At 44.8% G+C, this 60,948-nt stretch overlaps 3 protein-coding genes across 4 annotated transcripts; 2 read left to right on the forward strand and 1 right to left on the reverse strand.

The window, feature by feature from the left end:
- The first annotated feature begins 2,270 nt into the window (after positions 1-2,270).
- On the forward strand, positions 2,271-3,722 carry LOC107281933 (uncharacterized). Its single transcript, XM_015793765.1, has 2 exons — positions 2,271-2,378; positions 3,312-3,722. Exons 1-2 carry the CDS (start codon positions 2,271-2,273, stop codon positions 3,720-3,722), a joined length of 519 nt encoding a protein of 172 aa, XP_015649251.1.
- Positions 3,723-34,015: 30,293 nt separating this feature from the next.
- LOC4345248 (uncharacterized) lies at positions 34,016-35,283 on the forward strand. Its single transcript, XM_015794421.2, has one exon. It carries the CDS (start codon positions 34,342-34,344, stop codon positions 34,906-34,908), a length of 567 nt encoding a protein of 188 aa, XP_015649907.1. The 5' UTR covers positions 34,016-34,341; the 3' UTR covers positions 34,909-35,283.
- A 355-nt stretch (positions 35,284-35,638) lies between these two features.
- Positions 35,639-60,653, reverse strand: LOC4345249 (exocyst complex component SEC8). 2 transcript variants are annotated; one of them, XM_015794420.3, is made up of 26 exons: positions 60,532-60,653; positions 60,242-60,454; positions 59,945-60,118; positions 58,229-58,333; positions 57,766-57,875; positions 56,262-56,429; positions 55,692-55,830; positions 55,490-55,596; positions 54,752-55,050; positions 54,494-54,660; positions 53,500-53,615; positions 51,228-51,295; positions 48,869-48,981; positions 48,731-48,780; positions 47,044-47,144; positions 42,653-42,765; positions 42,465-42,572; positions 40,200-40,391; positions 38,842-38,927; positions 38,101-38,296; positions 37,939-38,016; positions 37,423-37,524; positions 36,479-36,553; positions 36,220-36,315; positions 36,097-36,146; positions 35,639-36,011 (listed from the first exon to the last, which is right to left on the reverse strand). In XM_015794420.3, exons 1-26 carry the CDS (start codon positions 60,592-60,594, stop codon positions 35,924-35,926), a joined length of 3,177 nt encoding a protein of 1,058 aa, XP_015649906.1. In that variant the 5' UTR covers positions 60,595-60,653; the 3' UTR covers positions 35,639-35,923. The 2 variants fall into 2 exon arrangements, with proteins under 2 accessions (XP_015649906.1, XP_015649905.1); XM_015794419.3 differs by having other exon boundaries at positions 48,869-48,987.
- Positions 60,654-60,948: the final 295 nt, after the last annotated feature.

Genomic DNA, 60,948 nt, shown 5'->3' on the forward strand with positions numbered 1-60,948 from the left:
GCGACCCCACCAACTTCTGCACCGAGCGGATCGACTTCGATGTGGCGAATCTCAATTTGCCCTACAACGCGGTCCTGGGGAGACCTGCATTGGTGAAGTTCATGGCTGCCACCCATTATGCCTACCCCCAGATTAAGATGTCGGGCCCCAACGGCCCTATCACCATCTCCAGCGATGTCAAGATCGCCCTGGCTTGTGCGGAGCAGCGTGCCGACAGTTTGGCGGCAGCCACCGAGCCAGAGGAGGCCGGCAGACCCCCGGAGGCCTCCACATCACGCGCCTCCGAGAAGCGGATCACCTCGGGCGACGAGGTGCCCGTCAAGGAGATACCCCTTGGCCACGATCCGTCCAAGACCGCCAAGATTGGCAGTAACTTGGACGCCATATAGGAAAGCACGCTCGTCTCCTTCCTGCGGGCAAACTTCGACATCTTCGCTTGGAAGCCGTCGGACATGCCTGGGGTCCCCAGGGAGGTGATCGAGCACCACCTCGCCGTGCGGTCGGATGCGTGACCCATCTGGCAGAAGATACGGCGCCAAGCCCCGGAGCGACAAGCCTTCATCCGCGAGGTGACGCGGCTCCTGGAGGCCGGCTTCATCCGAGAGGTCATCTACCCAGAGTGGCTGGCGAACCGGTGGTCATTCCAAAGGCCAACGGCAAGCTCCGGATGTGCATCGACTACACGGACCTCAACAAGGCATGCCCCAAGGATCCTTTCCCTTTACTACGCATAGATCAGATAGTCGACTCCACTATGGGGTGCAACCTTTTGTGTTTCCTAGATGCTTATTCAGTATACCATCAGATTCGCATGGCTTGGGAAGATGAGGAAAAAACTGCTTCCATTACCCCTGTGGGCACCTTTTGTTATACAACTATGCCTTTTGGTTTAAAGAATGCAGGCCCTACTTCTCAGCGCATGACTCGCATTACTTTGAGTAATCAGATACGGCATAATGTTGAGGCCTATGTCGATGACTTGGTGGTAAAAACGCGCCAAAAAGACACATTGCTGCAGGATCTGGCTGAGACCTTCGATAGCCTTAGGTCCACGCGCATGAAACAGAACCCCGAAAGGTGTGTGTTCGGTGTGTCGGCGGGCAAGCCTCTCGGTTTTCTATTCTCAGCACGAGGCATAGAAGCTAATCACGAGAAAATACGCACAATAGAGATGATGCGCCCCCCAATAAACTAAGGGATGTGCAGTGTGTCACTGGATGCATGGCCGCCCAAAGCCGATTCATATCAAGGCTGGGAGAGAGGGCGCTACCCCTATTCAAACTCCTCAAATGGTCGGGGCCGTTTGTGTGGACGGAGGAAGCGGGACAGGCCCTCAACCAGTTGAAGGCTTACTTGACCTCTCCCGCGACCCTTGTGGCCCCGGGGCCAAAGGAACCGCTACTACTCTACTTGGCCGCGGCCCCCTAGGCGGTGAGTGCCGCCCTCATAGTGGAGACCGATGAGAACCACCCGCGAGCCGCGGGACATGAGCCCAGTCATGGGGAGGAACCAGGGGCCCCCTTAACCGGTGACGGCCCCTCGTCCCCCAGCGACCCGACTGCCGAAGCCCCCGAACCCTAGGTAGGCCCCGAGGCCACCACGGGAGAACGGGAGGCTCTGGTAGGCGGCCACGAGACCACTCGCACGAACGGGGTAGGGAGCCCATCCGAGGCCCCGATGGACGAGCGCCCCAAGGCAGGCACCCCTGACGATAAAGACCGGCCCCGCCGAAAGATGTAGCGGCCCGTCTACTTCGTTAGAGAGGCACTCTGGGACGCGAAAACCCGATACCATCAGACCCAGAAAATGCTTTACGCAGTCCTGATGGCCTCGAGGAAACAACGCCATTACTTCCAGGCGCATCGGGTTTTCGTGCTAACGTCCTACCCCCTTGGCCAGATCCTGCACAACTGAGAGGGTACCAGATGGATCGTGAAGTGGGCCATCGAACTCGCTGAATTCGATCTACATTTCGAATCACGACACGCGATTAAAAGTCAGGTCTTAGTTGACTTCATCGCTGAATGGACCCCGGCGGACGATTCCAACTAGCCCCCCGATCCCTCCCTTCCCAAAGGAGGGGAAAACCCAAACGCCGACATCCGCATCGGACACTGGGTTATGCACTTTGATGGTTATTTGAACCTTCAAGGTGCCGGGGCCGGAGTTACACTAACTTCGCCAAGCGGGGATGTCCTCAAGTACGTCGTTCATCTCGATTTTCGAGCCACGAACAATATGGCGGAATACGAAGGACTCCTAGCGGGACTATGGGCAGCGGCCGCCTCCTGGTTCTAGGTGATTCCCAGCTGGTCATGAACCAGGTCTCCAAAGAGTACCAGTGCACCGACCCACAGATGCACGCCTACGTCCGCGAAGTGCGACGCATGGAGCGCCACTTCAACAGGCTCGAGCTCTGACACATTCCCAGGCGCGACAACGCAGTCGCCGATGAGCTGTCGCGTATTGCGTCGGCGCGAGCCCCACTCCCCCCGGGAGTCTTTGAAGAAAGTCTCATGCAGCCATCGGCGCGCTCGGATCCCCCGAGGGTGCTTAACGCCACAACCCCCACCTCGATGCCTAGCGAGCCACAGGCCTCGGGGCCCGAGGGGGTCAACCCCGACCCCACACGTCAGATCGCCTGGATGGCCGACATTCGGGCATACCTCGACAATCACACTCTTCCTGAGGATCGCGCGGAAGCCAAAAAGCTCGCGCGCATCTCCAAACGATATGTGCTAGTAGAAGGGACCCTCTACCGGCGCGACGCTAATGGAGTCCTCTTGAAGTGTATCCCTCGGAAGCAAGGCGTCGAGCTCATCGCCGATGCCCATGAGGGAGAATGCAGGGCCTACTCGGCCTCGCGCATTTTGGTTGGTAAAGCCTTTCGGCAAGGCTTCTACTAGCCAACCGCACTCTAGGATGCCTAGGACTGGGTCAGGCGATGCAAGGCTTGCCAGTTCCATGCAAAGCAAACCCATCAGCCGGCCTAGGCTTTGCAGGTCATCCCGCTCTCCTGGCCTTTCGTAGTCTGGGGTTTGGATATCCTGGGGCCCTTCAAAGCGGCCCGTGGCGGGTACCAGCACCTGTACATCGCCATCGACAAGTTCACCAAGTGGCCCGAGGCTTACCCGGTCATCAAGATCAATAAGCATTCGGCCCTGAAGTTCATCAGAGGCATCACATCCCGATTCAGAGTGCCGAACCGTATTATCACGGATAACGGCACCCAGTTCACCAGTGAGCTGTTTGGTGACTATTGCGACAACATGGGCATCATGTTATGCTTCGCCTAACTCGCCCACCCCAAGAGCAACGGCCAAGTCGAGCGCGCCAACGCTGAAATCCTCAAAGGTCTCAAAACCAAGACGTACAACGTCCTCAAGAAGCACGGGGACTCTTGGCTTGAGGAACTACCTGTGGTGCTGTGGGCCAATTGGACTACCCCGAGCCGTGCAACAAGAGAAACCCCTTTCTTCCTGGTGTACGGCGTCGAGGCGGTCCTACCGTTGGAGCTCTCCCTGGGCTCGCCTCGTGTTGCGCTCTACAACGAGGCGGACCAGGACGAGCTCCGTCGCGATGACCTCGACTATTTGGAAGAGCGAAGAAGGCGCACGGCCCTTCGGACGGTGCACTACCAACAGAGCTTGCAGCGCTATCATCAGCGCCACGTCTGGGCCCGATCACTGCAAGTCCACGACCTTTTCCTACGCCGCGTCTAGTCGCGCTTACGATTGAGCAAGCTTGCACCAATGTGGGAGGGACCGTACAAAGTGATCGGCGTCCCCCGGCCGGGTTTGGTTCGGTTGGCCACGGAAGATGGCACAGAGCTGCCTAACCCTGGAACATCAAACATCTTCGCTGCTTCTACCCATGATGTCGAGTGTTTTTGCTTTTGGGGCTCGGACCAACCCCCGCACATCCCTCGGGTTGTGCGGGCTTGGCCGGGGCTACCATTGTCAATATTTTGTATCTCATTTTCTCCTCAGTAAATCCTTCTATTTAATCAAAGCTATTGTGCGCTTTTTCTTTCCCTTCCTCAGTCTCGGTTTAGGAGTGGTTCACACTTACCATGGCCCCTAGGTGGTGTCGGGTAACCTGAAAATCGCCGAAGGGGAGCACGGACGCGGGCTGTGCCCCGAGCTGCGGCGAACCCTGAGGGCTCAGAAGGACCTACGCACAGTCATCCCCGACCCCCGGTCGTCGTAGCCCCGGCCTGGCCAGTCCCGCTGGGCGGCTCTCCCAGGGTGACGGCTCTGCCCCTCGCCGTTTAGGTGACGGGGGCTAAGCGCGGATTCTTCTCCCTTATCCGAACGAGCCCGAGGAGGGAGCGAAGGAACGAAAACAGCGGTTCACCCGTAAAGAAATTAGCTAAGTGGTTTCGCCTCTCTCCCTTGTCACAGGCATTCATAGATTAGAAAAGAGTGCAGGAATAAGAGGAAGAAGGCTTATTTACATCCATCGGGGGCGGCACGAAGGCCTATAGTTAACCATGTCCATTGCAAAAGCACAAAAGCAAGGGAAATGATGAAAAGGGCAATCACGGGGCGCCGGGCTTCCGAGTTTGGCGCCGCTAACAACTTCGTCCCAATCTTCGTCATCACCATCACCATCGCCATCGCCGCCACCGCCCGAGGGTGTTGCAAGAGTAAACCGAGGGGCTGTCCCCTCGAAGCTCGACACAATCTCGTCAGCCGCCTCCTGGACTTGCTCTCGGGCCGCCGCCTCGGTGCCCGGGGGGAAGTCCTTGAGCGGCCATCAAGGGAGGAACTTGGGGTCGCGGGCTTGGTAGCTCGCCAGGACGAGCTCCACCGTAGCCCGCGCCAAGGAGGCCGACAACGACTTGACGACTGCCATCTCGTCTAGCCGGTGTGCGAGCGCCGGCCTGGTGGTCGGCAGCTTCTCGTCCCAGCCGTTCGATGACGTCATGGAGGAGGCCGGGCCCCACATCGTTGGCAAGATGAAGGGCCACGATCTCCCCAGCCCGGTCCTGCGAGAGCATTCTACTTCGCGGCGAGAGCATTCTACTTCGCGGCGAGCCTGTCTGCCAGATCGGCGCCGCCTTGCTGCTCGCGCGACGCCACCGCCTTCTCCCTGGCCTCTAGCTCGGACACCCGCTCCGCCATCGTGGCGCGCTCGGCCCGAGCGTTCTCCAGGTGGCGGCTCTCCCAACCGGTGACGGCTTCCTCACGCTTGGTGAGTTGGTCGCCCAGCCGGCACGCCGCAGCCTCGTGACGGGCGACCTCAGCCTCGCGCTCCACGAGCGAGGCGTCCCGCCTCTGCCATGTCTCCTCCTGGAGCCGCAACTCCTCTGCGCGACGGGCCACCGCGGCCTCAGCGGCTGCGGTGGTTTGGGTGTGCTCGGCGGCGGCCTCCTCGCAGAGATGGAGGGCGGACTCAGCCTCGGCCACCCAAGACGGATAGCCTGGTGAAGTTCATGCATAATTTCCTGGAAAAGGAAACAATGTTTCTCTGGAACCGTTATTGGAAGACGCCGGTGAAATCTAGTAAACCGGCCAAGAAGCTAGAGCAGCCAGCTCAGAGAAAGTCGTCTCAAGCACCAAAACCAAAGAGGGTGTGGAAGGGAAAGCCAAAGACGCCCGCTCCATCACCTCCGGAGACCGGTGGAAAATCCGCGAACTAAACTGGAAGGAGGTACGGTCTTGCACGTCGGACCTAAAATGACGCGACCTTCGCCAACATGTAAATTGGTACGTATCCGCATATTTATTTTCATCAATTTGAATTTTTTGCATCAACACATGTTTGAATTTCAAAATTTGCATTTAGGATTTTGAATTTTGAGGAAATTCTTTCAAATGAATTTTTCAGAGCAAACCAAAATAAAATTTCCAACGAAAGTTCGTTGTGCCACGACCACATTGACCGCTGGATTCCAACGGTCAAAAGTGGGGCTGGTTGAGCCCACCAGGGGTTCGGCCGAACCCCTGGTTCGGCCGAACCGGCCAGGCAACGGCCACCTTCCATTTTTGGCAGAGCAACGGGGTCCCACATGTCATTTCTGACCGTTGTGGGTACCCTATATAAGCCAGCCGGCCGGGAGAGGGAAATCCACCCCATTTCAACACTTTTTCATTCCCTCTCCAAACTTTGCTCTCAAGTTCATTCAAGCTTTGATAGTTTCCATCAAATTCAAATACTTAGTTGCGTACATACAAGTCGTTTTGGTGAAACTAACCAACGGGTGAAATTTCTTGCTATTCTAACCCCCGCCGAGTTAGTCCGTTCTTACTCCATTGTGCAGAATGAGGAGGCGATTGTCTCGTCTGTTCAAGGGATCCGGCTCTTCATCAAGTCATCAAGACGAGTCTAGTGCTCGTTCATCAGCCGATGTTTTGATGGAGGATGCCAACGCTCCGCGATGTATCCTGAACGACGCCGACCTCGACCTTGTCGACGATCGGGAAAGGCAAGCCTACTACATGCTGAGTGATGAGGACACAACTAGCTCGGATATAACCATGACTACCTTATGTATTAATCAACCAAAGGTGCATATGTTCTACATTAGATTTACATGTTATATATTTGAACAAACGTTGCTACACAATGAGTTTCCTGTGTTTTTGTCTGCAGAGGTACTTGCTTGGGTGAAGGAAAAGAAACCGAGCGTAACGAATTCATGGATGATCAAAGAAGTTGATTGGGGACCATATCAAGACCTTCTCCAAGTCCACTTCCATTTCATCACGTCACTTTTGGTCCATAGAAGACAAGAGATAAAGTTCTACACGTTTTGGATTCAGATTCGAGCCTCCTGACAGCATCAACTTTGAAAGGACCTAGCCGCTGATCTAGAAGGAATTTCGGAGCCCATGAGTACTTGTTGGAAAGCTTATGGAGTCTACTTTCAGATTGTTTTGGTCCCACATCAAAATTCCTACCGAGCTGACGGGAATCTGCAAAACAAGTCACATATCTCATCCAGTCCGAATCTAACTCGGGTTTTGGGCCTTGTAATTGTGTCGTGGGCTTAGCCCAAGGGGGTGTGCGCCCTAGGGCATCCCTAGGACGTCTAATCATATTAATTCAGTAGCCGTCATTGTTTAGAGTTGGGTTTTGCTTAGATTATTCTGTTAAGAACAGTTTCGCCGCTAGATCGGTTTGTGGAACCCCAAATTCGTGTGCTTAATCATTCATATGCAATTTGGTTGCAATCTATCTTGTTCTTGCTTGTGTTCTTCGATTCGCATACTGGAATTAGTCTTCTCGGCGAGGTCAACTGGGTTTCGGCACGGTTGATAACGAGAGGAGATGTGGTGCTACGATTGCGGGGCTCAGTAGCGTGTTCGTTCAGAAGCCGAATCGAGTTGTGTCGCGACTCCGCCCAAATCGACTGTTTATCAATACCTATCGGAAGATCGGGACCTAACATCCCTCATCACTGAGTGACCGAGAGTATGCTCACATGTGAGAATACTCTCCGGAGCTGCTGAAAAAGATAGGTATGGATACTGACTTTTGTGCTATTTGGAAAGCTGTTGATTGGCAGAGATTTGTTGTGGTGGATGAGCCTGGTTCTTGTTTGCTTACTTTGCAATTTCTGTGCACTTTGAAAGAAACAGAAGATGGAATTTCCTTTCGTTTTTTCCATAAGGAATACACACTTTCATGGAAAGGATTAAGTACACTTATTGGTTTTCACAACTCCTGTACAATCGATCTCCAGAAAGGAATTTCTGGGTTCGAGAAAAATATGTTTTGGGAAGACATTTCTAGTGCTCCAGTTTGCAAGAAACCTAGGACGAATGATATCCATAACCCTACACTTAGGCTTATGCACAAATGGATTGCTATGACCTTGTTTCCTATAGGTGATCTTAGACCCATTAGGTGGGATGAATTAATTATCATGTTTGCCATGGTTAGAAAGATCAAAGTTGCTCCTGTGAAATGTATGATAAGGCAATGGTTAGAAAGTATAAGATTTTCTGCTCCTGTTGAGTGCACTTCCTTGATTACTCGGATAGCAAAGGGATTAGGGGTTGTCAGTGACTAGATTGCTTTTATCTCAGCCGCTCGTCCCTGTATTGATGAGAATTATCTAGTGCAAGGGCACATTCTTAAGCATGGAGTAGATGGATCTTTGGTATACTTTTTCCCCGGTTGTACAAATGAAATCCCGTTGCCTAATGCGGGGTATCATTTGTACAACTGCCATGAACTAACCATTCCCCTGCAGACCATAGTAGAATCTCGTGCAGGTGGAACATACAGGGAGACACACAACATGGCAAGGAATGAATGAGAAGGTTCGTCATCCTCAACACCTGTGCAGATGTATGAGGCAGGTTGGGAGCCAACTAGGGATGCACCTGGATGGACCCAAGCTCCACGCCACTGCATCGGAGTCTCAAGCTAGGCAAGTATCAGTGAAGACCGGTGGCGTGCACCTCATGACACACAGTGGGAGGACATAAGCAATCAACCCCCAGATCGAGTGGTATGCCTCCATCTCCAGGTAAATGGCGCTCAAGTTCCTCTCGTTGGGACTTGGGTGAAACCACCATGAGAATGGATACCCTTGATAAGCATACGGGAGAGATCCAATACAACCTCACGGAACACATAGCATAGATACAAGAATGGCAACAGACTGCTGATGCTCAGTTCGCCAACATCAACAACATGATGCAACAACAGCACGATGACCTGCAAGTATACTTTCGCTTTCATGGGTTCAATCCTTACCAAGGACCCTGAGCGAAAGACAAGCTTGGGGGGAGACATCTCTCCCCCTACTGAGGTAACTTGTATCACATTGTATATTTCCCTTTCCAATTGCATGTTTACTTTCCAATTGCATTTTATAAACCTAAAAACAATATGAAAATTTGCAAAATAGAAAATACCAAAAAAGATAGGTTAAGTCTTGTCATGCTAGGTAAGACAAACTAGTTCTCTTTGTTGAAATGATTAATAGTTGCTCTGTTTTATATCTCTTATATATGGGTTCGTAGGTAAGTGCTCTCTCAAAAATTAAATATAAGTAGCCAACAATTATCTGGGAACCTGAGGTAAATGAGCTACATTTGCTAATCTAGTCTAAGTTGTTGCCAGATATGAGATAGTAAAAAAGAGTTGCTATGATTCTGGTCTAAGTTTGACTTAAATTCCGGATGCTTTGTTTTTCAAAATGATAAATTTGAAAAGTTCCTCATTTGATATAAATTACTACCAGAGCCAAAAATGTGCCATCATGATTGAACCATATACATTTTGGTTGCTTGCCATTCCATTGAACTTTGTCAAATTCTTGTGACTTATGTAGATACTTCTCATGCTCTATGATCAAGATCATACGTCCACATATATGCACATGCTAAACTCCTACACTGGGAGCTAGCAATTATCCATTCCATTTCCATACTACTACCAAAATAAATTCTCCATGCTTTTATGTGTTTTCTTCTCCTAAAAAGAAAATCCTTTCTGAAAAAAAGAAGAAGGGAGGGAAAGGCATGGTTATGAAAAATAATAATAAAAAAATATAAAGTTATGCTCTCTCAAGCATGAGCATGATATTAAAACAAAGAGAGAAGGAATATAGCCAGCTCTCTCCTTATTAATAAAAAAAGGATTTTTGGGAGAAGGAAGTAAGCACAAAGGAGAAGCATTTTCTTTATTTTCTTAACATTCCATTTCCACCATATATCACACACTTTGCACAATCTTGATCTTGAGTATGTTTAGTCATATATTTTAGTCTAAGTTTTTGACTTAGTAATAAATGTGAATGCAAGTACGCCATGTATGATCCCTATCGAGCTCCACATATCAAACCTTAGAGTAGGAATCAAAAAGGCAAAAATGGTGAGGAATTTATATTGATACACTTTGAGAGATTGAGTGAATCATTTGAGGAACTTGGATTTCTTTTGCAAAATTATTTGAAAACTTCCAGAATAAAAGTTGAATGAAGATTGGGTGATTAGTGCTCTAATTGCTGTTCTGTCTATAAACCGCCTAAGGCAAGGAGAAGCAGTGTCTCGTGGGAATCAGGGTAAGGGTAAGCCACCGTGCCAAAGATTATTTAATTTGGGAGAGAGTACATATACCTTGCACATGTACCTTTGAGATATACAACATAGTAGCAACTCCTGATCAACAACCAAGTCTTTGTTTCCTTTCCTCCTTTACTCGGGACGAGCAAAGGTTCAAGCTTAGGGGGGTTTATTGACGGTCGTTAGCGATCAGTTTTCGACTATCAATATTACCAAAATAGAGGAGAACTAGTTATGCTTGCAATGTACATTTATGTTAGAACAATAATATTTCACTAGTATTTGGTTTACTAACCTTTTGCAGAGAATAACTATAAAGTGGGGGGAGAATCGACATCAAATCAATCGATAAATCAATCGGACGATGTTGAGAATCAGACTTATGTATGAATGGGCCAAGAACTCAGACATGACCGACCAATTGGACCAAACTTCACAAGTCGACAGAGAGAAGCAGTGGAAGATACCGCCAGCCGAGGATGGGCTGGTTTGGCCCAGCCCCTGGTTCAGCCAAACCCCCATCAGCGCCATCCATCCTGGGGTTTTGCGTGGACGTCCAGGATTCATCCTCAATGACGGTTGCAGGGCAGTTAGGACATTTCCAGCTGCCACAACCGTCATTAGCAGCTATAAAAGGACCTCACTCTCTCCATCTCTCCACACACCTCAAGCAAAGCTCTCTCATATTCTCTCAAGTTTAGTTTAGTGTTCTTAAGCTAGTGGAGTAGGAATAGAGTAGGAATCCGAGTCTGGAAGCCTTCGAAAGAGTTCGGGTATGGCTCTAGTAGCTTTTCTCTTCTCTTTTGTAATCTTTATACTTTTATTAGAATACTCTTCTTTATACAATTATGGTATTGAAATACTTTCCGAGTATATGAATGCCAACTTTACATTTTGTTCATGTTATACTAAATATACTGCTAGCTTATCTGGGAGATGCATTGGTACGGGTATAGTGTTTGCTTATGCAATTACTCTATGTCATGACGATGATATTAGAGTAGTATCTAGTAGTTTAGACATGGTGTCTAGATTATGGGATATCGTTATTTGGGGTTATATGCTGCGGATGAGAGGTGGGCCGCTGATGGTGACAACTCAGTACAGGTATTCCTCCGCGCGTGTATATAGTCCTAAGTTAATTTCCTAGGGAGGGTACTCCTTCGTATTTAGCCCCAGTTGTATGGTCATGACGGGCTGTCATAAGGAACTCGGCAGTCAGGCTTCTCGAAGTACCAGAAGAGCATCGGATAGAGGGTATTAGCTAGTATATCAGATAACTAGAATGTATGTATATTATGTATACTAGAAGTATAGGAATAGATTCTCTTTCTCTTTTCTTTTCCACTTAGCTTAGATATTTTAGTATGAGAATGAGTAGCTCTCTGCTTGTGTGTTATGCTACCCTTGGATTATCTTAACCCCTACTTAGACTATGATTATTACAAGTAACACATAAACTATTAGTCCAGTTCTCTCTACTGTGATCTTCCCACAGGATTAACTAAATACGATACCCTAGGAATACTCTCGGGTGAAATGCTACAATGGTATATCCGTGCACTTGCGGATGAACTCTGTAACCATAATATACCAGGAGCATTTATGCGCCATTGCTAGGAATTATATTTCTAGTAATGTTGTTAAGAAATTGTCGCGTCCCAAAACGACTCTAAAATACATCCCCGAAATTATGCCTAGAATAATTAAAATCCATGTGAAAGCCTCCAACAATTAAAATGTGCAAAGTTAAAAGTCAAATAAGGCTTGGAGGATTTTTGTATATTTCCTAAAAGCCTAAAATGCGTAAATAAATTTTAGTGGAATTTTCAGAGCACAAATAATAATTAAGAAGAAATAAACAAAGTTAAAATGGTTTTATAAAAAGAAAAACCCTAAAAAGTTCCCTTTCCCTCCCCCTCTCCCTCTTGGGCCGGCTCGGCCCATCCCTTTCCCTCTCTCCCCTCTTCTCCGCGGCCCATTCGGCCTCCTCCCCGCGCGCGCGCCGCTGACGGGCGGGCCCGCCCGCCACCCTCGCTGACGGGTGGGGCCCACCCGTCATCCCCTTCCTCCCGCCGCTCCCGCCGCCTCGCCCGTGCCCTAGCGCCGCCGCCGCCGCGAATCCCGCCGCTCCCGTCCGTCCCGCGTGCAATCAAGAGGGGGGAAATATTCCCCGTGATTCCCTCCCTCTTTCCCCCCATTTTTCCCTCCCTCTCTCCCTCGGATTCGTTCGGAAACTTTCCCCCTAACCTCGCCGGCGCATCAATGGCGGCCGGATCTTCCGCGCCCGTTTCCCCCTCGTCCGGCCGCTCTCTCCCCCTCCCAACCCTATATAAACACTCCCCGTGCCTCCCTCCGCCGTTTCCGCCACTCGCCGCTCTCTCTCTCCGCCGGAATCGAGCTCGCGCCGTCGCTCTCTCTCTCCGCCGTCACCGCCGAGCTCCGGTCCGCCGCCGTCGTCGCTCCGGACCATTTCCCGCCTCGGCGCCGCCTCCTTCGGCTTCGCCGCATCCTCGCCGACCTCGTCCACCTCTCCGTTTCGGTCGCCGACCGCCGGAACACCGCCGTCGACGTCGACCCGAGCGGCGCCGCTGCCTTTCTCCTCTCCGGTCGCCGTTCCCGTCGTCGCCGTCGACCCGGGGTGAGCCGTGGACCGCCGATTCGTTTCCCCCTTCCCTCCCATCTCTCGGGCGCCGCTCCGCCGCGCCGGTGGTCGCCGGCGGCGACCATCGGGGCACGAGTGCGCCACCTCCCGTCGGCTGTGCCGGCGTGGCCACCTTCGGGCGCGTCCCGCGGCTGCAGTGTGGGGCCCGGCCGTCAGCCGCCCGCGCCCTCGGGTGCGGCTGACGCATGGGACCCACGGCGCCGGCCGGTGTGAGCCGGGTGCACCCGGTCCACCGTGGACCGTGAGGCTGCCGCGTGGGCCCCACTCCCGTGGACCCGGTCCGCGCGCCCCTCCCCTCGGCTGACGCAATAAATCCAATTTTAAATTAAAATTTAAATGAAGAAATTCGCAAATATTCATTTAAAGAGCATATAACCTTCAAATGGCCATAACTTGGCCATTTGAACTCGGAATTGGACCGTTCAAGTCTCTAATTTTTCCTTAAGAAGTCAAGAACCCATTTTTGTGCTTTGTTTCTGCTTGTTATATGGAGTTTATTAGACTAAAAGCCTTTTCTTTTCCGTTGGTCGTTTAGACGCTGCAGCTTCGGAAGATCCGCTCTTCGTGGAAGTTGAAGCCGACGTTTGGGAAAGCGAGCAAGGCAAGTCACATCATCCTTGAACATATTGAATCCCAGTTTATAAAATTATGTTGCTTTAAATTATTGCATTATCGCTTTATTTAAATTCCCGCGTTATCACTGTTTTATCTAGCCATGCCTATTTACCTTGGTTATGACCTTATTATTGTTATTGTTATTATTTCCTTGTTCACCCTAGAATAAACAAAACCCCAACTAGTGGACACTCTACTCATGGTACCACTAGTATGATTTTAGGTAGATGCTTCGCTATTTTAATTAGGTAACATTAGGTGGTTTTTCAACTCTAGACTTTGGGAATATTCATATCACCTGGACACTATGGAATGGTTTGGTTATTGTGGAATTGGCTTCACACCGCTCCTTCTATTCAAAATCCCCAAAATGGTTTTAGGCTGGGCTCGGGGTGCATGGTTTTGATAGTAGCACCTCGGCCATATAAGGACCGGTCTTCGGGCCTCTGTTGCAAAGCACTACCGTACTTCCACATGTCTAGTGGGTAAGGCTTAGTTTGTGGCTCAGTCTGGTTATAAACAAAAGTACACGGATGGAGATGGAAGAAGTCGGGGGTCGATGGACATCTCTAGGACAAATGAAGGCTACACGAGCTGCGGCCCGGTAGTCGAGATGTCATGGCACAGGGCCGGTGTCCTGCTGCTAGGGGCTCAGTCCTGCCTGCCTGTCCCGGGGGTTCCGGCCGTAGGTGGGATTGGGTCGGTACTCTTGTCTATGGCTAGGATGGGTTGGAAACTATGTCACGTCTTCCGTCCGTATACCGTGGTGGTATGTGGCACGTGGTTACACGTGAGGAAGATGTGTCTTGTGGGTAAAGATGTACACCTCTGATCAGAGTATAATCTATTCGAATAGCCGCGCCCTCGGTTATGGGCAAGCCGAGCAATGTACCCAAGTTAGTGTTTTAATTCTTAAAACCTGCTTAACAACTAAAAGGAGGAATGGTTGGCCTGGGTTGGCTTGGGACGAGCTGGGACCCAGGGTCGGGTTGCCAGTTCGGTCTGAATCATCGTAGGCCTTGGGTTAAGGCAGGTTCGTGTGGGTTCACGGCCTTGATAAATAATATTGTATAGTTCTAGAATCGTGTTTACAAAATAGCTTTGAGCAACTAAATATCTTTAAATGCTGTTTACTGCAACCCTAACCCTTTATAGTATAACTCCTTTGTACTCCCTTGCATTTATCCTGCACTTGTGGGTGTGTCTTGTTGAGTACGGTGGTTGTACTCAGTCTTGCTCAATTTTTCCCAAACCCAGAAGAGGAGCCCCTAGAAGATGAAGGCTTTAGTGTCTAGCTCGTGCCTGCCGTCAAGCGCCTGTGGTCGTCGCCCTAGTCTTCCGCTGTTTCTCGTTTGTCTTTGTGTGTGCTGGGCCTTCGCTGCCCATGTAATAAATTATCTATTTACGCTTCCGCTTGATAAACTCTGAAATGTATCAACTTTTGGTGTACCTTGCCTCCTGGGACAAGGAATAATACACGCACGTAAGGAACGCCCGTTGGGTTAATTCCGGTCGTGACAAGTTGGTATCAGAGCCACCTTTGACCCTAGGACGAGCCGTAGATCCCAAGCCTTAGCAATATTTTCAAAAATAAAAAAAAATCCTGTCTTATTTGTGAAAATCCTCTAGTCTCTCTCTGTCCTGCTGCTTCATTTATCGCCAAAATCTGACCTTTAAAATGTTGTTTTTCTTTTTGTTTTTGTTTGTAGATGGCCGGCAGCGTCAGCCGTCGTGGCCTGGACATGACTGGTTTCGTCTTGGAGCTGCGGGGCATGTGCGTTGTCCTGGGGTATCCACATGGAGTGGACTACCAGGGCAGGCCGCTTCCGGAGCAGGAGGGTGACGATGCAGAGCCCCACGCTGCTTGGGAGGTTACTGCAGTGATCCTCACTGGCTCTCCCGAGCGGACTTCGTTGGCAGTCACCGCGGGTGGAGATTCTTTCCCCGCCGCTTGCCAGAACGCCGCTCTCCTCGCCATCGGCACTCTTCACCAGCGCTACCCGGACGAGTTGCAGCACTCGCCCTACCGCTACCACCCTCGCCGCGGAGGAGCCCGCGACTACGCCACCTTCCGGGATGCTAGCTCGGAGGATGACGCTACCATCATGCACCTGGCACGCATGGTGGAGGCGTACGACGCGGCTCGTATCGACTTCCATCAGATGGTGCGCCGTGGGATGGTCGAGAACAACATGAAGATCCTGGAGCTGCGTCAGGAGAATCTGCAGCTGAAGAAGGACCTAGACGCAGTGGAGGCGCAGCTGCATCAGCTCAAGATTGCCCAGGGAGAGGTCTGTCGCCCCAAGCGCCGCCGCGTCTGCCGCAGCCAGAAGATCACCGCCCGCAAGAGTACCTCCAGGCCCGAGCTTGTTCGTCAGTCCCTGGCGTGGACTTGCTTCGTCGAGACCCCTCGTGCCGAGCCCGCGCCCGTGGTTCCTCAGGAGGGGTAAGCCTCCGGCGTTGGTAGCACGGAGGATGCGCTGCTGCTCACCTTCCGTCCTGGCCCGTCGCAGCGATAGACGAGCAGTTAGTAGGCTTGCGCGTGTGTTCTTTCTCGTTTGTCTTCTTGTTGGAGTCGTGTGGGGCATGGTTATGCCGGTGTGTGGCATAACTGTGTCGGAGCCTGTCTTTATTCTATTTGCTTAAGCAACTTGAACTTTAATGAACCAATTTAATAGCAGTAATAAATTCAAGAATTATGGTAGTCGTGGGTGGTTAGCTTTAATTGTCAGCTCTCTCTGTTTGCTGGTTTTGTGTGGGGTTTCCAGATGGTGACGACCAGGAGAAGTGCTGCCACCGGTGATGGCAACCAACCTGAAGGCAGCAACCACAACCACCAGGGCAGCCCACCTCCACCTCCTCCTCCGCCTCCACCACCACCACCAGACACCAACGCCATTCTCACCCAAATCCTCGCCCAGCAGGCCAACATGATGACTGCTTTCCTCCACCACCTCCAAAACCCGCCACAACATAATGCTCCACCACCACCCCCCACAACACTCTAAACTCGCCGAGTTCCTCCGCATCCGCCCACCTACCTTCTCTAGCTCCAATAACCCCGTGGATGCGTTGGATTGGTTGCATGCCGTGGGGAAAAAGTTAGACACTGTGCAGTGCAGCGATGAGGAGAAAGTCATCTTCGCCGCCCACCAGCTGCAGGGGCCCGCATCTCTATGGTGGGACCATTTCCAGGTTACGCAGCCAGAGGGGCAGCCTATTACTTGGGCTCGCTTCACCGCCGCTTTCTAGAGAACCCATGTGCCCGCCGGAGTCGTGGCCCTTAAGAAAAGGGAATTCCGAGAGTTGAAGCAAGGCAACCGCTCCGTGATGGAGTATTTGCATGAGTTCAACAACCTGGCCCGTTACGCCCCGGAGGATGTGCGGGAAGATGAGGAGAAGCAAGAGAAGTTCTTGGCGGGAATGGACCCTGAGCTGTCCGTCCGTCTAGTCTCCGGTGACTATCCGGATTTCCAACGTCTGGTGGACAAGAGCATCCGCTTGGAAGCCAAGCACAAGGAACTGGAGTCGCACAAGGGCCGCTTGGCGAATTTCTGCAATCAACAGGGTGCTAACCAAAGGGTCCGCTACACCAATCCCTATCCAGGGGGATCGTCCTCGCAGCAGTAACAACCTCGCTCCGCGCCCCGACCTCAATTCGTGGTGCGCGTCCCACAGCCGCAGCAACAGCAGAGTCAGCAAGGGACTCGTGCGCCCCGTCCTCCTACGCCAGCTGTGCAGCCTGGTCAAGGCCGCAGGGACGCTCAAGGTCCGCAGCGTCTGTGCTTCAACTGCTTCGAGCCCGGGCACTTTGCGGATAAATGCCCGAAGCCGAGGCGCCAGCAAGGCCCAGCGCCTCCCCGCTCCAACAACGGTGGTAAGGATGTCATTCGGGGTCGTGTGAACCACGTGACGGCCGAGGACGTGCTGACAACTCCAGACGTCATCGTTGGTACGTTCCTCATTCATTCCATCCCTGCTACCATTTTGTTCGACTCTGGAGCTTCCCACTCGTTTATATCTGTGCCATTCGTGGGGAGAAATCAGTTGGGGGTAGAAAGGCTTAGGAACCCTCTGCTCATCACCACCCCTGGAGGGGTTATGACAGCAAAGTATTATAGTCCTGCCGTCCCTATAGAAATTCAGGGGATTCCTTTTCCCTCGGATCTGATTCTGCTAGACACCAAGAACTTGGATGTGATCCTTGGGATGAATTGGTTGGCTCAATTCCAAGGAGTAGTGGATTGCGTGAGACGCACTGTCACTCTGTACCGAGGGCCGGAACAACCGGTTGTTTTCTTTGCACCCCCAACCTCTGTCAGTAGTTCAGAACTTCATCAGATAGGACTGTCAGAAATCCCCATCGTCAGGGAGTTCGGAGACGTGTTTCCGGAAGAACTACCCGGTATGCCGCCCAAGCGAGAGATTGAGTTCCGGATAGATCTTGCTCCAGGAACCACTCCTCTGTACAAGCGACCCTACCGTATGGCAGCAAATGAACTGGCCGAAGTTAAGAAACAGTTGGAAGAGTTGAAAGAAAAGGGGTATATACGTCCGAGTACTTCCCCCTAGGGTGCTCCTGTGATCTTTGTGGAGAAGAAAGACAAGACGAAGAGGATGTGCGTTGACTACAGAGCTCTCAATGAAGTCACCATCAAAAACAAGTACCCTCTTCCCCAGATCGATGATCTGTTCGATCAGCTTAAAGGTGCCACTGTATTCTCCAAGATTGATCTTCGTTCCGGATATCACCAATTACGTATTCGTGAAGAAGATATTCCTAAGACCGCATTCACCACGCGATACGGACTGTATGAATTCACGGTGATGTCGTTCGGTTTAACCAATGCACCTGCCTTCTTCATGAACTTAATGAACAAAGTGTTCATGGAATACTTGGATAAGTTTGTCGTGGTTTTCATTGATGACATTCTGATGTACTCACAATCAGAGGAAGACCATCAGCACCATCTCCGTCTGGTGTTGGGAAAGTTGCGTGAACATCAATTGTATGCCAAACTTAGCAAGTGTGAGTTCTGGTTGTCCGAAGTCAAATTCTTAGGGCACGTGATATCTGCTAAAGGAGTTGCTGTGGACCCCGAAACAGTGACCGCCGTCACCGATTGGAAGCAAGCCAAGACAGTCACTCAAGTCCGCAGTTTCTTAGGTTTGGCAGGATACTACCGGAGGTTCATCGAGAACTTCTCCAAAATCGCTCGACCCATGACACAGTTGTTGAAGAAAGAAGAGAAATTTGTGTGGAGCCCGCAATGCGAGAAGGCGTTTCAAACTCTCAAAGAAAAGCTGGTTTCCTCGCCGGTGTTAACCTTGCCAGATACTCGCAAGGATTTCATGGTGTATTGTGATGCTTCGCGCCAAGGATTGGGGTGCGTGCTCATGCAGGATGGTCATGTGGTGGCCTATGCCTCACGCCAGCTACGGCCTCATGAAGGCAACTACCCTACCCATGATTTGGAGTTAGCCGCGGTGGTTCATGCTCTAAAAATCTGGCGGCACTATCTCATTGGGAATCGCTGTGAAATATATACTGATCATAAGAGTTTGAAATACATCTTCACTCAGTCGGACCTGAATCTTCGGCAGAGGAGATGGTTAGAACTCATCAAGGATTATGATGTGGGAATTCACTATCATCCTGGTAAGGCCAACGTGGTTGCCGACGCTCTAAGTCGAAAGAGCCATTGCAACACTCTTAACGTCCGTGGCATTCCACCTGAACTTAACCAACAGATGGAAGCCCTGAATCTAAGCATAGTGGGTCGTGGATTCTTGGCTGCGTTGGAAGCCAAGCCCACCTTGCTCGATCAAATCCGCGAGGCTCAGAAGAACGACCCGGACATGCATGGACTCCTCAAGAATATGAAACAGGGTAAAGCCGTTGGTTTCACAGAGGATGAACACGGAACCCTATGGAACGGAAATCGGGTATGCGTTCCAGATAACAGAAAACTTAAACAGCTGATACTTCAGGAAGCTCACGAAAGTCCTTATTCCATCCACCCTGGCAGTACGAAGATGTACTTAGACTTGAAGGAGAAATACTGGTGGGTTAGTATGAAGCGGGAAATTGCAGAGTTCGTGGCCCTTTGTGATGTGTGCCAGCGTGTCAAGGCAGAGCACCAACGACCGGCCGGACTCCTCCAACCTCTCCAAGTACCAGAATGGAAATGGGATGAAATTGGAATGGATTTCATCACCGGACTTCCAAAAACCCAAGGTGGATATGATTCTATATGGGTAGTTGTGGATCGCTTAACCAAGGTAGCTCGATTTATTCCTGTGAAGACCACCTATGGAGGGAACAAACTAGCCGAGCTCTACTTCGCTAGAATCGTGAGTCTCCATGGCGTTCCCAAGAAAATCGTATCTGATAGGGGAAGCCAATTCACCTCTCACTTTTGGAAGAAGCTCCAAGAAGAGCTGGGTACCCGATTAAATTTCAGCACCGCGTATCACCCGCAGACAGATGGACAGACCGAGCGTCTAAATCAGATCCTAGAAGATATGCTTCGCGCATGTGTCCTAGATTTCGGGAAGACCTGGGATAAGAGTCTCCCCTATGCCGAGTTCTCCTACAATAACAGCTACCAAGCCAGTATACAAATGGCACCTTATGAAGCGTTGTATGGGCGCAAATGCCGGACACCGCTCTTGTGGGACCAAGTTGGGGAAAGCCAAGTGTTCGGGACTGATATCCTGAGAGAAGCTGAAGCGAAGGTCAGAACCATTCGGGATAATCTAAAGGTGGCACAGTCCCGGCAGAAAAGTTATGCAGATAACCGTCGCCGTGACCTGGAATTCGCAGTGGATGACTTTGTGTATCTTCGGGTCACGCCATTGCGAGGTGTGCACAGGTTTCAGACAAAAGGGAAGCTCGCACCTCGGTTCGTGGGTCCTTTCCGTATCATTGCCCGACGCGGAGAAGTCGCTTACCAGTTGGAGCTGCCCGCCTCCTTGGGCAACGTGCATGATGTGTTCCATGTGTCGCAACTCAAGAAATGTCTTCGAGTGCCATCCGAGCAGGCCGACTCAGAGCGAATTGAAGTTCGCGAAGACTTGACCTACGTGGAAAGGCCAGTGAAAATCCTGGACACCATGGAGCGCAGGACCAGGAACCGGGTAATCCGTTTTTGCAAGGTCCAGTGGAGCAACCACGCCGAGGAAGAAGCTACTTGGGAGCGTGAAGACGAGCTGAAGGCAGCCCATCCTGATCTCTTCGCCAGTTCCTCCGAATCTCGGGGTCGAGATTCCGTTTAAGGGGGGTAGGTTTGTCGCGTCCCAAAACGACTCTAAAATACATCCTCGAAATTATGCCTAGAATAATTAAAATCCATGTGAAAGCCTCCAACAATTAAAATGTGCAAAGTTAAAAGTCAAATAAGGCTTGGAGGATTTTTGTATATTTCCTAAAAGCCTAAAATGCGTAAATAAATTTTAGTGGAATTTTCAGAGCACAAATAATAATTAAGAAGAAATAAACAAAGTTAAAATGGTTTTATAAAAAGAAAAACCCTAAAAAGTTCCCTTTCCCTCCCCATCTCCCTCTTGGGCCGGCTCGGCCCATCCCTTTCCCTCTCTCCCCTCTTCCCCGCGGCCCATTCGGCCTCCTCCCCGCGCGCGCGCCGCTGACGGGCGGGCCCGCCCGCCACCCTCGCTGACGGGTGGGGCCCACCCGTCATCCCCTTCCTCCCGCCGCTCCCGCCGCCTCGCCCGTGCCCTAGCGCCGCCGCCGCCGCGAATCCCGCCGCTCCCGTCCGTCCCGCGTGCAATCAAGAGGGGAGAAATATTCCCCGTGATTCCCTCCCTCTTTTCCCCCATTTTTCCCTCCCTCTCTCCCTCGGATTCGTTCGGAAACTTTCCCCCTAACCTCGCCGGCGCATCAATGGCGGCCGGATCTTCCGCGCCCGTTTCCCCCTCGTCCGGCCGCTCTCTCCCCCTCCCAACCCTATATAAACACTCCCCGTGCCTCCCTCCGCCGTTTCCGCCACTCGCCGCTCTCTCTCTCCGCCGGAATCGAGCTCGCGCCGTCGCTCTCTCTCTCCGCCGTCACAGCCGAGCTCCGGTCCGCCGCCGTCGTCGCTCCGGACCATTTCCCGCCTCGGCGCCGCCTCCTTCGGCTTCGCCGCATCCTCGCCGACCTCGTCCACCTCTCCGTTTCGGTCGCCGACCGCCGGAACGCCGCCGTCCCCGTCGACCCGAGCCGCGCCGCCGCCTCTCTCCGCTCCGGTCGCCGTTCCCGTCGTCGCCGTCGACCCGGGGTGAGCCGTGGACCGCCGATTCGTTTCCCCCTTCCCTCCCATCTCTCGGGCGCCGCTCCGCCGCGCCGGTGGTCGCCGGCGGCGACCATCGGGGCACGAGTGCGCCACCTCCCGTCGGCTGTGCCGGCGTGGCCGCCTTCGGGCGCGTCCCGCGGCTGCAGTGTGGGGCCCGGCCGTCAGCCGCCCGCGCCCTCGGGTGCGGCTGACGCATGGGACCCACGGCGCCGGCCGGTGTGAGCCGGGTGCACCCGGTCCACCGTGGACCGTGAGGCTGCCGCGTGGGCCCCACTCCCGTGGACCCGGTCCGCGCGCCCCTCCCCTCGGCTGACGCAATAAATCCAATTTTAAATTAAAATTTAAATGAAGAAATTCGCAAATATTCATTTAAAGAGCATATAACCTTCAAATGGCCATAACTTGGCCATTTGAACTCGGAATTGGACCGTTCAAGTCTCTAATTTTTCCTTAAGAAGTCAAGAACCCATTTTTGTGCTTTGTTTCTGCTTGTTATATGGAGTTTATTAGACTAAAAGCCTTTTCTTTTCCGTTGGTCGTTTAGACGCTGCAGCTTCGGAAGATCCGCTCTTCGTGGAAGTTGAAGCCGACGTTTGGGAAAGCGAGCAAGGCAAGTCACATCATCCTTGAACATATTGAATCCCAGTTTATAAAATTATGTTGCTTTAAATTATTGCATTATCGCTTTATTTAAATTCCCGCGTTATCACTGTTTTATCTAGCCATGCCTATTTACCTTGGTTATGACCTTATTATTGTTATTGTTATTATTTCCTTGTTCACCCTAGAATAAACAAAACCCCAACTAGTGGACACTCTACTCATGGTACCACTAGTATGATTTTAGGTAGATGCTTCGCTATTTTAATTAGGTAACATTAGGTGGTTTTTCAACTCTAGACTTTGGGAATATTCATATCACCTGGACACTATGGAATGGTTTGGTTATTGTGGAATTGGCTTCACACCGCTCCTTCTATTCAAAATCCCCAAAATGGTTTTAGGCTGGGCTCGGGGTGCATGGTTTTGATAGTAGCACCTCGGCCATATAAGGACCGGTCTTCGGGCCTCTGTTGCAAAGCACTACCGTACTTCCACATGTCTAGTGGGTAAGGCTTAGTTTGTGGCTCAGTCTGGTTATAAACAAAAGTACACGGATGGAGATGGAAGAAGTCGGGGGTCGATGGACATCTCTAGGACAAATGAAGGCTACACGAGCTGCGGCCCGGTAGTCGAGATGTCATGGCACAGGGCCGGTGTCCTGCTGCTAGGGGCTCAGTCCTGCCTGCCTGTCCCGGGGGTTCCGGCCGTAGGTGGGATTGGGTCGGTACTCTTGTCTATGGCTAGGATGGGTTGGAAACTATGTCACGTCTTCCGTCCGTATACCGTGGTGGTATGTGGCACGTGGCTACACGTGAGGAAGATGTGTCTTGTGGGTAAAGATGTACACCTCTGATCAGAGTATAATCTATTCGAATAGCCGCGCCCTCGGTTATGGGCAAGCCGAGCAATGTACCCAAGTTAGTGTTTTAATTCTTAAAACCTGCTTAACAACTAAAAGGAGGAATGGTTGGCCTGGGTTGGCTTGGGACGAGCTGGGACCCAGGGTCGGGTTGCCAGTTCGGTCTGAATCATCGTAGGCCTTGGGTTAAGGCAGGTTCGTGTGGGTTCACGGCCTTGATAAATAATATTGTATAGTTCTAGAATCGTGTTTACAAAATAGCTTTGAGCAACTAAATATCTTTAAATGCTGTTTACTGCAACCCTAACCCTTTATAGTATAACTCCTTTGTACTCCCTTGCATTTATCCTGCACTTGTGGGTGTGTCTTGTTGAGTACGGTGGTTGTACTCAGTCTTGCTCAATTTTTCCCAAACCCAGAAGAGGAGCCCCTAGAAGATGAAGGCTTTAGTGTCTAGCTCGTGCCTGCCGTCAAGCGCCTGTGGTCGTCGCCCTAGTCTTTCGCTGTTTCTCGTTTGTCTTTGTGTGTGCTGGGCCTTCGCTGCCCATGTAATAAATTATCTATTTACGCTTCCGCTTGATAAACTCTGAAATGTATCAACTTTTGGTGTACCTTGCCTCCTGGGACAAGGAATAATACACACACGTAAGGAACGCCCGTTGGGTTAATTCCGGTCGTGACAGAAATACCAACAAAGATCCAAACCATGGGGTAATCACATCGGCCCTAATGATGGATAGACTCCTGAATATCCCAAGGCTGCCAATGGGCAGCATTGACAACATTGAGTTGGCCCTGATTAGGAGTGTGACTTTTCACCACTGGTGGGTTGAATGGAAGAAGCATCTCTTCCACCAATCGGCTTCGATGTACATGACCACCATCTTCCCGGATCAGATTCCGCAAGTAAGTGTTTCTTTTCCTTTATCCTATTCCACTTTGCTGAGCCGATGCTAATATTTGTTTACCGATTCTTCAATTTCCTTCGTTTTGCAGACCACAGAATCTTCGCCCCCTCATGTTAGCCAAAGCGGGGAGCCCATAAATTATGCCGCGGGGATCATGCCGAACGGTGGAGGACTTGCTCCTTCTATCATCGATTATAATGCTCCGAGGACGTCTTCGTTGCTTCATGGTCTCCCTCGTGATCCCATTGAAACTAGGAGGAAAAGGGCCAAGTCGTCGGACGCCAAATCTCGTCCTAAAAGAAAAGCTTCGAAGAAGCAGAAGGCAACCGCTGCTGACGACTTGCTGACCATAGACCCGGACGTGGAGGAATGTCTAGATAACGAGGAGATGGAGGAGGCCATAGATGAGGCTGCTGCCGATGTGAGTGAAACGAGAGAAGGAGAGCAAACGCCTCCAGCCGATCCACCAAGCCTGAAGAACGTTCAAAGCCCCGTGAAACGCCATTCAGTATGTTGTTTCTCCCTTCCTTTTTCTTTTATTTTAGTATGGCTATATCTCTCACTTACACATCCCTTTTATGTTTTGAAGAGGAAGAAGGTGGCCACCAAGAAGCCATCGACACAGCTCCCACCGGTAATTTCGTAACTCAGTTTTCTCCCGTTGCTGATCGTATACTGTCAAACTCATCTTTTCTCCCTTTTTTTAGCCGCCTCGCTCTCCGTCTCCTTCTCGGCAAGAGTCGAGCAAGCAGACTCCATCGGCTGGTAATGATCCCGACAAAACCAGAGAAACCCTGAAGTGGTAACTAGCTATTTATGGAGATTGGAGGATGACCAAGGGGTCCCTAGGATCGTGCTCCACTAGGTTGGGGTGCACCCCACTTGGACCCCACTTGGGACGGGGTCCCTAATAAAGTTACAAGCCCATAGGCCTACTGTAGGCGACACAACACCTTGTTTATTCAATTGCAGATGACTTAGAAGGAATTTAGCAATGAGGCTGGATACGTTGGAAAGATGACTCCGAGAGCTTTTCATCAAGTACACTCGGGTTGAAAATAGAGCTCGTATGCAGATTTAGCGGCCGTTTGAAGTCAGCAATGTAGCAGGTGGCCGAATTGGATTCCAACACTTGGAGTACTTGATATTTATGTATTCTTGTTGATCCATGATGTGAGCAACAGTTGTATCCTAGTAGCCATGGTCACATCAACTAGGGTAGCTAAGGTAAAGCAAGTCTAGGAGGAGGAATCCACTCCAGATAATTTCAAAACGACACAAGATGGGAGGACGGCTCTGTAAGAATTTATGGACACAAACATCTTGCCGTTTCCTCGTCTCAACAGGAAGCCAACCGTGGACGAGCAGATCAGCCAGTTCATCAAGGTAATTCAGAAAATATGCATCAATATTCCATTACTTGATTCAATGCATGTACCCACGTATGCACGCTCAAGGACATCATAAGCAATAAGAGGCCACTGCCAACCACGAAGATCGTCAAACTGATAGAGGAGTGTAGCGCTGCTATACTCAACTAGTTTCCGAAAAAGAAGAAAGGTCCGGGGTGTCCCACTATCAACAACGCAATTGGGACGTTACACTTCGATCAAGCCCAGTGCGACCTTGGAGGAAGCATTAGCGTCATGCCCAAAGGTAGTTTCTGATCAGTTGAATTTCACTATTCTCTCGTCTACACCCATGATGTTGCAGCTAGCCGACTCTACGGTCTGCTACCCAGTGGGAATTGCCGAAGATATTCCGGTGAGAGTTTGGGGTTGCTTCATCCCCATCGACTTTGTAGTACTGGACATGGCCACCGACAAGGACACAACACTTATACTTGGGTGTCCGTTCCTAAGTACCGCGGATGCTCGCATCAATGTGGAAGCCGAAAAAATGTAACTCCACATTAATGGGAAGGAGGAGAAATTTGAGTTTCAGCACGGGAAGGAGCAATGCTCCATGATTAAGTACGTGCCTAACAAAAAGTATATCCAGGAGGTCGAAGTGACACCCCCTAAGAAGGATATCCTCATAGCATTCATGGAAAAGGCGTCGAGAAGGGAGCTCTCTCTTCAATATCAAAATGTCAAGACACCAAAGAGGCAAGGGGCACAGCCAAGGTCGCGACTCCAAAAGTCCGCTGAGTCGTCCACACTAGCTAAACCCAGGAAAACTAAGAAAGTTTAGCGAGTCAAAGAACAACAATCATCGGTCTCATCAACTGCGGAGTCAGACATCGCTTCAAATTAAATGGAACAGAGAAGTCCCACTAGTTGGACTTCAAATAACGAGTCCTTTGCCAAAAGGTAAATTCTGTAGTTATTTCATATTTACTTTCCAATTGCATATTTGATTTTTCCAAACTTGAATTTGCGTATTTGCTTCCCAAACCATGTTTGAATTTCTAACCCCTTTGCATTTTATAAATCCTTTTTGCTAAAAACAAAATTTGAGACATGACAGGTTAGTGGGCTGCTCTTTCATGAATTGAAGACCCACTAATTTAAAACTTTTGGAGGCATGTGAGGTGGGTCCCTAATCTTCTTGAAAATAAAAATGGAACCACTAGAGCTTTGTGTGCTTGCCTATTGGGGACCACTTGATGTTGCGGTCATGCCGTTGCTGCCAGCACCTTCCTCCTCCCCCACCAACACCAGAACTAGAGGATATGAGGTGGTCACTAGCCTCCGCCATGCTTGCTGCCCTCCACCCATCGCCAGCCTCTTCCTTGCTGGCAGCCCTCCACCAGATTCACCATCACTATGGCCATTGGTGCTGCCATCTCCTGCTAATTGCCTTGGTCGTTCTGGCGTCCCGGACACCGGCGCAGGCATCAGGCAAGATGGACCATGCGGTGGTGGCGTTGAGCTTGATGCGGCACATGCGGCCAAGTGGCATGCGGGAGTGGAGCAACACCACGACAGGAAGGAGGAGAGAGGACGCTCGGGGCAAAGGATGAGGGGAGGAGTGTTAGTGATATGCCCTAGAGGCAATCATAGAGATGATTGTATCACATACTATGTTTACATATTTATCCGATATTGTTCCTTGAAATAGATAACTCCTTATTGGTTAATGAATATGTGATTCTTTCATGAGACTCTTTATATTGTTTGTTACTATTTCTAAAGGATCCTTGATCAAATATCATATGTGGAACAAATATGTTTATATGATCAGCACATGTATTAATTGATGATCATGTCTCATGGATCATGGTATAGAGATACCAAATTAATAATGTGGACACATGTTGGTGAATATGTTGTTGGATAGACCCAATATGAGACACTGCAAGAGCCATATGTGTTGTGTCATCAGTGATCTCATTTAGTGTTGGTGTTGAATCCTTAGACCTGAGATTATCATGGTTCTCAACATGTGTAGCAGCTTACTTAGGGACTGCTAAACGCTACTCCGTAAATGGGTAGCTATAAAAGTAGTTTTCGGGTATGCTATGAAACATGTAGTGGGATATGAATAATCAAGATTGGATTTGCCCTTCCTATGGAGAGATATCTCTGGGCCCCTCGATGTTGTAGATTATAGAAGTGCATGGTCATGCCAAAGGTGATTGAGGAGTCAATCACAAGTTATATAATCTATCAACAGGTTCGAGTGAATGATTGAGCTATTAGAGGATGGCACATATCTAGCCTTGAGCTTAATCGATATCGTGAGGCAAAGGGATTAATACAAGTATACACTAGAGGTTCAGCCGATATGATCTTTATGTATGCCCGGGGGGTCAATACGTCCTGCTAGGGGCCGCTGTTGACCGAAAAGGAGTTTTCGGGTTACAGCTGAGTATATATGAACCTACAGGGTTGCACGCTTAATGGGCCGGAATAAGGGGATTGGATAGAGATCCAATATGAGCTTAATTCGGATAGGGATCCAAATAGGAGTCCTACGGGCCTTAGAGGCCCGAGTGATGGATCCTATATATTCGTGAGGGGCGTAACCGGCGGAGGCATAACATCACGTGAGAAACCCTAGCCGTCACTTCCCTCCCCGAGTAAAACCCTAGCCGCGCACGGGTGCTAGCACATCTGCGTGTGGCGTACCGTCCCTGTACGTGTGGATACCGGTAGAGGCGCCGCTGGTTTGCGGTGCTGATCGGCGTGGGAGTACGGCGAGGAGAACGCACGAGGAGGAGAAGGTCGAGCCGGTGCGATCGACTACTTCGCGTCTTCTTCCGCTGCACAGCGCGTCGAGTGGTAACGATCTGTGATCTAATACTTGTATGGTTCCTGGTTTACGCAATAGAAAATTTTGATTTATGCTTTCGTAGCCTACGCGTACCCCAACAAGGAGTGGAGAAGACGGATGTGGAGGTGGCGAACTAGCGGCTGCTTGCTCGGAGGATTGGTCGATTCGAGATTGGGACTTGTGAGTTGCTGGCGGCTGGGGGTGGTGTTGAAAAACTTTGGGTGGGGCATTTGGTTTTTTTGTTTTTTCTTTTTCAAACTTCTATTCCGTTATTTTTTTCTTGCAAGCTTTTTTCCGTTGCTTTTCTGTTCTTTAGAAGAGGGACGATTCGTCTCTGGTGCCACCACATCTTTTAAAATTATAAATTGGAAAATAAATAGATGTAGTAACATATGTTGACAAATATATTACTCCCCCCATCCCAATTTGATCATATAAGGTTTTTAAGTCTTCCCAAAATGATCATCACAAGTGTCTTTTCGTTTTTCTGTGTAAAGAGTAAATGGATATCATTTCTAAAAAGAAAAAGGTAAATGGATAACATTGAATGTGCTGCATGTAACCAACCAAATAATTTTTTATCAGTGCAATTCCATGCAATATATAAAATATGATGCAATCCACGAGACATGAAGCAACATAGCACTTTGACCGATGAGGATTAATTTCAAAGTGATGAATGTTTAATTTTCCTTGGCCTCTGCGCTCTTTACTTAGTGATGATCAAATTGAGATGGTGGGAGTTTTTTTTAGTATTGGTACTTTATTTATAAAAATATATAAGGCTTCTTTCAATATACACACATTTTAGAGGAAAGCTAACTCATTCAAAGTAGACTTAAGTTAATACTATGTATTATTAGCCAAGCAAATATCTGTGTGTTGTAATACGTGAAGTCGATTTTAATTATAGTTACGATGATCCATCCTTCTTCAAAAGAGTACCTACAAGCAACGGATTTACTGGAGCTATATTTTTATTTAAAAGAGTATAATATGATTCCATGTACTCTTTTTTTTTGCAATTATTTTTGTATGCAACATATATTATAGAATTAGTTTTGATATATTTGTAACATATTTTAAAAATATGATTGGATTTGACCAAATAATTGTAGTCTTGTGACATTTACTCTATATACAATCATTGTATTATGTATATACAACTATTATATGTTTTTCTTTAATTAATGTAAGAATTTTTAGGCGACCAAAGCAAATATCGTGTCATTTTCAAGTTATCATTGTTATAATATGATCAATAGATTGTTTTCACCCGTTGCAATACACGGACGTTTTGCTAGTTATTTTTAAACAAAAAAAAGGTTTACTTTCCCCTTGTCTCTCTACACAAGAGCCGGCCGGAAACTTCCTAGTGCTTGATGTTATAAAACTAGCCCTGAAATCGACATCGGTAGCTAAACACGGAAGAAAACGCCATAGGAGATTCAAACATGATGACGACACCGAGACAAGATTATTGGTAATGGAGTTCAGCCGTAGCCTACATCTCTAGGGTACTGATTATGAGCGCTCCTCCCCGATCCAACATATGCAGCATATTAGAGTTACAACGACTCACGGTCGGTCGCCGCCGGTAGCCGCTCCCTCTCGCTATACTAAGTCGCCACGTGGTTACAACAGGCACGTCCCTCTATTTATGAGAGATCCTAGAATAGAGTCCAACTCATATTCTAGTCCTATACCTAGTATAACTCCAAGTCCTAAACTGTAACTGACTACGTACACATATTCGACACTTGTTGAGTTTAGTCCCACACTGATAATTGATGATGGGGGGTACGACTTAAAAGGTGGGGGCGGTCCTCTCCCATCAGACTAGTCTTTTGGGTTGTGTAGGCCTAGGACCTAAAGTTGTGGCTTGCGGTTGGGCCTGTGGTAGAGCTGGCCCAATGTGACCTGGGTGGCCTACGGCTATCGGGCCGGTTTTATAACAAGTGGTATCAAAGCCTAGGTTTGGAACCCGGAACAATTTCCATGGGTCACATGGCGAAGAGGCCAAGTAACAAGTCTTTGGGGTCACATTGGTTGTTGTGACGGGGGAGATTGTTGGGTTTAGTCCCACATCGGTAATTGATGATGGGGGAGCACGACTTGAAAGGTGGGGGAGGTCCTCACTCATCAGACTAGTGTTTTGGATTGTGTAGGCCCAGGACCTAAAGTTGTGGCTCCGGTTGGGCCTGTGGTAGAGTAGGCCCAATGTGACCTGGGTGGACTATAGTTATCGGGCCGGTTTTGTAACACTAGCGTGGAGGAGACCGGTTCTGGGCGAAGAGGCATTGGTTTTTTGGACTAGAAGTGGGAGAGACTCCATTCCTGATGTCGGCAGTGAGGCTAACGGCGGCTGCCAGAGGGAGAAGACGGAGGCGGCCATGGCGACGGCGACTCCAGCGATATCTGGGGAGGGCAGCGGGCTTGGTGAGCTTCAGGGAAGCGAGAGTGCAGCGGTGGCAGTGGCTCTGGCTGAGGTGGCCGGGAGCGGTGACGGCCAAACAAGGTGGCGGTGGGGAGGTCTCACCGGCAAGGTTCCGGCGGCAGATTGGATGGGAAAGGAGAGGGGAAAGTAAGAGTCTGTTTGGTTGCTACCCTCAGCACCAAGCCTGAGAAATTTATATGCTTGGGAGGCATGCGAGGTGCTCGTGGTGCTGGCCTGTCCAGGCTGCCCAGCACTGTCCTTGGTTTGCCACTGCTGCCTGAGAGGAAAAGGTGCTGTTGGGCTTAAGATTATTATTACTCCTATCAAGTGTTAATGGGAATATATAATCTTGGCAAGCTAATACGGTTGTGCTTGACAAATTGAGATGATTAGTGTTAATTAGATGCTAATTGGAGATAGAACAAATCTTAGCAAGACAACCAGAACCCGTCTTTTGGCTTTCTGTAGACAAATCTCTACTATTAAATTTTTTGATGTTTTAACCGGTATTTTGGTACGCCATCCGTATTTGAGTCGGTTTTTAAGTTCGTTCACTTTTGAAAATATAGGTCCATGTTTGAGTTGGATATTAAGGTTTTTTCTTTAGAAATAAAAAAGAGTCGTATAAGAAATCTCTTTAAAATAACTCGCATGCTAGCGTGGTGGAACTCACATCGGCGCTAATCCTTATCGCCACTATGCCTTCAGCTCAGGCGTCCAAAATCGGTCGCCTAAGTCAGGCTAATGATGCACAGGGTTTCTCATGCCAGGTGAGATGGGAGCAGGATCAGGGTGGCGACCAAACAAGGTCTAAATTCACTCAGGCTAGTCTCAGGCCAGGTAAATTTTAGTCATGGTAGCAACCAAACAGGCCCTAAGTACGTGACATGGAGAACTCATTTTCACCTTCAATTTCGGACTAGAGTCGATGACTGCGGCTGATTTTGGAGGTCGACGCCAGCAGACCAAGCTAGGGTTCCAACCCAGTTAGGTCTGGCGACAACGATAGAATTGACGGAGATTGGGGTGGATTGGATAGGGTGGAAAAGGTCGAGGTTGCGGTTCTCTTGCCTTCGGTGTTGAGTATAATAGTGGAGACGATAGAGTTGATGGAGGTTGGGGCGGATTGGAGAGGGTGGAAAAGGTTGAGGTTGCGGTTCTCTTGCCTTCGGTGTTGAGTATTGTAGTGGAATGAAGAGGGAGATACGGTGGAGGGAAGCAGGAGGTGTCGTGGCCGCATTTGTCCGTCGGCCGTCTCATGCGAACGCGCGCGAGCACGGGGCGGGGCAGCATGGGAAGCGTGGGATCAGCGCGAGGTGGCACGGGCATTGGGCTGGCTTCGGCCTGGCTCGGCCTGGCCGAGAAGAGGAGCGGGAAAAGAAGAAAAAGGAAGAAAGAAGAAAGACATTAAGGGGAAAAATATAGGAATAGATAATGAAAAGGATGGAGAAAAATAAAATGGATGGAATTCGAATTGGTGTAAAATTTAAGTGGTGTGATATTCGGGATAGCATTAAATTTGGATCAAAGGAATTATTTGAAGGGTGAGATACACTTTGTGATAAAATTGGACGAGAAAAGAAAATACGAAATAAACATGGATGGTAATATTTTAAATAAACGAAAATTAAAGTAAATTAAATCGATTTAAAATGTTGTCAAAATTTAGAGCTGTTACAACCGGCTCTTCCTAAATTTCAAAGTCACCTATTTGTTTAATAAAATCATAAAATTACTACATGAATTAAATATGGGCTTAATCCATTAATAAGTTAAAGACTCATTTTTTTAGTTGTAAGAGCATCACCAACAGAATATGTATATCATTCCCTATCCGAAAATATGAGGACTTATGGTTAAAAATTTACTCCAACAGATTCTCTAATCTCATTCTCGAAATTCTTTATTCCTTACTCTGGGATTGTCGTTCTCTTTTTCTAGGGACACTTTGGCTCCCAATCACGCCACTTCACGCGCGGGAAGAGATCGCACACGCGATCTGGTGGGAGGATAGAGCCCAAAGTAGATTTCCCGGTGGAGATTTTATCGTTGCACACCTTTTTAATTTTTAGGAGAATAAGTTCACCTGCCATCCCTCAACTTTACACCGAGTTTGTTTGACATCCCTTATCCTCAATCCTAGAAATCTTCACCCCTAAACTGTACAAAACCGTCCAATTTAGATCCTATAGCAGTACAGACACCTAGTTTTGCTAATGTGGCATCGTAATCAGTAAAAACAAAAAAAGAGCTCCATGTAAGAGTGAGAAGAAAAAATGTGGGACCCACGTTCTTTCTTCTTCTTCTTCTCTTTTCTCCTTTCTTTTTTGGGTTTTTGTGCTCTTCATTTCTCTTTTCTTCAACCGAACCAGCAGCGGGCGGTGGGTGGGCGGAGCAGAAGGGGCAGATCGGCGGCGAGCGGAGGAGGAGTGGATTGGCGGCGGGAAAGCTCCGCCGGCCATCACCGTCGCGCGAGCCAACAGGAGATGGGGGAGGGGAGAGGCCGCCTCCACCTCCACCTCCGCCTCAACCGCCGCCACGCTCGCCCGCCGGCTGCCGATGCTACTGCTGTGTCGGGGAGGAGAGGGGCAGCGGGCGGCGTGAGCTCGATACCCACGGCACTGGGCGACCGGGAGGAGGAAGGCGCTCTGCGACATCTCAGCCGTTAGCCGTGTAGCAGGGCGACGTGTGCCGCGGACGTTGGCGAAGGCGCGGGCGGAGTCGTGCACGCGCAACTTGTCAACGTGGCTAGGGATGAGTCGCCGGTGTGTCAGGCGCTCGAGGCGGCGGGTGGTGCGGGTTGGGATGGGATGGATGGGTGCCCGACTGACTGTGAATGCCGCTCCTTCACTGGCAACGTGACAACTAGCTACTTGCCCTTCTCGGTAGTCTTGCCAGCTTCCGCCTCCACAGCCAGAGAGAGAGGAGAGAAGGGCTCGACAAAGCTAGGGCTCCTAGGTGGAATGAGCGTTGTCCTCAGCAGAAGATAAGGTGCATATCTCGCCGTCGCCGCCTCTCACCCATTTGCCACTGCCGGTTGAAGAAGATAAGATAAGACATGATGACTAGGATGTAGGCTCCACATTCTTCTTTTTTTTTTTCTGACTAGGATGCCACGTCAACTAAACCGAGATTTCTAGTACTGAAGATAAGGGATATCAAACAAACTCGATGTAAAATTGAGAGACCACAGGTAAACTTATTCCTTTTTTAGGAAAGCAATTTTACCTAACCTCTTAGGGACCATGTTATATGTTACTACATCCGTTTCAGGTTAAAAGACTTTCTAGCAATACTCACATTCAAATACTCCCTCCGTAAAAAAAAAGAAAAGACGATTTCTAGGGGAGGGCTTTGTCCCACAAAATACCGATTCCTGTACACCAAACGAGAAACTCCCTCTCTCTATCGTTCGTGTGTGGGTCATAGATGGACGGCGACTCCTCTTCACACCACACGAGCCTTATCGCCTCCTAGATCTCTCTCGCGTTTCTCCCCGCCGCCCCCTCCTCGATCGATTCCATCGACGCGGCGGCGTATGCGCGACCTACGAAGCTTCCGACTCCCTCCCTACCTTCGTCCCGCTCCTCCCCACACATCTCTCCCCGCTCCACACCGCTCCCCATCGCTCCACGCCACTCCCCATCGCTCCCGCATCTACGGTGACGGCGGGAGATAGATGCGGTGGATGGATGCAGCGACAACAACGATGGATGGATGTTGCGGCGACGGCGGGAGATGGATGCATCGTCATCGGCTGAGGTGACGGGGAGATGCGGCGGCGGCGGCGACGACGGCGGTGGAGGAGGAGACGAGGAGATACGGTGTCGTCGGCGGCGGCGGAGGCGACGGGGAGATGCGGCGTCAGTGTCGGCGGAGGAGACGAGGAGATGCGGTGTCGTTGTCGGCAGCGGAGGCGACGTGGAGATGCGGCGTTGGCGGCGACAGAGGCGACGAGGAGATGCGGCGCGTCGTCGTCGGCGGTGGATGCCTCGGCGTCGCGGGGCGCCCGCACCACGTCCTTCCGTGCGTGGTTTCGTGCCGCGTGACACGGTCAAGGCACAAGCCACAACGCGATGCAGACGCTTCCCCAACTGTCCTCTTTTCTTCTTTTTTACAAGCTCTGGAACTCGCTGTTGTGTCTCTGCATTTCGGTCTCTGCTGCAGTGCTGCTTCGTGGCGGTTGGTTTCTTGCTTCTTGTTGATCTTGGAAGAAAGTGTGATTGTTTGAGCGGCAGATGTGATGCGCAAGGCGTTAGCGATCGATGGATGCGGTGCTGTTGATGGATCTGATGCAGTTTTCTTTTCTTGCAGTTTTCTTTTCTTGGTTGTTCTTGGTTCTTGCTAGTTCATGCAGGTGAATTCAAAACATTTTATTTGGTTGCGGAGATATTATCTTTTCTTTTAGCGGAGAATGGATTTTATCCATTTTATTTTATTTTATCCATTTTATTTGGTTGCGGAGATATTATCTTTTCTTTTGGCGGAGAATGGATTTTTAGCAAGCATCTTCCTTTTTTTTTCTTTTCAGATTGGAGAGGTCTTTTCTTTCTGTTGTATAAAAATCCAACCTTTTTTTTTTTGTCCTTTTTTATGCGCTGATGCCTCTGTACGTACTGCAGTACTACTAATTAAATAAAGATGTAGTTAATGAGGGTATTTTTGGTATTTTCACTTTAGCCTTAAACTTGCACCAGGAATCCATGAATCGACTCTTTCCAGTACGGAGGAAGAAATCTTATAATCTTATAAAGTATACGTTAGATGGAGACCATGTTATATGTTAGGTGGAGACCATGTTATATGTTGTTGTCTTATCTGTCATATACTCCAATGTCAAATATTTCTTTGATCATTATTTTTGATAAATTTGTATGGTCTAACTCATAATTTTTGTATTATGAATTTATTTCTAATGGTGAATCTAAAAACACACCTTATTACGTTTAACTATATGAATTCTACAAGACTAATAGTGAAAACACAAAATGGTTGACTTCTGACAAAACTAAAATAACAAATAAAAACAGGAGTATGACGATTTTATTACGAAAGCATCCAGATAAATTACACATTTACAAGAACCAAAAGAAAAAGGAAATTTTGTGAAAATTTACAATCAATGAGAAGGCATACGCAAGAAGATACCACCACCTACACTTCTGATATACATTCAAACAAAGGGGGGAAATAGCCAAAAATAATAATAACTGCCGCCATAAAAGATACATAAAGAAAAATGCGGAGACGTTAGCAACAGAATATAGCTAAAGAAACCATCCTCATATTCCAATTCGTTTTAATGGCCCAAAATCTGAGAGATGCGTCGTTCAGCATCCATTGGCATCTCTCTTCCAGGAACGTTGACCTTTAACACGCTCAAGTATCTATGAAACAAAAGTGAATACAAATCAAACATAGGTCCACAAAAACAGTATTGTAATGGTATGAAAAAGTTAATGAGTGGCTTACTCTTTTGCAGAAAATAAATATTCATGTTCTGCAATAAATCCAAGCAAAGACTGCAGATGGAGAAATGGGTAAGAAAGATGGAAGGTACGAATAGGGGTAGCATGTAAGCAGTTAGTGGTAAACCTCGAAAGGCAAATTCAAGAGTTCGTAGAATGTCCGAACACGATCTATTCTCTGTTGGACGGCTTCACTGTCAATTGAGGGTATGGCTGCCAGAGCCTGCATTAAGAGTAGTGGTATTTTATTTGCAAATGCGAGCAATGAATTAGGCCTCCTATTATCCATTAAAAACCGTTTCAAACTGCAGTAAAGTATAAAGGACTATACCAAAATACAGATGAGGCATATTTGTTTTATATCATACTGCAGAAAAAAATTCTACCTGTTCTAGTGCTATAGAATTTCTGCATATTTGTTGGACCCCTAACAAATTGATCGACTTCATCTGAGCGAGTGCCTGAAAAATATTTCACAATTCAAGTTAGCAGTGAGCAAGAATATCATAGTACCAAGAAACCAAACCGTACCAGCCTTAATTAGCTAATCGAGGCAGTCAGATTAGCAAAGAAATCAGCTTCGGCTCAGGTACGAACATAAAGTTGGTCTATCATTGTTCAGGTCGGTCTTGATGCTTCAGAGATCGAACCAACCAAATAACCCAATCTACTAAGAAACACACAATCATACTTTCTAAACTTCTCTCTAAAATTGATGTTGTTAGACATTATATAATTCAAATGCAAAGTCTGTAAGTTCTAAAGATCGTTAGATCAGAGTTCTTCACATAATCAGGCCATCAGGGTGCGCAGATGCTGCTGCGCGACAGGATGGCAAAACTCTTCTGGCGGCTTCCCAAGCAGTTGGCTGACCCCACAAGTGACATAGGTTACCGCAAGGTTCTTATTCATTTATTGTATCATGTAATGGACATTGTCTCCTATAAATTTGTTATTTATCGTCACCATATGCTACAACATTTGGAGCTTCAGAACAGGGACAGATAATTATTGGAAGACATTCACGTGAACTAAGTACTGTATACGTGATCATGTAGTGCCCTCTCAAGCAGTGATGACTTGTTAAATACTTGAACCCATACTGCACTATAGTTTGTCATTCTTAGTAGAGTTGAATAAACCGACAATGTTATTCAGTCAATTAGGTTCGGTTTGTATTTTTAGCTGGCTAATTTGGGTTTCAATATCATTAAACTGAAATATATAGTTTGGTCTGAAGTTCTCTAGCAACCAACCATACCAACCGAATGATTGCCATTCAAGTACCACAAATATGACATCTGGAACTATAGCAAGAAGCATAACAAACCTTTATCGATGCATTAGCAGCAACGCTAGAAATCCCACCAAATACATAATTCCTTTTAGATTCTGCAATATAAGGAGCCATTTCTTCATCCCTACGTGCGATCTGTTCAGATTGGAAAAATCAGTAGTCAGCGTATGTTGTATGGCTCACATAAGTTGAATAGATAGCATTGCACACCGTGTACACATGAGAGTACCATATGGTACATAAAACTGGATGCCTATGCACAAGAACCAATACTCCTATTGTTACAGAAAATTATTTTACCAATCCTAATATACTTAAATCAGATTTGAGTTTAAATATTGCAAAACAGTTGCTCATTTTTCCCTTGTATAGAATTATGCCACTATCCAACAAGTTTATATACCATGCACTCAGCCTTGTATGTACACATTGTTGATTCTTCATTTCTTAGTTTCCTGAGACATCCTCCCAGTTTGCGTGGGATATATCAGATTAGGAAATATGCTCAACAAGGTATCAAAATTAAACAAAACTAAAAGAGAACAATACCTGAGTTGTTAGTGAGATGATGAAGTCATCAGGATCTTCAGCATCTTGATCTTCTACATATTCTCTTTTCGTCATTTCCTATTTAAAAATCATGCTAGTATCAAAATCTTGACATAACATAAATCCATCAATAAACATGTGGCGCTACAAGAGTGCTATTACCTGCATGTGATATATAGTTTCTAATTGCATTTCCAATCTCAAGACTCTGACACAATCAATTGCTAGCCTTCTATACTCATTAGCAAGTGATGCAAGGCTTTTCGGAATTGCACTAGTTGAGCGAGTATGGCGACCCTGGTGGATGTGATTTTTGTTCTCCAACATGGTAGATGAATTAATGAATGACTCTCCAAGCCTGAAATTCCCAACAAGACAAAAGTACCAAGGATCGAACTAATGAATGTGCATGTAAATAAATCATCAGGGATGAGAAGGCCCAAAACAGATGTATAAAATGTAATACGTTCCTAGATGCTCTTAGTTTAGGATAAATCCGAATCAGATGGGTGCTGAATTCTGAAGCATTATAGGCTGTGTTCGTTTGGGATGGTTGGGAACCAAACTCCTCCGGATGGAAAACGGAGCAATCCATTAGCACGTGATTAATTAAGTATTAGCTAATTTTTTTTTTCAAAAATGGAACAATATGATTTTTTTAAACAACTTTTGTATAGAAATTTTTTTTAAAAAAGCACCAAAATAGCAGTTTGAAAAGCGTGCACGCGGAAAACGCGAAGGGGGAGTTGGGAACAAGGGGAAACGAACTGAGCCAATGTTGCTCTTTGCAGATTTGCATAACATTCACAACTAAAGAGATTTGCATAACATTCACAACTACTGGAAACGGAACAATAGTTCGACAAAATGGACATTCAATGTATTGAGCATAAGATGATTTACCTTTCAACTGAATCCGCTAAATATTCCAATGAATCACTAAGAGATGCTAACAGTATCAATTTCTGGTCATCATGGATCAAGTTTTCCTGCATATCCAGAGAAAAGGTTTCATTCAACAAATAGGAGAAAAAAATTGTAAAACCAGAATTGTTCTGACGCCAATTGAACAAAACTAGCACGAGAAACAGGTTTTCCATCCTTTTCTGGCAGATGGACATGTATCTCAATTCGGACATAACATATCAGCCAAAAGCTTGCAACGTATACACATGATAAGGTCACACCAGAACTGTGATGTAGAAACAGCTGATCACATGGCATACATGTAAACTCTGAAATCATTGGAGTTATGTCCCTCGACTCTTAAAGCTGTTTGTTTTTCATCCTTCTGACAGTTTAGGTGGTTTTTATGACGATGTGATGACGTGCTATTAGATGACAAGGATGCCGCATACTCCCTCCGTTTCATATTATAAGACTTTCTAGCATTGCCCACAATCATATAGATGTTAATGAACCTATACACATATATATGTCTAGATTCATTAGCATCTATATCAATGTGGGCAATGCTAGAAAGTCTTATAATATGAAATGGAGGAAGTAGCATACATGTCCTGGCAGCATATAAAAATAATTTTAAAAAAACTGTAGCCCCACATGTTATCTTCTTCCCCTTCTCCCTCTTCTTCTCCCTTCCCTGCATCCTTCTCAGCTCAGCACAATAGTGGATGTCAAGAGTTCGCTGAGCACTTGCAGCCTCTATGTTGCATCAGCTCAAGCAGACACAGGGAGTGGCCAACCCAGGCAAATAGCACCGTGACGAAAGTGTGCGAAGAAGGTGCCAACACCCATGTCGACTGTCAAGGGACGCAGGAGGAGTTCATGACGATCGAGTGGCATTCTACATCACTTTTTATATTTGTGGGATATATAGATGTGCAATTTTTTATTTTTTTTATATATAGTTATATAATAGGCAAATATAATAACAACCAGAAGTCAGATATCAAAGATGATATCAAATGTATGACATGTGAGCCCTATATTTCTGATATGTTTTTTAGCTAACGGGCCACATCAGCAACTCTATGTGAATGCCATGTTAGGTAAGGAGGGGCACATCATTACCATGTCAACGCAAAACCACCTAAATTGATCTGAGAGATGAAAACAAATGGTCTTGAGAGTTAAGAGACTCAAATCAGACCATTCTATAGTTAAGGGATAAAATCAGTCCAAAGCCAAAGTTGAGGTACCAAATACGAATTTTTTCCAATAAAATGTAATTATAGCTACAGACAATTATAGGTAACCGTAAAAAAAAATTCAGCATGGTTGAATGTGGTAGAAGATACCTGTTTTATTGGGCACATATCCAATAGGAGATCACTTAGTTCAATCTCTACTTCTACAGCTTCTGCATCTGGAATACTGTGGTCAAGTTGACCAAAAGAATTTTGTAAAGATAGATTTGCTGGATCCAAGCGCATTAAACTTTCAACATCATTCCTTGAGAGGAGAATATAACTTTGTTTTTCAAGGACAGCCTGCAATTTTTACACAACATAAAAGGATCATGAAGCTACATACATCAAGGAAGAAAATAGAGTATGAACTACCCACTTTTAAGATTTGTCGTAAGCCAAATCAATGATTAGGTGAGCCTAGGCAGAGGTAGGTGGCTAGAAGGCCTAGGCAGGAGGGTGCCACTAGTACATCGGATCGCGCCGCCTCTTACATACAATACTGTGTACTGATGCTTAGGTATTGCAACATATACAAATTTGTTTTACATTATTATTCGGAACAAAAAAAACTAACATTTACCATTAGACCTATTCACAAGTTTCACAAAACTACTATAAAATCTAGAATAATTGTTTTCACATGAAGTTCCAAAATGGTTAAACCATAATAACCACAAGGAAGATAGGTTAAGTTATAACAATGATGTAGTACAGAACTTAACATAGGGTTGTTCCATGGTTGTAGTGCTTCAAAGTTCAAACAGGGAAGGTTCAAATGTTTAGTCCACCAATGTTCTCTTATTTTACTATTGAATTATCTAACTATAGACACGGTGCCAACCAGCCTTTATATGCTCATTTATTATCTAATTACAAACATGGAAGCAAAACACAGAAGTTCACCTGCTGCAACAAAACTACAAAATGTGTTGTATCAGCCTACTACTTTCAGAAGAGAAGAGTGCTACGATGCAAATAGCAGTTTCAATGGTTCTAGCTAGGAGATTGGTTAGAGACTTCCCATTTTTTGAACTTGTAACCCTGAATATCGGAATAGCTTCATGTGCTATCTCCAAACAAAAGGTCCATTCTGGTATTTATTTGTCTAAAGTACATAGGCACACAATGTATGACCTATCAGAGAAGCCAATGTACAATGCACAGAGAAACGCACCAACATGACAGATAGTTTCCAGCACATTACAGCTCAACGATCAAAAAGATAATATGCGATGACCTTTACATCAATGTGGACACTTCTCAGTCAAATACATATAATAGAGCATTGAAAAATAATGGTGTCATACCGAGTAACTGCTACATTTGGAAAAATTCAAACTCCCTTAGACATAAAAGTTTCTTATGGTTCCAAACCAGAGTAATTCTAGCCAAAGATATTTTTAGTAAAAACAAAAATGAAGATGTAGTTCTAAATGTTGTTTTTTATTCTAATTAAACTGTACAGAATCTTCTATTTTAAATTGTATCTGTGTTAGGTTCATAGGGTGCATGATTCAAATAGCTTTTGGAAAATCACCACCGATTTTTTTTAAAAAAAAATCTAAAGAATCTAATTTTGGTTGGGGCAACTGGCAAGTGCTATATGTCGATCTATATGAAGAAGTCGTAATGATGTGGTTTTTGAGAATGCAAATGTTAATTCTCCTATGCAGGTAGTCTTTAGGTGCACCCACTGGATTTGGGTTTTGACTTAGCTGCAAAAGGAGGAATGGCACCATATGAAACCAGCATGTTGTCTATTGGAGAGAAGTTTGATGAAAATATTCATCAAGGATGGATATTGGATGGATATTTTCTGATAGTATTTGTGCTTGACAACATTCCTATCATTGAGGTTTTTTTCATTGAACCATTTACTGTTTTATGGTGCATTAGATAAGAACTACAACTTTGTAACTAGAAAGGGCTACACCTTTTGTAACAGGAAACAGATGTGAGCTGATATGAGGATGGGACTTATTCCCTCCATCTACTTTTGATAGTCATATTTTATCTTTGCACACAGACCAAGAATAAGTAATTCTACTTATCATCCATTTAAATATGCTACTAATTATTCATCGTAAACAAGCAATTCATTAATATTTACATTTCTCAATGCCCATGTAGCCAATCTTGTGTGGAAGAATGAAGAGTCACGCATTAAATCCGAGAAAGTCATTAAGATGATAGGTTGTTGGATTGAAATATGCCTATCAAAAATAGATGGAGGGAGTATTACTCTATCTCGATAAAATTCCCAGCACATTAATCATAATCATTTCAAACAACAAAATTGTTGATGTACAAAAAGAAAGGTTGCATCAAAATAAATCCTCAAAATACAGAAAGTGAATTGGCAATTTAGCATACCTCCATATAGGATGCACGGCATCTTTCATGTGTACGTTCTAAAAATGTGCGAACATACTCAACAAGCTCAGTGGCATAGTTCGGCATCAATTGAACCCATCCAAGTACCTAAGGAGAATTTGAGAAAACTATGATAAATATGATTAGAACTTGCAGACAAGGTAACACATCAATTGTTTGGTAAATACCTCTTTGGCTATTATATCGACAGCCAAAAGCCCTTGTAGTACAGGACGCCCATTTTCGACTAATGGACTATACACTGAGGTTGCATGGACACGCGGTCTAAATGCGGCTGGACCTGCCAAAGGATGAAATATCACTTGCTCAAAATGTAAGGACCGTAACAAACAAGGGAAGAATAATTCAGTAGCATCCCTAAGAAGCATATTTAGGTGGACAACATTGCATTTAATCTGCTGCAAAAAAATATAGTAATGATTCGGTATATGCCAAATCGCACTGTTGTTCCTTGTCCAATCTCTGGCAGACTGGCACCAGAAGACATTTTACTGAAAAAAAGATCCCAAACATCGCTCCTCTGTCTCTTCCTTTCCTCATCCTTCTGTGACCAGCTCTCAGCGTACATCTTAAACCCCGATCCCTTTGAATCAACTCGATATACTGCCTATGCTTGCGTAGCTTGTCCCACATTGAGGAGCAACAATCACATCTTTCTCAGAAAGCTCTGTATGCAGGGATTCTTCAAGGACAATCATCCGAGCAGTTTAACGATGGCAAGAACCATCTTGGAGAAGATGGCAAATGTAACGCGTTTGGTTTGATCCCTTACAAGTTTTGGCAGTACCAAGATTGAATTGAAAAGATGGGTATGGTTGATGCCAAATTTATGCAAATGTGAGATAGATGATACTCCCTCCGTCCCAAAATATAACAACTTTTAGTCATCAGAATTTGTCCCAAAATATAACAACTTCTTCACCAACATTCCCTTCCCAACCAATCACAACCCTCCACCATTCACTTTTCCCACCTACCTCCACTACTCATCCAATCACAACTCTCCACCACTCACTTCAACCTATTTTCTTAATAACCGTGTCCAACCCTAAAACTTCTTATATTCTGGGACGAAGGGAGTATGTATTACCAAAATCTATACTGTGGTGCAGCCACTTGATCTTTCCTACCTCCACCCAGAAAAGTACATAGGTCTTTTATATCCGTCAGATCGACTCTAATCAATGCATAGGATTAGTTTTAGGATTCTTTGGAGGAAACACGCAATCATCCAACCCAACCCCCCCCCCCCCTGCACGCGCGCCCAGCCGCCCACACAAGCATCTAAGCCTACCAGGATCCCGTCGCCCCCTCGTCCGGCAACCGCTCTCCACACTTCCCCTTGACCACCCACCAGGCTCCCTCACCCATTGCATCGCTGCTGCCATCGTTGACTCATCCCCATGCTACCCTCCCCATAACCACCGCCGTCGATTGACCCTAGAACTCCGCCCCATCCTTGCCATCGTCCCTGCTGAATGGTGCACATGGCATCGCCGCCGCCGTTGTTACCTAATGCCCTGAACAGCATCGTCGCCTACCCTTCCCTGGGCTCCCGACATACAACCCCCCCCCCCCAAAAAAAAAAAAAAAAGACAACCACCACCACCCACTAAGGGCTCACCCTTCTGCCGTTATGCCCTTCGCTCGAGACACCAGCGAATTGTACAGAAGGGACACCAGTTCGATTCACTTCATTCAGGTGTGCTTTTCAAATATTTCTGAAACCTACCGTGATCCCCACACAGGATATATATATACGTACATATACATATACATATATACGTACATATACATATACATATATACGTATATATATATACATATACATATATACGTATATATATATATATATATATATATATATATATATATATTAAAATTGTAAGTCTATATCTTCTCTTATAGATATCCTGGATAGTGTGCACAGATTGAATTGAGAATTCTGAGATTCAGATTTGTTACTAAGGATTGGTCGTTTCAAAAATTCAGAATTAACAATGGAGTTCGGGTCAAATAAATAACAAAAATGTAAAAGAAGGCATACGCCTATTTTTTGCAGGTTCATGCTATTGTCAGAATACAGCATAGGATGGGGAAATCTATCCCTCGTTTGGATGCTGGGGCAAAGAGAAGGTAATTAGCTTGAGCAAAGAGAAAGAACAATTGTTAAAGGAAATATATGCTGCATCGGGAGGCTCATATGTGGTGCATTGAAGTAGGGGAAGCTAGAGAGCGAGTAGCGATAGAAGAAGCAACTATCGCCAGAGCAGATGAGAAGTCTTAGGTGTCTGAATATTGAGGAAGCAAGTATCGCTAGAGCAACTGAAGGGATTTGAATCCTTTCAACAATTGCTGTGGCAGGAGTTTAGAAAATTATAGTATTGGTAGGGTCGCTATCGTACCATTATCAGAATTTGGTAGGATAGCAATACAAATTAGACCATAATGTCCATGGAGCAATTAGGCATGCACAAAAGTATTATGGAAAATGCAACGGCAATGCTATTTTACAACAAACAAGACTCTTCATTCTTTACTGTCTTACAGTTTTTCTTTTCTCGAACACACAGGAGAGCTGCATATCATTATGTGAAAAGAAGAATAGGGTAGGAAATCTTTACAAAACCCCCACACACAGCAACACAACAGTTAGAAAAACAAGCGCACCCGAGACTTGCAGAGCTATAGTGCAGATTAAGTGTTAACAATCTAAATATGTTTATCTCGAATGCTACTAAACAAATTTTCCTGAATAATAAGAAATAATGCAGCCTCTGTTACAGGTAAACACACTATTGGAACACAAAACAAAGTATGTTTAAGTGCACTGGTTCAAAGATGCATATAGGGAACACAACAGGGGTGAGTTTGGTTTGTACGTCACATTTCCCATGCATTCAATATTCCCATCAATTCAAATGCTGCAAACACATTATAACATTACCAGTAATCTAATACTCCCCTTAGATGATGGAAACATTTTGGTTGCTCTAAACGAAACTAGAGTAATTATAGAACAATCTAAACAATGCAAAAATTACCAGTAAGGTGGTTACTGAAATAGGACCAAAATGTCTGTTGCACTCTGAAAACCACAAAGTAGTTAAATAACAGTTCGAAATTTCATAAACCAGAAATAAAAACTCGCAATTTGGGACAGCATAATTTGATCTTTCAGAACTTTGAAGTATAACTATGAACTGCAAATAAAGAATTGAAGTTTACGCCAATACAATTATGAATACAGATTAAAGATTAAAAAATAAAAAGTGTTTTTATTCAAATTTCAAAAATTTTGATGATCCAAATTTAAATTCTCAAGTCAAAATTCTTAAATCATGAATTCAAATTCATATTCAGAATTTGGACTTTGTTCATTCTAATCAAGAAATATGAATTCATTGTTCCTCAATTCTTAAACCATGAATTGGGAATTCATTTATCATGATAAAAATACATTCCCGAACTTGATATCATGATAAACTAAAATTCTTAAAATCATATATAATCTTGTTTGAAATTGAGAAGAATTAATTTTGAAATCTAGGATTTAAAATCACAACCTAAAAACAATTTCTAATTTGAATTTTAGTTAAAATGAATATTCATACATCCAATTTTGAAAAAAATAATAAGGCATTTTTTTACTGAAGAACATTAGAGAATAAAATGATAATTTTGGTTTCTTGAGTATTTCGTTCTCTTTCAATTTTGAGTGATCAGCAAAACGCTGAGGCAGCTGACCAGAACCTCGTATCACCTCAAACAAAATCGTTTTCAACATAAAGGATATCTCTACTACTATAAAAGCGCAATCGTCCTCCTCCCTCCCTCTCAAGTTGCATGCATAACCACCCCATCCTCGATAGAATCAGAAAAATCAAACGGTTGGTTAAAAAGAAACCAAAAGGATGGATTGATTAAAAAAAAAACCCGTTAGATCCATCCCAGTCTATGGGCCATGCAACCCATCCTTATATGGGCCTGTTGCAATGCACAGGCATGGTACTAGGAGAAAAAAGAGGGGGTGGATCAGGGGTGGAATTCCTTAGTATATTCCTGGTTATTTTACCAGAAAAAATAATCATCACAGATTAGAGCAATTCTCTTAGTGACCCTCTTAGGGTTCCACACCCAAGTGCACCTAGAGGATGATTCATTATTTAATGACTTTTGTCATGTGTGTACTCAAATACTACATAACAAGGTTGTCAAGGTAGCCCATACAAGCAACCCTCCTAGTCACTAAGATTCCTATCGGTGTACATCACTCATATGTGAAATAACATAACTATAAAAGATACAGTTTTAATAATGTTACATGCTCCATGACTGATTTTGGAGTTCTGCTTCCTTACATGACATAATTGCTCCATGGCTTATCAGAGCAGGCAACATGCTTACAAGACAATATTAACTACAATATCAATTAATATCTAAACAAAAGAAACTTCTTTTGAGTATGGAACAAGAAAATTTTCCAGTGACCAATAAAACAATATATAAAATGTTTAATTGCATTAGACCATATGTAGGTAGACAACAGATAACTTACTAGATATAGCCTGTTGAACACATTTTCGGTAATCTACAAATATTGCTGGCAAGAAGTGCTCCTTCAAGAAGTTGTTCACAAAAGCCAATAGCCCATCATTCCTACAGAAATTTAAGAGCGATAATGAATCAAATTCATCAAAGTTCTCACATTTCAAAGTTGGAAATTGCAAATATTCCGTACAAGTGCTTTCTTTTAAACAAGGATTGAGCTTTAGAAAAAGAACCAAACAGCTCTTACCATTTTTTTTTTTGTCTTTAACTTGTCATTTTATCACAAAATGCAAGGAAGGTTTTTAGTCCTTTTTGTTTATGGTAATAGCAGAATTTCCATGACAAACCAGATACTTGTTTGTAGACTAGTGGGCAAGTTTTATTCTTTTTACTGCACACATTCTGAAATGACATCTACTTGAGAGAACATAATAGGAAGTAGATGCGAACAGAGACAACCATATATCCCAGAAATTTGAGAAAAGCTTTCTGGTCATCTAGATCATCCAGGTGTTATCATTTGTATGCATAAAATGAAAGAAGTAATTTCAGTTACCCCCTCTGTTCGAAAATATAAGCATTTCTGGGGCTATGTACCTGGATGGAGGGATGTAGAAATGCTTGTATTTTGGAATGGAGGGAGTAGTTATTGAGTTATTTATGCAAGCAGTAAAACAGAAGTATTTTTGCAACATAAAGTTCAGACAAAATAGTACCTCCTTCCATATAAATAACTACAGGTTCCTTTTTTGAGGAGAAAGAGTCGGTTGCGGAGAAATTTGTCTTATGTAAGGAAATTTTTTCTTGGGTGAAGAAAAACATTATTTCCCAGTGTTGTTTTGGAAAAGCTGTATGGTATATTGACAATTGCGCACAGTGCACTACAGGAATGTCCTTGGAGAAATTCCAGGTAATTGTATGAACAGAAACTACATCCGTCCTTAAATGCTGAAGTTTCTGCATTAATAATATGAACCCAATCTTTCTACTATATAAACAGGTACATGTGAACAAACATCATGCTGAGAAGCTGTTTTGCATGTTTACAATTGCTGCAGACAGGGAACAGGAAGTTATAGGAAGGGAAAATGACTATAAATCAAAAAAGGCTTAAGGTTATCTGCAAAAGAAATTCTAGGCATTTATAGCAAGTTATAGGCTTCTTTTTAGATGATTTTTGTTTTCCGTACACTAGGTCAATATGCAGGGGAAAAGTTGATTAAAATTAGACATAGAGATGAATATTAAGATTACTACAACAGAACTTAGAAAATAATTCACTTGGCAGCATAATCTAGTGACAGGTTTAAAATCGAAGCTCAAGATCCTCCAAAAACAACACCCTTTATTTCTCTCTCCCTTCTCATGTGTAATAACTCTATTGTGTATCTTGAAATAAACGTACTTGAGGTGCTCTAACATATAACAAGTGACTGGCACACAAACCCACAATGAAGTGTTTGGAACTCTGTAGTCTATACAGAAACGTGTGCATGTGCTACCAATTTTCGATACGTAGGGGGGGACATAACGGAAAAAATGTGGTGTACTTAAAGTCTTAAAGTTACACAGCATATCATACAACTTCTATAGTTCACTAGGATATTAGAAGAAATCTTTGCATGGAAGAAGAAATTGTAGATTCACAGTCTCCACTGTGAACAAGAATAGAAGTTAGAGATTTGAGGCATTACCCAAGTTGCCAATATTTCTGCGGAAGCATCAGTCCAATTTTATTCATAAACTGCAGAAAGTACATAGATATCTCCATGAATAACTTGGTAAATATGCTGTGGTATGCGTGTGCAACAGACAACCATGAGACAGGTCACCTCAAATACAGGACGGTAAACTGATGCTGCAAGGAAAATCCCTTGGTCAGGTATGACACTTGCTGTTCCATAGCCTTCTTGTGGTACTGTTGAGTTTCTTCGCCATCCTTGACCTGCAACTTTGATCACTAAACATTAGAATCAAGTATTTATGCCATTTACTTAAAATGTACTCCCTCCGTTTCAAAATGTTTGACACCGTTGACTTTTTAGTACGTGTTTGTCCATTCGTCTTATTCAAAAAATTTAAGTAATTATTTATTCTTTTCATATCATTTGATTCATTGTTAAATATACTTTCATGTACACATATAGTTTTACATATTTCACTTTTTTTTTAATAAGACGAACGGTCAAACATGTGCTAAAAAGTCAACGGTGTCAAACATTTTGAAACGGAGGGAGTAAAAGCAAAGTTAATGGTGTAATCTTTTATGCTTGGTCCTATCTGTACTACTCGTGTGTTTGCTAATAGAGAGCCAAGCAATCTGATTCTCCATCACCATGGCCTTAGACCCGCTCTCCCCCATGTTATTTATTTTGGTCATGGATGTCTTGAACTCAGTGGTCATGCTTCTCTTGAAGGTTGGTTGCAGTCCCTATCTATTCAGCATGCTCAACATAGATGCTCTTTTTAGGCTGACAATGTGGTTATGTTCCTAAGGCCAACAGTGAATAACATCACTATCATCAAGCAACTGTTGGATGTGTTCGGTCATGCATCTGGGCTAGTGACTAATTTGCAAAAGAGCTCAGTCACTCCTATCCAGTGCAAAGAAGAAGATCTAGAAATAATTTCCAACCTTCTCTCTTGTGGAGTAAAAGAGTTTCCCTGCACCTACCTGGGGTTGTCTCTCAATATTAAGAAATCTAGCAAAGCTAAACTGCAATTCTTGGTGGATAAGGTGGCTGACAACCTTCCTACATGGAAGGCTTCCCTCATGAACAGAGCTGGGAGACTCACCACGGTGAACTGAAAGTAGTTCTATCAGCCATCCCAATTTATTTGATGATTGCAATGGATATCCCTAAATGGGTGATTAAGGCAATAGGTAAAAGGTGAAGAGGTTTCCTATGGGTCAAGCACAAAAGGGCTAATGGTGGTAATTGTTTGGTTGCATGGGAGCAGGTTTGTCGACCCCCTATGTACGGTGGTTTGGGGATTCACAACTTGGAGCTCATGAATTGGGTCCTTCGCATTCGGTGGCTTTGGTTGCAAAAGACTGATGGTGCTCGGGCTTGGCAAGGATTGGACCTTCAAGTTCCAAGCAATGCTCATGTCATGTTCAATATGGCCATGGAAACAATGGTTGGGAATGGTCAATCCATCTTGTTCTGGTCAGAAAGATGGATACAGGGCAGGACTGCAGAGGTGGCCGCTAATCTTATCAATTTAGTCCAGAAAAAGGATATTAAAAACCATATTGTGGCACAGGCTTTGGAAAACCATAGATGGACTACAGAAATCAGAGGAGCCCTCCCTGTCCAAGTCATCGTGGAGTATCTTCACTTGTGGGACTTGGTGGCTGAAGTGGAATTACAGGATGGCATCTCTGACCAGTACCACTGGAAGCTGGACAAGACTGGTGAGTATACTTGCAAGTCAGCCTACAAGTGCTTATTTGTTGGTACAGTTAGAATTGCACCTTGGAGAAAGATTTGGAAGAATTGGGCGCCATTGAGATGCAAGTTATTTCCTTGGCTTGTGTTTAACAAACGATGTCGGCCAGCAGACCAGCTTGCCAGTAGAGGGCTGTCACACCCCTCTGCCTGCCCTCTTTGTGATCAGACAGAAGAAACCATCCACCACCTTCTTTCTCTTGACAAGTTTGGTATATAATCCTCCAAAAGATGGGCTGGCCCATATACCCCAGGTCCAGATACAGCTAACTTATCAAGGTGGTGGTCAAGGATGCTGAGAGGAAGACAAAGACACCAAGAAAGAACTTAGCTCTCTCATCATTCTGGTGCTGTGGGAGATTTGGAAGCATAAGAATGATTGTGTTTTTAACGGTGCTAATTCTTGTGTAGCTACTGTCCTCCAAACAGTGGAAAATGAGTGTATCATGTGGTCGCTAGCCAGGGCTTCTAGGCTAAAGGAGTTAATTGAAAGGTCAGTAGCCCCTTGGAGGTGAGGTTTTTTTGCGTGCGTTGTAAAGGCTTCGGCTTGTTTTGGATCAGGTTGGTAGGCGCTGATCCTTTCCCATTCCTTTTTTCCTTCTCTTAATGAAATGATACGTAATTCTCTTGTGTATTCAAAAAAAAAAGTTAATGCAAAATATTTAAAGGCAGGACATGTAACATGAAAAAGAAAAGGATTCGAGTCCATACAGGCCATGCTAAGCTGTTCAGTGTGTACCTTCGTTTGGCGCAGTGATTGCTGCATCCGTAATGCGAAAAGCAAAAGAAAGGCCTTCTGATCCATCCCTGCAGTCCAAAAGCTTGGTGATTTACTAATTAGGGATGTCAAAACAAGCGCTTGTAATTTTTTGCCCTTGAACTCTTATAGAACTCAGAGTTTTCACTAAAAAAATGGGTAACTTTTCACCCTCAACCTTCAAATAACACCTTATATTGTTTCACAGCAGTGGTTTTCGCTTGTGCAAACTGTATTATGCATGTTTTGCTTCGTTTATGGCACCAACACAACTTAATTTTTTTTCTCAAATACACATGAGAGCTGTGTATCATTCAAAACTTACCAAGTTCATGTCAGCAAAATCTCCTGCAATTTCAACGAAAACAACCATGGAATAGGGTTATGGGTGTAATTTGTACAGTTTCTAAAGGCATAGTGAGAAATAACCAAATTTTTAGTTCAGGGTGAAAGTTGAACTCCAAATAGAGTTTTGAGGGTTAACAATGGACTTAACCCTATAATTTGATTGAATCAACACCAATAATGTGAAATTTTATTTTTATTACTCCCCTTTTCTCTCCATGCTTATCTATGTGAACATAAGTACCAGATTCAGTAAGTTCGCCTAGTCAAAAGGGCATATCAAATCAGGACAGGAATATTTAGATCGCTGGAATGCTTTGTCCAGCCAAGCTATGTCTAATTAGCCAAGTCAGACTAACTCCATTGCAGATGTGTTTATTTGGTCTCATATCTGCTCAAACAGAACTGCCTAAGTTCCTTGTTTGACACTAGATGAGAGCCGAATTGGCTCTCCCTGCTTGGCAAGGATTTTAAGGTAGTTATTGGCCACCTTGACCTTGAAAGCTAGTATCTTTTTCCTTGTACCAAATGCCTCTCCTTGCTAAGCAAGGGTATAAGCTAGTATCGCTGGAATGCTTTGTCCAGCCAAGCTATGTCTAATTAGCCGAACAAGAACGACAAAAACCTATTTTGTAACATAATTTATAAAAAAAATGCACATATTCATTTTAAAAGCAGGTTACAAAGAAAATAGACTGTTCCACAGAAAAAAAAATGTAGAAAAGGAGTTATTTCACTGTTTTATTTACTTTGTTTCTATCATATAATCCTGCAGTGTAATAATTAAACTTGATTAAATTCACACTCAATCCCATCACCAAGATGCTCAATTGACTTCTTAATCTTTTTGCAGGAAGATCCCTATCATTACGAATGCATTTGTCTACTTGTGTGTTCAAAAGGCTATAGCATTTGTAGTATAGCCTACAGAACCTCCTCAAATTGTTCAGCAGAAATTCTTATGGTTCTCAAAACGAACCACTTATATGAACAAAGAAACTAATACAAACCCTGATTCTGACTCAGGGTCAGATGCCAGATTCAGCAGACACTACAAAATAGGATCCTGGGGTTGACCACATAAACTATGTTATCATAAATAACATAGTATTGCCAATTTATAAGGAGTATTCAGCATTAATCATATTGCTGCCTAGGAGCAATAGAGAGGTAGGAGCAGTAGACTCACAAAGAAGTGGATGTTATATGCATGTATGTGCAAATACCAACAGACTGCAGAGAAATGGAGCTCATAGAGGTAGCAACACAAAGTAGCGAGCAGAGAGAAATAAAGGATTCTTATGCACAGAGAATCACAGCTAGGTAGGATTGTGAGCCTGACATCAATCAGAGTCTTTAGCAAATGCGTATGAATTAATACGACTGTTCCTAATCAATAGAAAGAGGAATAAGACAAAGTCTACAGGGCAGCAGCCTAGCTTCTATTGCTTCCTTTTCATGACGGAGCAGCAATCAATACCACCCTCATCATTGGTGTGTTTTACGCCTGATACTGCCAAGGTGTCAGATGCATGTGGCACCAGAGTCAGATGTACGTAGATAGAAAAATGTGTTGTGCTGGCAAGCCAAAAGAATTTCTGACCATGTCCCAATAACACTGATTACAGATGCACACGACATCACACTTAAACAGAAAGCAATTATAGATGCACACAACATTAGGGTAAAATGATTACTAACCACTGATCAACGATTTCAAGAGGAAGCTTAATCACAATCTTGTAACTTGTAAATAAAGAACTGGATATGAGGAGGGGCTCCCATATCGAAATTGATTAAGAGGGGTGAGGCTAGCCCACCATCTTGTTGTGTTAGCCGGAAGACCCCCGTGCCTTTCTCAGTAAAACAGTAAATCATTATAACAGGTTATTTATAAGAGGATACTTGCCTCTTTTCCTTCACTGGGTCCTTATTTGCAAGCCTAGCTGTCTGAACAGCTGCATCAGCAGTAGCAGCCTCTGGAGTTGCCCGCAAAATTTCACACAGAAGCTGCTGACATTCACTCTAACAGAAGAAACACAGCAAAGAAATAAATAGCATTAGAATAGCATTGCACAACAACACATGTTTTCCATTGATGATTGAAAAGCTTTCCCTTGCGAATTCAAAAAAAAAAAAAAAAAACTTGCATTTTATGTTTCGACCTTTTAAGGAAAGGTATGATCGTTCACAGCAGAAACGAAAAGAGCATGGGGCGCATTAGATTTTATAAAGAAAGGCTATGAGATTTCTAAGCATGTGCGTAGCTAAAACTATGTCTTGGATTTTGCAACTGTGCAGAACATATTATAATACATACAGAAATCAAAATTGTGCAAAAATATGAGCATAAAGATGAGTTTTTAAAAAAGACATGAGAGTAGTCTCTCTTGGACAAAAGATGAGTTTTTTTTTCTGTTTTGTAGAACACAGATCTCCATACTTCTAAGCATCTTTTTAGCAGGTGCGCACACTTTAATATTCTCTGCATGTATGGTTTTTAGAATTTTCTAATGGATATAAATGCAAAACCTAAAGGTTTTTAGAATTTTCTAACGGATATAAATGCAAAACCGAAAGTAGTTAAGTAGGTGTAGTCATGTAGGTGGAAACATATATGCACAAGCTTCCCATGCACACCAACTAGCAAATGTCACGAAAAATTCTACAAAAAATTGTACACATACTTCGAATAGTATTACACCTACATGTGAAATTTTATCTTCAAATTCATTATATTTTAGCCGTAATAAAAAGACAAAATTCTGACAGATTTTTTCACTTTTTTGTTACGGCTAAAATTTTCAATAAGTTGGAAATTTTCAATATAAAGATGAACGTGCATGATATATAAGTAGACCACATCAGAATTAAAATAGCATATAAGATATAATAAAGACTACCTGCACAACTGACAAAGAGAATGCGACAGTAAAACCACCAGTAGCCTGGGAAGATTCAGAATCTGGATTCCAGCTTGCATCCCCATTTGCCATGTGAGGAGTGTTTGCATTATCAACTTCAGTTGATGATTTCTGTTCAAGAAGCTCTCCAACAGTAATATGGTTCTCTGCCAAGCAAAAGCACTTTTTCATTCTTGCATAGTCCACAAGATTTAGTTTTGTAAGTGTCACCCAAGTAACTGAGAACATAGCACCTACCAAGAATGTCTACCAGGCATTCAAATATTGCACTAAGAAGTTGACTAGCTGCACACTGAGCATCTCCAGTGGGTGCCATAGCTGGAGAGATGGGACTGACAACTAGTTGACTTGCCATTAGTGATGCACCATTTTTCGTCTTCTGTTTGAGCAGTTGGTAACGAGCAGCACGTCCATTTGAGTGTGACACATCAGAATTTTCATTTGCAGCTTTGTTTACATTGGACTTTGAAGTTTCTTCAGAGTAGGCTCTTATCTTTGAGGTGATAACATCATGGATTGTAGGGCGAACTCTTTGGCTGTTAAGGAAATACAGGCATAAACACCAAAAGGTAAAGTGAATATCAAAACAGCAGTAGTAAGATCCAGGATGACTGAACCACCAAGTGGAGTTCTAAGGCAATGTTTTCATACTAGAAGACAGGATATTTAATTTGTCTGTATTAATTGTTCAATGTGCTATTTTAATTATATCCCCCAAACATCTCTTGCCCTTTTGTAATACCTAATCTTGCCTGTGTGTTGCAATGGATGCCAAATAAGTATACTACAAGAGGATCTCAATTTTTTAGAAACATGGAATACTGATACAGCACTTTCAACCTTGCTACATTTTTGCTTAACTTAACTATTTGGAACAAAACCACATATCCAATATATTAGCACAAAAATCAAATCTTAATAAAGATAGAACATTTTTAGTGCGCAAAAATAAAAAAGCAAAAAACAGAAGTATACCATATCACAGCTCCTGCAGCCGCAACCTTTCCAAGCATGGATAAGCACTGCACCAATGTTCTCAAGTATTTCACACTGAGAGAAGCATCTGCCTTTGTCACTGATTCCTAAAAGCAGAATTCAAAACAATAAATAAATAAATCGGGCAATTGACCAAGGAAAGTGTTTGACCATGATGTAATAAGAAAAAAATAAATCATACAAGAAACTCATCTGGTGTAGCACACGAAAGGAAAATTGGCACTTCCCGAGAAATACTTTTGGAATCCCTCCGACTACGCCCACCATCACTTTCATGCATGTCTATGCTACTATCATCATCTGGGCCATCAAATGAAGAACTGAAAATACAAAAGAAAAATCAGAAAATCCAGGATATGGTAGCATCTGATGTCAGTGTGTTCCATCTATTTACATATATGATTATGAGTAATTCATTATCATAGAAAAAAGAAGTAATGATTAATGTAATTTGTCAAAGAAACCCCACAAGATAAAACAATAGGGATAGCTTAAAACAACTCCGCGCACCTGTTACATGCATAAGGTTGTACTGCTAAACTTTTTAAGTGATGAAAGGTCATATATGTGTTTGTCAAGCATTAGTTTCAAAAACAGTACTATTCGCATGTAGCAGATATTCAAGGTCATATGATGCATCAAAATTCAAAACCTCTGAGCACAATATGAAGTAGCCGAAATCTGCTTCTGCACTGAGATAAACAAAATCATTATCATATTTACATGGAAGCAGATAGGGAGTTGAACCTACCCTCCAACAGAACTGGTTTTAGGAATCCCATCTGCTGACGCACCAAAGTGATTATCACCTTTAATTGACCTAGTTCTCCTGGACAGAGGTTGCATGCTGTTTACTAATCGACCAGTAGCCGTAGATGTTGGTAGTTCTTCATTATCAACCATGCTTAAAGTCACCGAGCTGGACAAAGAAATATTGGAATAAACAGTAGTTGATCAGAGACAGAATTTTAGGAAATAAGCATATGAAACATGCAGTGGCATTAGCAAAATAGTTAGCAAGCCAACATTTAAAAGAGATAATCATTTAACGCATATTGTGACCATTGAGAGTTGTCAAACCAACATCGAAAAGTGATAATAACTTGAATATAAGTGTGACAAACTGATAATTACCAAAAGAGCAACACATGTAGTAAGACAAATAAAGTGATGATACTTAACAGATGTGACCAATGCCAGAATAGTTAACAAGATGTGAACAGGAAAAAAAATATTTGCACAGCACAATACATAGTCATTGGTGTTCACACCATTATAAGCAAGTTCATAGTTACTGCAAGCATATAAAGAAAGACAGTAAATTGCACCATGGGTACAATAGCTTGAAAAGCAGGTGCCGCTTCATTAGTATGAGAACTTGAAGGGCTGTTTTGGTTTGGTGCCAAAATTTGCCCTACCAAATCTTTGGCACTTTCAATAGAACTTTTCTACATGTTTGGATTGGTGCCAATTTTTCCCAACACCATGTATTAGATCAGAGCAACTTTACCCTACCAAATTTCGGTAGTGCCAAAAGATGCCCAGACTTTCGAACTACCAAAATTTTGGTGGGGCATCAAACCAAAATGGCCCAAAAATTGAAGCACTAGTAAAACAACTTGTTGCATGGGTATAATTAGCTACATGAACTGAAAAATTGAGTGATCACAAGAACTTGGCGAGTGCTAAAAGTTTATACACAAACATGAAAATTGAACAATCCAGGTACAAGTTGATGAGCGGTATATTGTCAGGAGGTCATCTAGGCACAGCCAAATAGGTTACCAAGCCACATTACCATAGATTTGATTAATATACAAAATGGCATGTAGGTTTTATTTCAGTTTTTCATATTATGTTTCGCCTCTTGATTGTTGCCCTTCATGACACAGCATGGCGGTAACAAGTTGCAACGGTAGGTGACGATATCTGACACACTGTGTGCTTCACATAACCAACTCACCCGTGTGTCTTATTGGCATGGCCAATTATCCTATATGGCACATCCAAGCCTACTCACACAAATGTTGTACTAGATTCTTCAACTTGCAAACCATTGTACAATATAGCACCCAATAACCATGTAGTACTGGATTGCTCAATTCTAAAGTTATTGTCCTAAATCAACCCATTCATTAGTAGTTGTAATGGTTGCTCATTTTGCAAGTCCTTCTACTGAATCGCACACATTGGCAAGTTGACACACACCGCAATTTGTTATAACAAAATGAGAACAATCAGACATAAGAACGTACCTGTATTCTCCATTGTTGTATAGATGACTATGCAGCTCTTCCAAAATTTTATAAAATAGTACACCTCGCAGCTTTGCGAGATCAGAGCGAACATCTTGAAGAGCACCTACCTTTAAAACTTTATTAGTATGTGATATTGCTATCATCAAAGAAATAATACGCACTCAGCTCATGATAGCTTTAATAGCCATCTCAAGGTACAGCATATAGGAAAACAAAGCCAAGATGGTACGTACAAATAATTAAGTTAATCAACCTCTGAAATACACTCCATCCTCACTTTGAGAGAAAAAAACGAAGAAATATCCACCGTCACAAGGAATCTCTACTTAACCCGGTTAGAGAAAAAGAACATTATCGCCTTCTAAACTCTGGCACATGGTGCACACACTGCATTATCACAGGCATGGTGCAAATGGTAATAGTAGCCTGTTTATCACAAGAAATGTATATTAATACTAACCGCTTGAAGGCCTTCTCGCTCTAGCATCAGCATTGACTGGACATGCAGCTGCACTGCAGCATAGAGCTGCTTCTCTGCCATCAAGTTTTCAATTCGAGCAGGAACCTGCTGGATTCACCAATTTATTAGGGATATAACAATTTCTTAAAATTTGTGAACTCGCAAGATAAGGTCAGACATTGAAACAAGAAGGATAAAAGGAGCTGCCATGTGCAAAGGAATAAAGCAACCTTGCAGTCTGCTAACCATATCCAGACATCCAACCAGTCCTACAACAGATCGAGTCGTAGCTATTGTTTAGTTAATTCAATGTTTTTTGGCCCTGAACCACTTAGAGATAACAATGCTATTTAAATTGCTTAATGGTTGTTTGGACTGACTGCATAGCTTTATAAGGTGAACAGCATATCAATTAGATGAAAGCAAGAAACAATGAATTCCCAAATTACTATATAATCTTGACCTGCTAATTATTAGATCATACAACTAATGAGATTCAGTTTTTCAGCTTTAATACATGCAAATCAATTCAGATTCATGCATAAAAACAACATGGTATACCAAAGTGATGAGCTTTAATGTGGTTCTCGTAAATGTTAAAATAATAACCTGTTTATAAGATCCTCCTTTCAATGTCCTAGTACATAATAATATAAACAGAATCTACTGGTAGAATACTTGCATAAAAAAAAGAGGGACATATAGCTCAAACGAAGAGCCTCATCCTCAAAAACACATTTTTAACAGAGTTTTATTATACCGGGTGAAAGTTATTTGACCATCCAACTTACATGTGAGCATCCAACAGCATAAATAACAATAAATAGCAACTAAATTGCATGGTTCAAGAAGGCGCCTGGTGCTAGAGGACCTTGCCTAGGCGATACCTACCGGGCACCTAGGAGGTTAGAACAGATCAACCGGCAAAGCCCAAGAAATTAGCAGGTATGTACATAAAAGTTAGACAATATAACACCAAAATAGCAACACAAGAGCACCCAAGGTTGCTCATCATCTAATGACTAATCGCGACAACAACAGGGCACCTAGCGCCGACTTTTAGAACACAGCTAAATTGTTTACCCAAAACATGTTTTTGTGGGAGTTTTGAGAAGGCTAACATTTAGTTATGCTAGTTAGCTAGAGTGGATAGCATCAGCACTAAGGTATTTTGGCAGAACAATTGTTCGATGCTATTATGGTCATAGGCTAGTGTATGTGGCAAGTTAGGCAGGATAGTATAGGAATAATAATTCAAATAAAGGTAGAGACATTATTTAGTTAGAAAAGAGATGAGGTTTATTAGTAAACTAGAGATAGAGATTGCATTGTTCCTATAATATTAGAGAATAGTTTCGTGGCTGGCTACCCAAGTACTCTATTAGGGATCAATTCATGAATATCAAAAGTTAGGGTTAAACCTCTAAAGCCTGTATTAGCCCAACAGGGAGAAACCCTGCCGTTGCTATTAGAGGGCGAGTGCTCCATCCCCCAGTTTTCAGAGTTGAGACCCTTATAGGTAGCTAGTTGACAATTCTCCCAAAAAAACTGGTTGTTATAAGACTAACCTTTTCATATTTGCTAACACGTATTTGATACACAAAGTTTGAAAAATATCGATAGAAACTAACAACAGTTTTTCTGGCAAACAGTTTCCAAATTACATCTGCCTGAAACATAATGAATGATTGAAACAGGTGAAGCGTATGCACTGACCTTGGCAACATCCTCCACCTGATCAAGAAGGGAGAGCACATGGCGCAATGTGAGGGAGCGGTACCACAACTGCCCGAGGTGCTTGTTCTTCCTCCCAAGCAGTTTCTTGGCCTCGGCCATCTCCCCCTTGAGCCCGGTGATGCTCTCCGCAGACTCGCTGAACAGCCGCAGGATCTATATATATATATATATATATATATATATATATATATACATAGCCCACCGCACAGTGCAAAGATATTCATCATTAAACCAAACGAGACCACAATACGGGCAAGAATGGGAGGGGGATCGGACCTGGGAGTAGTTCTGGATGGCCTTGTTGAAGCCATGGTGGTAGGCGTGGACGACCTCGTCGACGACGTCCTCGATGAGGTCGCTCTGCTCCTTGAGGAACTGGATCTCGCCCTCGCGGTCCTTGGAGGTGAGGATGTGCACGACGTGCGGCAGCGAGTCGAAGCGCGCCGCCGCCCACCCCTCGTCAATCCGCGAGAGCCCTTCCTTGAGGTACTGCAACGACAACAATTCAGGCTCCTCCGGCCGCCCAGAGGCACAGGATAACAAGAGAGGGAGGAGGGGACGCTTACGGATTTGTCGGCTGGGATGGGGAGGCCGTCGAAGATGCGGCGGCGGCCGCCGGTGCGGCTCATCGCGCCGCTGGCGAAGCGAGATCTGGAACCGTTGGGGTTGGGAGGATGCGGGCGAACTCGGAAGGGAAAGGAAGGAAAGGAAATAATTAATATACCAGTCACAGCTGGATTTTTCAGTTTTTGATCCATTTGAAAACTTATTTTACAAATAGATCCAAATAAATCAATTCAGTATTTAGGTTTAGAAAAAATAAAGTACAACAGTTACAAATAGTTACAACCTATGTTCCACATCCGAATTGTTGTTTTTCTTGCATAGTGCTACTGCAAGACCTGCAAGCCAGAGGATGGTCAACTAATGCCAAAACCATGCTGAAACCTGGAAATTTGCAGAATGATAATATAGGCGGTGTT

Source organism: Oryza sativa, chromosome 8, assembly GCF_034140825.1.
Source record: "Oryza sativa Japonica Group chromosome 8, ASM3414082v1".
In the NCBI taxonomy this organism is placed as follows: domain Eukaryota; kingdom Viridiplantae; phylum Streptophyta; class Magnoliopsida; order Poales; family Poaceae; genus Oryza; species Oryza sativa.

Excerpts from the sequence above, each read along its gene's own strand:
- LOC107281933 (XM_015793765.1), top strand. The coding sequence starts at position 2,271 with ATGGGCAGCGGCCGCCTCCTGGTTCTAGGTGATTCCCAGCTGGTCATG. Across the intron at positions 2,379-3,311 it reads TGCACGCCTACGTCCGCGAA|AGCAACGGCCAAGTCGAGCG; the intron begins GTGCGACGCATG and ends GCCCACCCCAAG.
- LOC4345248 (XM_015794421.2), top strand. The coding sequence starts at position 34,342 with ATGTTGCGGCGACGGCGGGAGATGGATGCATCGTCATCGGCTGAGGTG.
- LOC4345249 (XM_015794419.3), bottom strand. The coding sequence starts at position 60,594 with ATGAGCCGCACCGGCGGCCGCCGCCGCATCTTCGACGGCCTCCCCATC. Across the intron at positions 42,766-47,043 it reads TGTTCAACAGGCTATATCTA|GTCCAGCCGCATTTAGACCG; the intron begins GTAAGTTATCTG and ends ATCCTTTGGCAG. Across the intron at positions 36,554-37,422 it reads CTGCTAATGCATCGATAAAG|GCACTCGCTCAGATGAAGTC; the intron begins GTTTGTTATGCT and ends AATATTTTTCAG.